At 32.3% G+C, this 60,948-nt stretch overlaps 6 protein-coding genes across 10 annotated transcripts in view; 4 read left to right on the top strand and 2 right to left on the bottom strand.

The window, feature by feature from the left end:
- Positions 1-1,437: 1,437 nt before the first annotated feature.
- Positions 1,438-11,549, bottom strand: LOC125841321 (general transcription and DNA repair factor IIH helicase subunit XPB1). Its single transcript, XM_049520431.1, has 20 exons — positions 11,396-11,549; positions 11,152-11,195; positions 10,974-11,046; positions 10,334-10,502; positions 10,019-10,241; positions 9,848-9,904; positions 9,508-9,651; positions 8,550-8,630; positions 7,468-7,555; positions 6,497-6,834; positions 5,488-5,563; positions 5,206-5,399; positions 3,941-4,104; positions 3,619-3,691; positions 3,118-3,231; positions 2,334-2,414; positions 2,176-2,235; positions 2,009-2,092; positions 1,753-1,895; positions 1,438-1,663 (listed from the first exon to the last, which is right to left on the bottom strand). The coding sequence occupies exons 1-20, from the start codon at positions 11,412-11,414 to the stop codon at positions 1,582-1,584; spliced, it is 2,307 nt and encodes a 768-aa protein (XP_049376388.1). The 5' UTR covers positions 11,415-11,549; the 3' UTR covers positions 1,438-1,581.
- Positions 11,550-12,381: 832 nt separating this feature from the next.
- On the bottom strand, positions 12,382-17,118 carry LOC125842081 (GPN-loop GTPase QQT2). Of its 4 annotated transcripts, none has more exons than XM_049521285.1 (7): positions 16,982-17,118; positions 15,955-16,023; positions 15,743-15,851; positions 15,381-15,607; positions 13,829-14,119; positions 13,015-13,220; positions 12,382-12,901 (listed from the first exon to the last, which is right to left on the bottom strand). In XM_049521285.1, exons 2-7 carry the CDS (start codon positions 16,012-16,014, stop codon positions 12,628-12,630), a joined length of 1,167 nt encoding a protein of 388 aa, XP_049377242.1. In that variant the 5' UTR covers positions 16,015-16,023; positions 16,982-17,118; the 3' UTR covers positions 12,382-12,627. The 4 variants fall into 4 exon arrangements, with proteins under 4 accessions (XP_049377242.1, XP_049377245.1, XP_049377244.1 ...); XM_049521288.1 differs by having other exon boundaries at positions 17,000-17,118; XM_049521287.1 differs by having other exon boundaries at positions 15,955-16,026; positions 16,982-17,117.
- A 1,569-nt stretch (positions 17,119-18,687) lies between these two features.
- Positions 18,688-27,177, top strand: LOC125878367 (beta-adaptin-like protein B). The gene is made up of 15 exons (XM_049559608.1): positions 18,688-18,910; positions 20,341-20,538; positions 22,154-22,267; positions 22,411-22,661; positions 22,930-23,065; positions 23,177-23,356; positions 23,488-23,580; positions 23,670-23,881; positions 23,963-24,026; positions 24,124-24,303; positions 24,715-24,807; positions 25,193-25,581; positions 25,821-26,010; positions 26,156-26,359; positions 26,641-27,177. The coding sequence occupies exons 1-15, from the start codon at positions 18,824-18,826 to the stop codon at positions 26,938-26,940; spliced, it is 2,691 nt and encodes an 896-aa protein (XP_049415565.1). The 5' UTR covers positions 18,688-18,823; the 3' UTR covers positions 26,941-27,177.
- A 5,191-nt stretch (positions 27,178-32,368) lies between these two features.
- On the top strand, positions 32,369-35,885 carry LOC125842258 (uncharacterized). Of its 2 annotated transcripts, none has more exons than XM_049521524.1 (7): positions 32,369-32,400; positions 33,988-34,551; positions 34,683-34,830; positions 34,921-35,051; positions 35,220-35,282; positions 35,368-35,436; positions 35,529-35,885. In XM_049521524.1, the coding sequence occupies exons 2-7, from the start codon at positions 34,360-34,362 to the stop codon at positions 35,601-35,603; spliced, it is 678 nt and encodes a 225-aa protein (XP_049377481.1). In that variant the 5' UTR covers positions 32,369-32,400; positions 33,988-34,359; the 3' UTR covers positions 35,604-35,885. The 2 variants fall into 2 exon arrangements, with proteins under 2 accessions (XP_049377481.1, XP_049377479.1); XM_049521522.1 differs by having other exon boundaries at positions 32,372-32,568.
- Positions 35,886-46,434: 10,549 nt separating this feature from the next.
- LOC125842480 (probable E3 ubiquitin-protein ligase RHB1A) lies at positions 46,435-51,214 on the top strand. Its single transcript, XM_049521779.1, has 5 exons — positions 46,435-46,607; positions 48,861-48,993; positions 49,943-50,378; positions 50,468-50,577; positions 50,673-51,214. Exons 2-5 carry the CDS (start codon positions 48,922-48,924, stop codon positions 50,703-50,705), a joined length of 651 nt encoding a protein of 216 aa, XP_049377736.1. The 5' UTR covers positions 46,435-46,607; positions 48,861-48,921; the 3' UTR covers positions 50,706-51,214.
- Positions 51,215-60,630: 9,416 nt separating this feature from the next.
- LOC125842635 (AT-rich interactive domain-containing protein 2-like) overlaps positions 60,631-60,948 on the top strand; it is a 5,306-nt gene continuing 4,988 nt past the window's right edge. The window contains exon 1 of the mRNA XM_049521957.1: positions 60,631-60,948. This exon is cut by the window's right edge and continues 7 nt beyond it. The gene's annotated coding sequence lies outside the window, so the exon portion shown is untranslated.

Below are 60,948 nucleotides of genomic sequence, written 5' to 3'. Positions count from 1 at the left end.
TTTTGAAATCTTTTCACGCACTTCAGGGAAGTGCAAAACACATTTTTTGCCATATCAGCGTTTTGTGTTTAATAGGTACATGTTTTGAACAATTTAGGTGTTCAATAGGTACAAGTCCTAGTTAAGGTGTCTAAGTGAATTATACGGACAACTTTAAGAAGTTGTTGATGACTTAAGCCTTCTATTTTTTCTGATCAGTTGATTTTTATATTTATAATATATCATTATAATTTTTAATCACCATACGTAGAATGGACAGTTTAACTAGTTTCCAACTAATAGAGAGATCTACATGAACAAGGGTGGCTCAACGGTGAGGCTAATAAAACTTTCGCTTTAGGCTCCCTAAATTTTGAGGTCTCAAAAGTTTTTAATAGTGAAATTTATAATTTTAATTTCTCTCCGACAGCATTGAAGATTGTAAAAAAATATATACAACTTACATAAAAGATAAAAAGAAATCTATCTATTTTTTTAACAAAAATATTTTAAAATATTGAACTACTATTTAAACCCTAATAATAAATAATGTATTTACAATAACATCTAATGTATTATATTGAAAACACATGTCTAACATCTTATTAATTTAAATTAATTTTTAATGTATAAATAATAATATTAATATGTGAAGTATGATACTACACTAAAAACAACTTGTATACCCTCCGTTAATTTAATTCAATAGTGTTAAATCTTTGAAACATATATATATATATATATATATATATAAAAAAATATGCAAGAACTATTAAGTTTAGAAAACAGGTAACTGATAATAATACCATCTCATATCAACAAAAGCAGAAAATAGGTTAGTGATAATAGTCTCATCTCAAATCAACAATAGCTTAAAATAGGTAAATAATAATAGTACCATCTCATATCAACAATAACAGAAAATAGGTAAGTGATAATAATACCATCTCAAATCAAATATCCATGTATCTACTATCCACTCTCATTTTAAATTGTCCCCAAGTTTGGGTTCGATAGATACGCCTCGTACCACCATTGTCGTGAGTAAGAGAGGATAGAGTTCAACTAGCATTATATCCTTATGAGTGTAACTAGCATTATATCCCTACGAGTGTATGTTGTAGTATATAATTCATAATTATAGTTTATTCACTATATATATATATATATATAAAATTACAAGAAAGAATATTTTAATCAAAGTTTCATATCTAAGCATTTAGTTTTGTACTAGTATTACCTAGATATTTCGATATTTTTATTTATACTATTTGTACCAATAAACTTATTCTTTTTGAGTTTTTCGTTTGGCGTAGTACCAATTTTGAAGTCTCAATTTAATTAATTTGAATTTATGTTGCAAACGTAAAACTCTCCTTACCATGATTCCTTCTGCATTTTTTGTTAGTTGCATCTTTTTGGGATAATTGCTTAATGAATGAGCCTGTTTTGATTTCTCTTACAATTTATAGATCATTGTATAACGTAACAAAAAAAATAAAGCAAACTGAAAATCTTATATGAGGAAATATTAGAAAATTTCATAGACGATACACTAGACAACAATCTAAAGAGATATATTTGTACAACTTTAGGCTTGAATCAACCAAATCGTTTCTTGAATAATTGATGTCTTTTGGTTGGATCTTTAGGCTTGTTTTTGATAAGCCCCTTCTTTCCAGTGCTGCATATTTTAGATTTGTTAGTGACAAGAAAAATTCACTTTCTATATCGAAATTTGCATTTAATTAGTGAAGAGAAAAGTAATCATACTTGTACTCCATATAAACCATCCCTTTAGCTCCTGACATGGCACTCATAGAACCCACATAGCGACGGGCTTTTTGAAGAGCTACGTCATCTGCATCTTCATCTAGTTGCTCCAAACCGACTGCATCATCGCCAGCACTCAGTACCTATAGGTGAAAAGTAAGGAGCAGGTGAATTGGGAGCGACATCTTTTTAAGTGAAGTGCGGAAAAAAAACTCATTGCTTGATGTATAGATCAAGAGAAAGGAAGTAGAAGGACCTTTCCAAGAAGTTGCAGCTGGTCATCAAGACGATGGTAAGATAACTCAGACCCAGAATCAGAAGGCGGCAAACTTGTAATCACCTAATACAAGAACAGGTCAGAAGAGAAATTATGAGCGATCGTTGTATCCAGAAGAAAAGAATGACTTTGTCAAGAGGCAGTACCTTAAAGCTATAACCTTGATCGATCAAGAACTGCTGTCTTTTGGTTGAGTAATACATTTCCTGCAATTTGAGAATTGCTTGTAAGGTCATATACTATTAAAATTTTGTTTCCAAATACTGTATAAGAAATCAGATATCAAAAGAAAAGGATTCTGCACCTGGGTATCTGTTGACACGAGCGAGTAAAAGAATGCATTATACTCCTCTTTACCTCCTGCCATCCTATCTTGATGCTTCCCCTGTCAACCCAACAATGAGATAATGATTTGGGGTAAAAAGGTTGCAAGCATTTAGCTATCAAATCATATATTACCACAGAGGTCAGATATTGATTACACACATGTATCTTCCTAGAATTACAATTCCCTTTCGATTCTCATTGCAAGTTTACGCCGAATTAAACTTCCGCAAAAGATAAGACCAACTAAAAGATGATTGATATGCTTAATACCAGTAGGTGAATGTTACAGTTAGCAATATTAAGGAGTTCTGACTTACCAACAAGTGCTTTCAATTCCAATTCTATTTGGACATGCACTAAATATTTAAAGTTACTTCAACTTTTATGTTTAAAACCATGGAAGAAGGTTTGGTTTTTTCTTTTTCTCTTGTTTAGAGATGTTTATAGAATAGTCTGTTAGCCAAGTACATATTTCATATTACTCAGCATACTCAATTTCCGCCAAATAATAGCAAAGTTTATCAAAAGGTTAACTCAACTGTCCACCATTATGGTAGCAGATAAAGGATGAAGAAGACTGCCATGAGCCATCTATTAGTCATATATATGCCCTTCGAGAACATAATGACAACATGTTACTTGTATAAAGGTTTTACCTGGAGCATCACTTACTAGAGAGATTTTATCAATTATCATGATTTTTAATTGACACTTGAAATACGAATCAAGGGAGGCAATTATGAACGAGAAAACAAACACACCTTGGCCCTGAGAATACGCCCTAGACGTTGAGCTTCTTGTCGTCTTGAACCAGCATGTGACGAAATTTGTATTATAACATTCGCCTCAGGAATATCAATGGAGTTATCACCCACCTGTAAATAAAAGCAGAAATCACATCATCCACACAAGAAAAACTTTGAACATAACATTTATGAATAGATAGCAAGAAAACTATGTTTTTCACTGGAAAGAGGCATAAAGCAAATGAATTAATGGCATGACAAATTAGAGAATTATGGTTCAGCACAACCACAGATGCAAACTTTGAAAGATCTTGAAGAAAACACACTCATACAGATAACATGTGTGTGTGGTGTGTGTAAAGAGAAAGACAGTGAGAAATACTTGGCAGTCCAAGGTCCATAATCAACACATTATCATCAATGCGAAGTACTAAAAAATACTTGGCGGCACACAACTTGCAATGTCCATCCAAATCACCTAGCTAGTGATATAAAAAATCTGCTTGAACACAATACCTTGGAAAGAAATATGGTGTTAACTTCCTTGCTAGTTTTAAATGCCTCTAGAATTTTTGTTCTTTCAACATGGCTGCACAACAAGAAAAAAATTCCCATTAAAACCTTTTAAATGGAGAAGCAAACAAAACAGCATTTAAAATCTATGTTGCTCGGACTCTACAAAACTGTTGCCAGGTGCGTGTCCGTCTGTCAGATAGTCCAAACATAGTCATTTTTGGAGGATTGTACACCGGTGTGGCAACAAAATTTGACTTCCCGAGCAACATGGTCTAAAATAGAAAAGCAACATAAAATTATTGAGATGGCATCTTGTGTAAACCTGGTAGCACCATAGATCATAGGTTTCCGAAGCTTCATTGCATACTCGACAAGTGCAAAAAGATTGTCGGCGAAGACAATGATCTTGTCCCCACGCTGCTGTTCATGAAAGCGGATAAGAAACTCACAAGCCCTGAACTTGTTTGGGTTCATCACATAAAGTGCCTGGAACATCACATGGATATGAGAGTTACAAGAGAATAATAACAATTGTCAAACGAAAGGGATGGACTCAAAATAATATTACAGAAAGTTGCCTTGCAAAGTCAAACAAACATGTAAAATCCACATATGTGTAACATATTGATCACTAGAAATTGCAAGTTCCATTCCACTGGCTAGGGGCAAGCTCAGTCCCTTTTGCTCGTCTGTGGAGGTTCTGATGATCAATGTTTTAAGGACTGAACATGGACCACTGCTGCCTCCATGGAAGGGTTTTTGATGGTAGGCTTTACCAAAGGGGAGAAGAAAAAAAGAAAGAAAGGACCGAAACACGCAAATGCTGGTGAGCAATTGAGGCACTTAGTTACTTTGTTTGATTCTCACACTTTTGACACTTGTCCCAGGGGGAACATTTTCTCATATAACTCCCACTTACCTGTGAATACAGGAGATTGTCTCTGTGAGTAGAACGCTGAAATCTCTCATAGGAATCCACAAACAAGGAAAAAGATAAATGACAGCCAAATTTGGATTTTAACAATATGGACAATATAGAAGTCCGGGAGAGATGAACAAGAAGAAAAATTTGGCACCCGGAAGCTCCATGTTTTATCTTTCTTAGACTTCTAGCGCAACAAGTAGAAATTTTATGATGTAGATAGCTTCTTAGATTTCCTCAGTTATCTCTCAGACTAGAGTAAGTAGGAACAGAGTTTTTGAAAGGTTCCTGGATTGGAGATTAAAATACTCGTAAGAATCCTGATGTAACCATTGCACAATCTTTGTGCTTCTTTTGTTTATATAAAATGCTCATTCACTCATCAAAAAAAGACTAATCCTTCATACTTCACACACTTGCACACAATCACATAAATAGTGAAACTATGAGTTCTTCTCAGCATCAAGATCTTCCATTATTTCCACAAAATGATATCCATTTTGATAGAATTGTCACAAAAATAAAATAAGAAATATTTTTATGTTCTACGATCCAAACTGCGCTCCTCAACGAGATGAACAACTAAAGGAAATTGAGTCAATGTGAAGTCATCAGACGTTGCATTCTAAGCATTAAGATGGGACAGTTACAAAAAAACTACGTACTTGTCGCTTCTTTGAATTCTCTTTTTTCAAATATTCAGCAAAGAATTCCTTCGTCATAGGACACCACACCTCAGCACATTGTACATTTGCAATAAACCCCCCTTTCACTAAATCCAACCAATTTGCTTCATACAACTTGGGACCAATAAGAAAGTTCAAATCTGTGATCCTCTCGTCTTCTCTGACAAGTGTAGCTGTCAAGTAGCCAAATAGTCCATTAAATTTTGTGAAATACCAAACAAAAATGCAATATGCAAAAACTCTCTTTTCTGAAATACATACCAGTAAGCCCAAGTTTGCAGTGTGATTTCGTGATACTAATGACCTTTCGAAACATATGTGCAGGAACCACGTGCACCTGCATAAATGCCACGAAGAGACCCTTATACTTATGCCAGTATACATACAAACTTTACCTTTAATTTCTATCTCCGAAGTTGAAATCAACCTTCAGTAGAAAATTCTGCAACATAGATTTCCCACAAGATACTTGTACTGAACCCAAACCTCTTTAAAAGATAATAATCATCCAATTGCATTTAGCACTAGAGGAAAAAAAAATGCATTATAGACATTCAAATAAATATAGATATATCATTTTAGGATAGATCAATTTTTCCATATCAGCAATTACTATTAGTTTCCAAATAAAAGGAAATTAGTGACATGAAATTGAGCATTACGTATAACAACTAAGTACAAGAGTTGCACAGAAATGAGAAACCAACCAAGAAACACCAAAATCACTAAAGCTTTCATACTTCTTTACATCAGATAATACATACTCCCCTCTGTTTCAATTTTTTGTCTCAGCTTGACTGAGCCTGAAGTTTAAGAATGTCGAGAAGACTTTTGAATCTTGTGGTCTTAACTAAGGTGTGCAGAACATACCAAAAATACCCCGTGAATCTTATGGTATTAACATGGCATGTCATTTCTATAAGAAAGTGTCACCAAAGGTAAACTTGGAATATCGGAATTAAAAACATACTATACATAGAAAGGTGCCTTTTTTAAAAAAGACTAAAAAGAAAAGCAAAACACAAATTGAAACGGCGAGTATGCATGGCTGTGTGTGCGCACACATCTAGCTCTGTGCATCTGTATGTATGTATGTACGAACGATTGTATGTTCTTCCATAAACAGAAACTTGAACGGATATGATACTCCTGCTGTCAAGGATAACATTTAAAATCAACTATTGTTTCGCATTTACCTCGAAAAGTAACTCATATACGAGATAGTTATTTGAAAGACACAATCTGAGACATTACAAGATCAAACATTTACCTCATCCATGAGGAGCAAACCCCATTCTCTATTTCTTATTTCTTCAATGATCTTCTCAGATTCTTCAGAACGTTTGCCACCAAAAGCAACCATGTTATATGTTGTCACCACCACACCAACATTTCCACGGAATCTTTCTTTGCTGTCAGATGTGAAACGACATATCTGCTCTTCTCGGATAGTAGACCACAACTTAAACTGGAAAGCCCATTGATCCACAGACACAGCATTTGTTGCTAAACAAAGGCAACTCTTTTTTATTCTGCTTGCTGCAGAAACACCTACTAAAGACTTCCCAGCACCACAAGGTAGCACAATAATTCCAGATCTTGCTCTTCCTGAAGCATTCAACATACCATTTAACCACAGCCAAGGGCATTAAATCTATCAATCAACTACGACTTGGTACCACAGCCACAAATTGGTACCACGAATCAATCAATCAACTGACTATTCCTGAAGCATTCAACATACAATTTAACCACAACATACAATCTAAGCACAACCAATCAGCTTATTAATCCCCACACACGAGTTCAGCATTAATTGGATTCATCATAATTTATATGCTGGCAGTCAATCTACTACAACCTTCCTCAGCTATGCAGAGTCGTAAGATCATCTATGTTTTGTGGAGCTCACATAGACGATGTCTAAGCCGAGATTATATTGAGCTGAAAAGGAAATTCTAAGTAGTCATGGTAGATGGGCTCATCGAAAGTATTCAAGATGCATGAAGAGTTGCCCCACTTCCATTACCAAAAATGTAACAAATGAAGAGAAGCTTAACCATTATATTAAGTTAATATACAGAAGACTAAGGAATAGAAGAACACATAAAATATGTTAGCAAATAAAATCCATTGACCAGGACACCGACATTCAAATAGAGAACGAAATTAAAAAAAAACACCAACCAGAAAAATTAAAGTCCTAGGCTTGGTAAAATATGGCTGGCTTTGTATCCTTACCATTTCCAAACATCTTACTAAGACTCTTCTCTTGATAAGGCCGTGGCTGTGCTTGAGGCTTCAACTCCATATCAAGATCAGGATTAACCTGCAATGTTCAGTGGGCATTAAGCAGAAATACTTAGCCATTTGTAGAACTCATTGATGACACACCCTCCAAATCTATAGGCACACAACAACTGACAATACAATGATGTGAGATAATTTATTGCCCAAATCTTCTCATACTCAAGACCAAATGTTTGATTGGCCTCTACGGATCCGACAATGGATTTCACATCATACGGTGCAATACTAGTCCCACGCCATTTTAGTTGCTAGCTCAAGCAACTTATTCATGTCATCCTTTCCCAGTGCCAACCCAACAACTCAAAAGCCTAATTGTCAAGTACTCCCTCTGTTTCATTTTATGTAACGGTGTCTGGATGAGCATGATATTTAAGATGTTAATTTGACTTATATTTACATATTAATGATGAGTGGAATAAAATATAAAACTAGCGGTTGAAAAGAGTGAAACATCACATCAAAAGTTTCAAGTGTGAATCGTTTAATGCATTTAAATTATTGAAGTTGTATCAAATTATCATTGTGTCAAACATTTTGGAGCATGCCAAAATGTAAAGAGCATAATATAAGTTGAAACTGAGGGAGTAATTAGTTTCTTGAAATATTACAAACCATTCCAACAATATATACATATGAATACCAAAGGTGGACCCCCTCCCTCCCCGGGGAACCCCTCCAGTTCAATTTAGCAAAAATACCAAGCGCTTTTTTTTTGAGAATTTTTTTGAGAGAAGGGCAACTTTATATTCACACCAAAAAATTCATCATCCAAAGAATGATGAATTGGAAATTTACATCCCACCCAATGAGAATTCAAAATACCAAGTGCTCTTTAGCATCTACGATCGTTGCTTCAATGCAAGCTCGTCTGTCCAGCATCTCAATTGAAAAACAGATGCCTCTTTGGTATTTTAATTATTGAAATCTTATTCTTCTAGGGAAACTAGTTCTCAACTAAGGGAATCTAATACCCATCTCACTGTCCACCCTGATGAAAAAAAAAAAAAACTCACTGTATCATTCCTGAAGTCATACTCCTCCATCATCGGATAATTCAAAGCATTTGGTAGACACCGCTGCTTCACATTTTCAACCTGTTCATATACAAATTGGAAAGCTGTCATCTTCTAAGTGAGGCCAAAGAAAGTTGTGTGTGCATGGACAAAGATGTTCCAACACCAGGAGAAAGTCTCCATCTAGAGCAAGCATACATATTTTCTTAGCATGACTTATCTCAAACCACAAGATACGGCAGATAAATAGGAAATTGTAGCTCCTAAGAAGATATTTGGAGGATACTGAAGCACAAATATCAAAGTGAAACATGGAGCCAGAATGGCACAGATTAGGCAAAGTTGAGTAGTTGACTATATCTATTAGGTTTTCAATTTAACTGTAATAAGTAGTGAAAATGAACTGTTGCATTAGAGTCTGGTCCTAGAAATACTCTTAACCAATTGATTAATCAAGCCACCACTTATTCATATTGCTAGAGAACCAATATCCAACAGCATTATCATCGGTGTTACTCAAGTCATAACCAACGGTATCCAAATCCCCGCACATCATATATTAGTGCAAATCCAAGCTCCAAAACGAGACAACCACATACTAGGGAAACAGCAAAAAGACGGAGACAAACAACTAAACATCCTTAGCAGGTGAAAACAACAATCATGCTTACATTTGTATTGGTTATCTGACATAACAAAGATGTTTTTATCAGCAATGAATAACTTACACTGACCACAAGAAAACTGGATACCAAAAGAGTTAAAAGCACAAGAATAATTTAGGAGCACTGGAATTTTTTTTTTTGATGACCTAACTGGAGTCGCAATACTACAAAAACAGAAGTTAGTTTATTTCATGAGAATGCTGCAAGATATTACAATGGCATCTGACACCAGTGACTCCCACCTCCGCCAGAAATGTAAAACGAGACCTTTTTGCAAAGCATTGAATTATTACCTGAGCAGGGTCTATTTCAAATGAATGAGTTTCTTTTTCTTCAGCCGCAGCAGCCACGTCTACTTCATTTATCAACTCATCATGTCCACCTTCAATTTCATTCACGGGTTTGCTTATAGTAAACCCATCCTTTCCATGCATCCCCTATATCAGAGATAACCAAAAAGGACAATAAAATTTCCTTGGTAGTATCTACTTGTATCAGAAATACGAAGCATCAAAACAAAGTTACGTGGTCTGGTGCTTTTCTGGTGTTTCTGCCTCATAAGTCTAACATAATGCAGGCAAATTTCTTGATAATGCAGACTGCAAAACAAGCAATAACACATTGGGCACAAACCTCAGAAGAAATCCTAGCCTTTCCTATGACATCATCGGCGAGCAATCTTTTCAAAACCTAGAGATGATCACATCAAATGAATCAATTTAGTTGGAGGAGTCCTCAGTGGATCCTATAGTCGAGAAGATAGGTTAAATTAAAGCATTGTTACTATATAGCTCATTATCTTGCCTCTGGAAATGGAGATTCTATAAAATACCGATTCTTCTTAAGTACAAGCTTCACTTTTCCGTAGTTAGCAGTAGAAGCATGAATAAAATCAATCATCTCTTTGGGAAGCTTGGTCTTTGACAATTTGCTCAAAACAGCTATTATAGTTTCAGTCTCAAGACCAACTGACACAGCTGCATACAACGAATGAGGCGTCAAGTTGTACTCATGCATCGACTCCGGCCTACAAAATAAAATTAATCCCATTAACCCTCCCAAAACATTCAGAAACAAACAAGAACATAGAAGGCAGTGTATCAACCACAAAAAAGGTACCTGCAAACAGGTTCAGCAATGGCAATGAGAAAATCATAGGCTTGCTTATATAATGGAGAGAACGTCTCAAGGAAAATTCTACCATCTGCGCAAGCCCACAATGGACGATTTGCATGATCGGGTTTGAGTTCCAGTTTAGTGAAATCCATCTTCTTCCCTTCCCTCTCACCTATTTTATAACAGATTCAAACTTTTATACATCAATCGAATTTAAACATAACACAAATTTATCATACAAAAGCATTACCTAGTATAATTGCAAAGGGCAACGGCGACAGTACATACTCCATCCATTTTAATTTACTTGTCTTACTTTTTCTTAGTCCCTTCCAAAAAAAAGAAGGCCTATTTCCCCTCTGGCAACTCTTTAATACTTTCCACGCAGCATATTTAAAACAACAAGATTAAAGGGCAGCACATTCTACTATCTTTAATTTAAGATCACAAAACTCAAAACCCTTCCTTACTTTCTTAAACTTTGTGCCAAGTAAAAACAGACTGAAACGCGAGCTTACTTCCTTAAACTTCGTGTCAAGTAAAAACGAGACGAACAAACTGAAATGAAAGGAGTTATAGTTTTTTTCTAGATGAGGCTTTATATAATTCTGGATCCAGCTCTATAAAAAGATAAGACTAATACCATCATGAAAATCATCACCGCCTTCTTCAGGGTAGTACTGATCATCATCAGCAGTTGAAGCCCGATACTCCTCCTACATCACCACAAAAACAAATTTCATAAAAATACAATCTTTACCAATTTATATATCAATAAAAACACCAAATAACATATTAAACTAGCTGGGAAATCAAAATACCTTAGAAGCAAACTTGATCTTCTTGCTGGGTCGACTTTTATCACCTGAATACAATAACAATTTTCAACAAACTACAGATACAAAAACTATACATATATAAATCAATCAAACAAGCAACTAGAAATCAAACCAAATTACTTGCTACTAGCTCATTTCATTCCAAATACTAACAAATTCATAATCCCATCAATTTTTTTACTATTTTTTGGGGATTTTTTATTCTTTTTTTGAATTATAAAAATACCGTGTCCGTGATGACCCATTTATGAGATGATGCAAAAATCTGTTTATTGAATCCCAAATTTGAGCTTTGAGAGTTACTCTGTTCTCTCTTTCGGTTTGTTTATCAGTCTCTTCGAATGGTGGTTTTGAGGCAAATCGGCAATTACTTATTAATTCTGGTTGCTCTAGAGAAATACTCTACTTATTTATGGGAAGGGGAATTTTTGGGTATTGGCATTGTAACCCCTGATCTGTCAAAGAGTTACAGTTACACCCTCAAAGTTTAGTATAGTTGATTGAGGTAACACAAAAAAAATTATTTTAATAAAAAAAAGGTGTATTTTGGAAATATATTTTCCTTAATACATTTTACTCTAAATTTTGGAGAATAAACTCTCTTGAATTGTGGGAGATGTTTGATTGACTATGAGTCGATTATGTTACATGTTATATTGAAGCGGAATGGATGAAATGAAAGTTTGTATTGATATCTTTGTGTGATAAAAAAAGAATGTTTCACCAAGGCTATACAGTAAATTTTACAAATTGGTTGCTCGACAAATTATGTTATATGGGATGAAATATTGATCAATCAAAAACTCACGCATCTAAAAGATGAAAGTAGCAAAAATGAGAATGATAAGATGAATGTATGAATATACCAAGAGAGATAGGATTGAAACAAAGACATTTGGGATAAAATTAGAGTGGGATTCCTAAATTAGATGGGCGGTCCGAAATACAAGAGTGGAATTCCTAAATTAGGTGGGCAGCCCCCAATAGAAGAAGGATATGGAGGTCAATGATTAAGGTAGAAAGATATGCAGAGTTTACTATTTTCTTGATATTGTAACAAATTACTTCCGCAAACGAATTATTAGACACAATGTTCCTGAAAATATACTTATTCTCCTAAGCAAACATAAAAAATTATGAGAAAATTATTTATTTCCATGAAATAATTTGATGGAAAACATTTTCCTTTGTGCCAAACACAGCCAATCTGGTAAATTGTCATCATAAATATAAAAGGTAAATCAGTTGACAATCAAAATTTGTCAAGGTTTTCCTTCAATAAAAAGCACAAAAAGCCACATCACCTAATTCTTGAACTACCAAAATGAGATGCAACCAGTGCCCAGATTGTCACATTTACAGCAAGTAAAACCAATTTTCTGTCCTCAATTTCGGGTTTAGCACGTTTTGATCAGTCCTATACATAGTAGATTTTCTTAAAGGACACCATGTACAGGCTCAGAATGGAAAGCCAGCATCTTCTTCATCTTCATCCTCTTCTATGGCATCTTCATCGTCACTAAAAACCTTGATGTCCTCTTCTGCTTCTTCTTCTTCCTCCTCATCGTCCATCATAGCCTTGTTCTTCCCTTTTACATCCTTCAAACCAGTGCTCAATACTACAGTTTCACCTCCGGTTTTCTCCATATCTTTCCTCAGCTTTTCCATATTCTCTCTTCTGCGTTTTTCCTCTAATAGCTGCTTCTCCTCCCGTCTCTTGTCCAAGTCAGCCCTACCAGGAAAAGTTTGCAATAATAAGAAAGTGGAGATAATAGTTTTTTAGCATGTCCAATTATCAGTAGTATTTCAAGAAGTATAAACACTAAGTTTCAGTTACTGCAATACTTGTAAGTTTCCATGTACTCTTCAGCGCTGGCTTCAATTGCCTTGAAAAAGGCATCCATCCCAGCACCTGAAACTGCAGAGACTCCAACTGATCTGAGATTCTTGTAGAACTCCTCAAGTGCAAGAGAGAGGCTCCGAGTCAGAGTTGATGTGTAAGTGTTGTCTGCATCTAGTGCCGCATGAAACACCTCAAAATCTTTCATCCACTGCATTTGCAGTAGCATCACAATTCCAGAAAAGCAGCCAATGGAAGTAAAAGCAAAAAAGGCAGAAGAATCCAACAGTAAGAATTTAACTCTACGCTCCACTACAAACACCCGTCCCTCCCCTCACACATGCGCGCACACACACATAAACACACTTTTTTTTAATTGTTATAAGGCATTATATTGTTGTGCAGCAAAAAGTGCTGCAAGTAGAATATGTGACAAGCTCAACAGACCAATCATGGCTTCTATGATTAACAAACACACAATTGCGCAACAACCATCATAATCAAAGCTTTACACGATGACTCATTGGTTTAAACTACTTAGCAAGCAGATACAACACATAACAGTTATAGTTTTAAACTGTCATTATAATAATCTTGTGGTTCCAATATTAATTATTATAGAAAGGGTAATAGCATCTGATTCACCTAGAGGTTATTTCTTTAACATCCTCATTGGTTTATATTAGGTGCACAAAGGGGATAATGTTTCATAGCAAACTTAATATGGGTAATAGTGGAGACAGACAGCCCTTTATCTTCCTCCCAACTCCCTGCCCTTTTCAAGAAAAAATAGAGGAATGTCAGAATTTATTCTGCTACCTCCAAAGCAAACTCATGATTAGCCACATCCGTCTTGTTGAAAGCCAATACCAGCGGCAACCTTGTTTTGTAGAGGATGCTACAAGCATACAGCATATTGCTCATAAAAGTAGCTGGACTTTCAGATCGTGGTGTATCAACTACGTATGTCACAACAGTGGGAAAAGTAGATGCAAAAGCTTCAGTGATAATTGCACCAGAAGCAGACCAAGTGAATATCTCAATCTGTCCAGGAGTGTCCACGAGAACATAGTCCAACTGGTCAGCTCGTTTTTCAATAACTGATATCACCTGCAAATAGGTAGAAGAGGTGGTTGTCTCAACAGAGCTTGCGAAATACAATGCATGTAAACCTTTGCTTCCCCAAAATTGGTGAAAAGAACAAATACTACAAAGCAAAAGCAAGCAAACATCAGATATAGATTTTATTGCTTTGACATCTTTCCACCTACATTTTAAAAACCGTGGAGTCTTGCACCAGAAAATATGAAACTTGTGCTCTTTAAGAGATTGAATTTGATAAATAATATGCCCAGGCATCATCCAAGAGCATCAAAGTAACAAACATACAAGAAGTTCAAGAGGGGTTAGATGCATGAATGGTGCTTGAGAGATCTTAAAGCAGCAAAGACTATGATGCAATGTTTCAGAAACTTTAGAGAAGCATCACTATTTCAGATATTAAGAGGCTACTAGCCTCTGGGCAGTCAAACTGTTGTTCAGAAGAAAAACAAAAGGGTCACAAAGCAACGTTTCTAGACCATGAGTAACACACTGTGTGTGATACCAATACCATGCTGCACGAAAACTCTTTGCACAAGCACATCATTCTAACCAGCCAGAACTTTGGACCTCAAAACATAGTGCACTCATCTACAAGCTTTCAATTGTTGACGGAAATGCAAAATCCACTATAATTTATGCACTAATATCCTTTAGACATTCATTCAGTCCATTTTTCTACCACAATAAGTGATCAATACAGAGAGAAGACTCGTATACCACAAGAGATGCAAGAGGAAGGAAACTAGAAAACAAGGTTTCTCTAGATCACGTAAGTTTAAGAAAAGACAGAAGACCAAATAGATATGCCCCTCAAACTAGGCACATTTTCTCGGTTAGACACCTCGACTTTTATAGTGATCATTTGAACACTTCTATTTGGCAGAGGTGTATCTCGTGCACATCAGTGCCGGTAAGACGACCATCTGCATGCACTCACTGTTTAAGTGTCAAATGAACAAATTAACTACTGACAAACATGTGTAACTTTTTTTTTTAAAATGCCGCATGTAATTAATTTTTTAAAACATACAATAAGAAAGGAAACAAAATTGAGGGCTACATAAGTTGTACGCCAAGTAAGACATCTATATTTACGCCACACATTCCTGCTTAGTTGAAGTGTCTATATGGTCACAGCACAACCTAAGTGTTTATCTAACAACTTGTGCAAAGTTTATGTGGCTAGTTATGTATTTCGCCAAGACAAAAAGGAAAAGTGACTTCACATCCCATTCAATAAAAGAAAACCAGATCACATCAAACTAACCTCATCAAATTTTGTGGCAAACAGGTTCAGTGAAGTAAGAATTCCTCCATTTGGCCCAAGATTGTACTGCTTCATGACTTCCTTGTATCGAACAGTGTCTCTAATATCGATATTTGCACCAAATGGAAGGGTCAAGACAGCAGGATCAAGGTTCAAAACATAACCCCGGAGATTGGACGCCATTGTGTGGCAAACAAGTCGATGGAGAAACGTAGTTTTTCCACTACCTAGACATCAATCAAAACAAGTGTTATATCAAGTCTTCAAGTAAAACTTAAATCACAACAAACAACTTGGGACAAAGCTAGTATCTTAAAAATGGTATACATATGAATACTTAACAAAAACAAATAGGACTTTACCAGCCATCCCAACCACTATGATAATGATAGGCTTTTTCTTGAAAGTGAAGGATGATCCCTCGATATTAAGATTTTGCATCGAGTTAGAGATATCATCCTTCTCCTGAACCTATAACCAGACAATCGAGACGGAAAAGAAGGAGAATATTAGTTAAGGCTTAGCTTCCATAATCTGAAGAATTATAAAAGTAATCCAAATTAAGAAGGTTTACCTTACTGTCAACTTGCATCGAACTCTCAGCCTCCTCTGGTACCCTTGAATCAATCTCCATTCAAGATAACTGCTAAATCAGTGAAGTAACTTCTATCAGGCTCAATGTTAAATAATTAAGACCATATCAAGGGTAAAAGGCATAAAGGAAACTAGGAAAAGTAAAAGACAACAAAAGGATGGTGATAATAAATAAATGTAGGAGCATCACAGAGGCCAACATCAAATTCCAAAGGATTCAGCCAACGGCTATGGATAATACTTTCGAGTTTGTTCTTTTCATAATCTCAAGCTAATGATAACTTTAGATAAAGCTCGGACTAGTGATGTTGTACTCAAACTAGTGCGGGAACTTCTCAAATTCCACTGGTAACGTTCCATCGTATTCGGATACAGGATTTTGAGGTTTGGGGAACCAACTGTTTTGAATATAAACATGTTGTTATATATACACTTTGGGGTATTATTAAGGGTACTCTAATCACCCTAAAGCAATGTATAAACTCTAATAACATTAAAACAATAAATATTATTCTTAGAATCATTTCTGTTGAATATGCACCCATTATAATAGAAGTTCAAGCTACAAAATTAACCAGAACAAGGTAAGATTAGAAGTTCAAGCTACAAAACTAATCAGAACAAGGTAAGATTAGAAGTTCAAGCTACAAAACTAACCCGAACAAGGTAAGATTGCAAACACTGAAAGCTGAAAATAGTTAAATACAAACCACGAATTGAAGCTCGGATAATAAATACATGACATAGAACACCGTAGAACAACTTTTAACACCTCATTATGAAGATACTCAAAAAAAACTGTATTGAAGCTCAGCGAAGAGCAAAATTTTCTCCCAAAACCGTTTAAGCCATTATCATTAATCCGTACACTAATTCAGCTTATAAGTCAGTGAAATCAGCTCTATGAACAGAGTCCACAAGATTTTTTAACAAAATTATTCATAATGGTCAGAGCCTGTAAGTTTTAAGACAAAGCTAGATACTTGCAAGTTTAATAAAACAATCACCGGTAGTTGTTAAGTCACCGGCGTAGAATCACAACCGCGGCGTACGGCGGCGAAGGCAAGTCCGGCGGAGTGGAAGCAAAATGGAGGGTTTGCTGCTTGACGGGGAGAATAGAATGACTTCGGAAAGAAAATACTGGAAATTAAAAAGAAAAAAAAAGTGAGAATAAGCTTAAGCCCAATAAACAATAAGGCCTGTTTGGAAACTACCTATTTATTTGTGCAAAAAAATAAAAACATATTTTTTTAGATGAATATGTCAAAAAAAAAAGTGCAATAATAGTGTATATAAGAAATATTTAAAATAATTGAAAAAGTTATTTGGTACTATTTCGTATATTTATCACTAATCTTTTTACTTTTAAAAATTAAGGTTCATAAATATTTATAAAGTGTACTTACTATAAAATTATTCAAGTTCACGAATTAAAGATTCCGAAAAAAACAATTATGACGGATAGACTATTAACTTTTGATATAAGTGATTAAGTCAAACTTAAATTTGCATTTTGTACGTAAAGTTAAACTTGGTAGTCCAACTTTGGACATGTTTGAAGTTATTTTTCTAATATGAATATTTTCATCTTATTTGATGAATTAAATTGCAACAATCTTTTATTTCTTTTCTATTAAAAGGAGTAGTATATTATTTTTAAAACAATGGATAATCAAAATAGATTTACAAAAGAGTTAAGTTCTGAAATACTAGACCTTTAAAAAAGAATTGAAACATCTATAATATAATATAAAATAAAGGTAGATAAAAAAAACATGATGTAATGTCTTTTTTACCAAAAATCTTATTATCTTTTTTTTTTGTTAGTTTTTATCTCATTTTTTTAATTAATAATTTAATATAATATTTATAAATTAATGAAGAACTAGTTTTATCAATGATTGTTACCATTATAATCTTTCATAATTCATATTTATGGACAAACAATACAATATTGCTTAATGATTCATATTTATGATAGGTAAGGAATTTATAAGGTCTTTACAAATAGATTTGTCAAAGTTCATATTTTATAGATACAAGCATATGCATAGATGAGGGATAGAGCGAATGTATGTATTTTGTGTCTTCTTTATTCTATATTTTTGTAATATCTTCCTTTTTTCCCCTCTCATTTTCAATACTGCATAAAAAATAATCTCAACATAACTAATACAAGCATTACTAATACACCATATTCAACGTTAATACGCTATTATCAGACTCACTTATTTCCCCTTAAAATGAAGTCATAGTTTTAATTATTCAAACTTCATTATTCATTAAGTATGTTAGTTTTCAATATGTTAGTTTCTCAAACTAATGAGTAATAGCCGATAGAATAGGTGTGTTTTTTACATTTTTAATAGCTTAGATATGAAATTTTAAAAAAAGAAATAATTCAAATGTATTTTTAACAAAAAAAAAAATTGTCAACATTTTTGCAAAGGTAAGTCTTCCTTAATAAAGGAGAATTACTCTATTACAAAATGGAGCAACAAAGTAAGCTAAATAACTCTTTAATAAACCAATAAGATTGCATTGCATTAAATATTTTTCTCTAATTCACTTCTTCTATGCAAAAAATAAAAATAAAAATAAAATATAATGTTAGATAAAAATTTTATTTATAAAAAAAAACAAGGAAGAGGAAAAAAAAGAAGTCTTGTAATTGATTCGGGCATAGAAAGTTCATCCGGTTTAGAACCGGTTTGATTCAGCCACCGGTTTAATATCACATTTTCCTGCTTTTAATTTTGACGACAACCATTCCGCTTCAGTTTTTTTCCTCTCTCTGCTGTGTTCTCTCCACCGGCAGCTTCACCGACTGTCCGATTCCGATCAAAGAAATGAGCGGTCACGATTCGAAGTACTTCTCTACTACGAAGAAGGGAGAAATCCCTGAGCTCAAAGAAGAGCTCAATTCTCAGTACAAGGTAACAAAAACTCTCCTATTGAAGTTAATTCCATTCATATCGAGCCTGCGAAGAAACTGGAGTTTTTTAGATTTATTAGCTTAGCATTGATCCGATTTAATGAAATCTATGAATTTACTTTGTCATTTTGAATGGTGATTTGAGATTGCCGTGGTCAGATCTGGCTAGTTTTCGCATTTGATTTGTGCTAGAAGTCTCACTAGTCCTCGCTTGTTTGGTTTGATCTATATTTGATTTTCTGAAAGTGAATTCATGTTTAGTTTTGAGGTCATATTGAAATATACAGCATTTCCGCGGTATGTTTATGAAATTGGGGAAGTTATTGGACCTTCATGAAATAGTATAGTTACTGAAACCGGGGAGTCATGCTTAATCAGGATTTGCATGTAGTTTCACGATTTGAATTGTTGAAGGAGTCTCACAAGTCTCCATTTGCTTGGTTGATCTCAACAATTTTTAGATGTGAATTTATGCATATTCACGGTCTCAATTTTTTATGTTTAGTTTTAAGGTCTATTGAAATTTGCTGCATTCTCTCGGTGATGCTTATGGAATAGGGGATGTTACTGAATTGATTATCGAAAAGAGTAGTTTGTGAAATTGGAGAATTATGCTTAGTCAATGATATTCAGATTGCATAATTTCTTGAAAGAGTCTCACAAGTCTTCATTTGTTGGAGTGATCTTATATGTGAATTATGCTTAATCAGGGTTTGTATTTAGTTTTGATGACCGTTTAAATTACTGCATTTTCAGTGTGATGTTTATGAAATTGGGGACCGAAAATCTTATTGGGTGGAAGAGGGATTGCTTATGGTTGAAATTTTCTTTGTTAAGGAGTTTGGTGAATATTCATTTGTGTGGTTGATATCAATAATTTAGGCGGTTTGATTCGGTTGAATAAGTTACCAGTGATTTTATATTTAGTTTCACTGTAGTTTTGATTGAATAGAATAGATTTTATATTTTGAATCCTATTGAAATTACTATATATTCTGTAGGATGCTTGTGAAACTGGGGATGTAACTGAAATTGTTACCGAATACTATTTTAGCTGTTCGTTTGTTAGAAAATTTGCAGACATCTGAATGCAGTTCCATTATTGGCACGATCCTTTTCATTGATGAAATGTTCGTAGAAACTAGATTGTCTATTTATTTGTTGAAATATTACTTCTCTCTCTTTACATATGTGTACTTGTCATTTTTAAAACTGGTTGCTTCTGGTCATTGTAGACATACGTAGTTGAAAAGTTGTTGCTATTACAATGAACTCAACGTTTTCGGTCTTAAATTTTACTCAGCTGAATTATGACATCATTCAATCGTGGCTAAGTTGTGTTTCAAGTCATGAGGCTTTTCATTGCAGCCTTGCCATTCCTTCTTCTTTTTGGAAATTTTGTAGCTGCTTATATATCTGTATGGAATGCAGGACAAGAGAAAAGATGCTGTCAAAAAGGTCATTGCTGCTATGACAGTTGGGAAAGATGTTTCTTCACTGTTCACAGATGTTGTTAATTGCATGCAAACAGAGAATTTGGAGTTGAAGAAACTTGTATACTTGTATCTTATCAATTATGCTAAAAGCCAACCTGATCTTGCTATTCTTGCCGTAAATACATTTGTGAAGGTATTCCCGTGATGAAACTCATCTTTAATCACTTGTTTTCTATAAATGTTGTGGTTTTATTCTTCTCATTACCTGCTGATTTGTTCTTTATATGTCAATCTTCACCCGTATTATGAGCATACGACAATAAAAGCTTCAGCCTTAATCATTTATCTAGACCTCTCACTTGTCTGTCTCATATACATATGATTACAAATAGAGAAGTATTCAGTAATATTTCTATCTATCTTTTGAGTGATGTAATACAATGAGTCTTGAACGTTCATGATACTCCTTTACCCGGTCTTCAATGAGAATTGAGATCGAAGGGGATTTCCAATCTGATTCAATCCCTCTGTATACCATCTTTGTTTTCCCATAGACCATAAGGTTCTTCGCTCTTCAATTAGTAGCTCCTCTTCTTTATCAGAAATTTTAATTAGTTCCTCTGCTTTTATTTGTTATATTGCTGTTAGTGATACCTAGTAATTGGACAGAAACCCAAAGACACGAAAAGTCGTAAAACAAAACAGTGGGAAATGGAACATTTAAGACTACAATTTTTTTATTTTTTTAAAAAAGGCAACTCATTGTATAATTATAATCTACTGAGAAGAGATCTTGGACCGTGTGATAAGCCTTGGCTGAGATGAAGGTTCTTCTACGATCTCCCAGATAATGAACCATCGTGAAACTTATGTTTTTGTTTTTTCATAAGTAATGAATTCATTTGTTTCAATTTAAGATGGGTTGAAATAAGCCAGTTAAATAAAGATATGATGAATGAATGAGGTATTATAGTATTTTTTCCCCTTCTTTTTTGTTCTTTGGACAACAGTATTGTTCATAACAGCTTAGTGGAAGATCACCTAATCTACTGACATCTAATACTTCCCACAACACAAATATTAGATAACTCTGTCAAGCAAAGTTTAGGCGGATTGAAGAATTCACCTAATGCCACATTTGCGAAGATCAGAACGTTGGTCCCAAAGTTGTCCCTCCAGCTCTTCACGCCGCATGATTCTTGGGACTAGAACAATTCCTCTTCCTTACTTGAAGGACCTTGTTTATCCCTACCTCTTTCACAACAAAAAACTTTTCCAATGGGAGTAGGACATAATGTCTTGCAGCAGTCTGAATATTAAGGAAGCAATAAAGAAGTAAGAACTTTTTGGGCTGTCCAACATGGTAACAGCTATTGTCCAACCTGTGCAGTTTGAATTTGACTTGAGTATGACTGCACTGCACAACCTAGTGCCTGCGGTTCCTAGCGTATTAGAGGTTTAAAAAAATGTGTTTAGTTTAGTTAACTTGTTCTTTTGAGTTGTAATTATCCATGTGGATTTATAAGGGATTCAAAAGGGTTTATAAAGGTCTTCAGCTACTTCTGGTTATAGAAAAATTCTTTAGTTTCTGTACTCTTGTCTTATGGTTTTTAGTTGAATGTTCAAATTATTTGCATTTACGTATCATATTTAGGGTACAATTTAGAGCAATTTGGTTTGCAGAAACATAATACCACCTAATCATATAGATGTTTCTTCTTAATAATTTTGAATTGGTTTTCTAGCTCCCCTAGCATGTTTCTTATGATATCTTATTAATGACATGCTGTATTTTGCACTTTTTGCAGGATTCGCAAGACCCAAATCCTTTAATTCGTGCTTTGGCTGTACGGACAATGGGATGCATTCGTGTTGACAAGATCACTGAGTATTTATGTGATCCCCTCCAACGTTGCCTTAAGGTGAATTCACAAGCTTTCTCTTCCCCTACCTGCTCCTAGTTTTGAAGTTGGATCTTCTTGATTGATTGAAGATGGTATGGAACATAACAGTGCATGATGTTTTCTAACTAAACAATGTACTTTGTCTGCGCTCTTTCCATCAGGATGATGATCCTTATGTTCGTAAGACAGCAGCTATCTGTGTTGCTAAGCTCTATGACATAAATGCCGAACTTGTGGAAGATAGGGGCTTTCTGGATGCTCTCAAGGACTTAATATCTGACAATAATCCTATGGTTGTTGCAAATGCTGTTGCGGCTCTTGCAGAAATTCAAGAAAGCAGTAGCAAACCCATCTTTGAGATCACCAGCCATACACTTTCAAAACTTTTAACTGCTCTGAATGAATGCACTGAGTAAGCCTGTCCGATACTAATGCTACTACCTTTGTCAATGTAAAATGTGCTAGGGCTTGACAAATCATCTAACTTGTAAACATATGTCGGCATGCCACAGGACAATACATTTTCTTCATGTTATTGTTTGATTTGCTTTGTTGTCTACGAGATGCTACTTCATGGATTGTTTTCTATTACCTCATCTTATTATTGCTTTTAAATCTTTTTGTTAGAAGTTTATGCTTGCTCCTTTGCTTATTAATGTGATAATTATCTCTGGATATAGGTGGGGTCAAGTATTTATACTGGATGCTCTGTCAAAGTACAAAGCAGCTGATGCTCGTGAAGCTGAAAACATAGTGGAGCGAGTCACTCCACGATTACAGCATGCAAATTGCGCTGTTGTTCTTTCAGCTGTAAAGGTGGGATTGTTTCCGTCTTTTTCACAAACTTTTTAAAATAAATTATGTTTCCGCATGATTAGCATTGCCAGAATTAGACATTTCACTAATAGTCATTTTCTGGTGTTGCAGATGATACTCCAACAGATGGAACTCATCACCAGCACTGATGTAGTTCGGAACCTTTGTAAAAAGATGGCTCCTCCTCTTGTAACGTTGCTTTCAGCAGAGCCTGAAATTCAGTATGTTGCGTTAAGGAACATAAACCTCATTGTACAAAAGCGTCCGACAATTCTTGCACATGAAATCAAGGTATTTTTTGTGGTGTTGCCTAGGCACTTGCAAGATTGGCGTCAAAACCTCTATTTCCTTAGCACTGTTGGACCTATCTGTAACTAAAACTGGACAACTAAGCTTTGCTTCTAATATTGTTCTGTTGCTAGGTATTCTTTTGCAAGTATAATGATCCTATATATGTGAAAATGGAGAAGTTAGAAATCATGATAAAACTTGCTTCAGACAGAAACATAGACCAGGTATATCCTCTCTGCTTTTGACTCAGTTTAGTTCCTCTGATATAGGTTCTTGTGTGTTGCATCATTAAGTGTGGTTTATATGTTTGTAGGTGCTATTGGAATTCAAAGAATATGCTACTGAAGTAGATGTTGACTTTGTCAGAAAAGCTGTCCGTGCTATTGGCCGCTGTGCCATCAAATTAGAGAGGGCTGCGGAACGCTGTATCAGTGTCCTGCTTGAATTGATTAAGATAAAAGTAAACTATGTTGTTCAAGAAGCTATTATAGTAATCAAGGACATTTTCAGAAGATATCCTAACACGTAAGTTCCATCGAAGTCTGATATGCTAAAGTTGAGTTCTGGTATTTTATTTAATTTTTTCGTTCTGGCTTTCTTTTTCAGCTATGAGTCCATAATTGCTACTCTTTGCGAGAGTTTGGACACACTAGATGAGCCAGAGGCAAAGGTAACAGAAGATCTTTCCAGGAGCTGGCTCTGGGAAGTTGTTGGGTCTACAATCTGTTCACAGATTTTGTTAACTGCTTCTGTCTCTTCGTTGACAGGCATCAATGATCTGGATTATCGGTGAGTATGCTGAAAGAATTGATAATGCAGATGAGCTCCTTGAAAGCTTTTTAGAGAGTTTCCCTGAGGAACCTCCCCAAGTGCAATTGCAGTTGCTGACAGCAACAGTCAAACTCTTCCTCAAGAAGCCAACTGAAGGACCACAACAAATGATCCAGGTACTTCTTGTTGCCATATCATCAAGTGATCCCGTGTTATATTATGCAATATGTCAAGTTGCATTCTGCTTATCAATAATAGGAAAGAATCCAATCTAGCTTTCTAGTCAGTAAGTTCTTCAAATTTTTTACTTCCATTTCACTCAGCCTTGTTATCAAGACCAAAAAACTTAATAAATTATCCTCTCTATGTAGGAACTTTAATATGCTCCATCAATATAGACCATAACTAAAAATAGGATGGCATGTTGAGTTTCTAAATTTAGAGTAATGAGTGAAAAAAGTAATGTATCTTGACGCCATGTTTTTAAAAGTGAAAAGCACAAAAAAGTGACAAGTATCTTTTTGTTTATTAATTTTTTTTTGTAATAAAGCTGATACTCTACTTATGACCTTGCTCAATGCTCATAGGTGGTCTTAAATAATGCCACTGTGGAGACTGACAATCCAGACTTGCGAGATCGTGCATACATTTATTGGCGTCTTCTCTCAACTGATCCCGAGGTACGTGCAAGCAAATGCTTCACTTTTCCTTGGGCTGTCTCATGGACCATTTTAATGACTTCAGTATGGAAGGTCTATCTTCAATTTAGAGAAAGACTTGCTGTCTTTCGGGTGATAGTTGATATAATTCATCACTATTTCCCCTTGGCTGCTTTATTCTTTGCTGCTAGTTATGTTTATGAGCTAAGTTGCTCTCGGACTCTCCAAATATGTTGCCACACCCATGTCGGATCCTCCAAAAATGCACTACTTTTGAAGGATCCGACACACACCCGACAACATTTTTGAAGAGTCCGAGCAACTTAGTTTATGAGTATGTACATAGTTCTGGGATTAAGTTGATCTCTGGATGTCTAGTTATTGCAATCTCCTTTGTATATTGCAGGCAGCTAAAGATGTTGTGCTAGCTGAAAAGCCCGTGATTAGTGATGATTCAAACCAACTTGATCCTTCTCTCCTCGACGAACTTCTTTCCAATATTGCTACTTTATCCTCTGTCTATCATAAGCCTCCAGAAGCATTTGTCACTCGTGTGAAGACCACTCAGAAAACTGAGGAGGAAGAGTATCCTGATGCAGGTGAACAGAGCTATTCCGATTCTCCTGCTCGTGTTGCAGAAAGTGGTGCGTCACCACCAGCTAGTACAGCTAATCCTCAGCATCCTGCAGCAAGGCAACCAGCTGCACCTGCAGCGCTGCCTGATTTACTTGACCTTGGCATGGATAACAGCGGTAGTGCTATTGTGCCAGTTGATCAACCTGCAACCCCAGCCGGGTATGTACAGTTTGTCTGCATTAGTACTATAAAAAATGTTCTCTCAATCTGTTTTAAGGTCACAAACATAATGATTAAAGGCTGAATTCTCGCAATACTGAATCTAAAGTTATATATGCTAAAAGGAATTCTGCTTTTTTTTTTGTCAAAAAGATCTGTGCTCCTTTTTGTTTGACTGTTTCAAACTCTTTTGAGATATCATTGTGAAAACACTTACAGAGCACCGACTTTTATTGCAGCCCTCCATTACCTATCGTATTGCCAGCCTCTAGTGGTCAAGGTTTACAAATCAGTGCCCAACTGATACGGAGAGACGGGCAGGTATTTTACAGCATGATGTTCGAGAACAATTCACAGGTTCCTCTTGATGGCTTCATGATTCAATTTAATAAAAACACATTTGGTCTTGCTGCCGGTGGACAACTGCAAGTGAGTATTATATGCCACTTCTGTCTACAGTCCTTTCACAAAGTATTTATGTTATTATCTAGAACAAGAGGAAGATCTGATTATAGACCCTTCTGTGAATTCGACTTCTCTTTGATTGTTTACTTTGACGTCTTGTGCTCAATAGGTTCCTCAATTGCTACCTGGGACATCTGCAAGCACTCTCTTACCAATGGTTTTGTTCCAGAACATTTCCCCTGGCCCCGCAAATACCCTTTTACAGGTTGCGATTAAAAATAATCAACAGCCAGTATGGTATTTCAATGATAAAATCTATTTCCATGTACTTTTCACAGAGGATGGAACGATGGAGCGCTCCACTTTTCTTGAGGTAACATACATTGTTGAATTTCTATCTAGATCTATGTATTGACTGTTGTTTGGGGTTGAAGTATTGATTGATTGGGGATCGATGTATGTATGTGTGAGTGTCTTGGCTTTGATTTTTTCACCTCAGAGAGATGAATTTTTATCATCTCTCGCAGCTCGTGTCAGTTAAAAACTATCAGCCTCTTTTATTCTATCTGCATTAGTTCATTGCATTGCCGATTGTTTTGACAACCACGTAAGCAAGTTGGGTGCTTAACTGTATCTTCTTTGCTTCTTTACCAGACTTGGAAGTCACTACCTGATTCAAATGAGGTATCAAGGGACTTCCCAGCATCTGTTATCAATAACGTTCAAACAACCCTTGATCGTCTAGCTGCATCGAACATGTTCTTTATAGCTAAGCGCAAACATGCTAACCAAGAGGTATTGTATCTTTCTGCCAAGAGCCCCCGAGGAATTCCTTTCTTGATCGAACTTACAGCAGTTATCGGAACCCCTGGTGTCAAATGTGCCATCAAGACTCCAAGCCCTGAAATGGCTCCTCTCTTCTTTGAAGCCGTCGAGACTCTGCTCAAGAGTTGATAAGCTTGCTGCTTATCCCATCTCCCCTTTATTTATTTCCCCTGTAATTTTGTTTTGGTTCTCTTTTATCGGTACACGTCTTATTTTTGTTCTTATTAATTAGCTTGAATTTCCAGGTTGAACTGTTAATTCATGCTTCATCCTATGTTCAGTGCCTGTTATTATAGTTTTTTTTTTTTATTGCACGAAACTTCAATATTTTTCAGCTGTATGGAATGTATCTTAGAAAATTTCTTTGTTTTTTTGTAGCCTCTTTATACTTTGTTGACACTGAGGATTGTCGATTTCATTTGTATCTGAGCAGACACAACATTGCGTTTCTCTGTTATATACATCTAATAGATTGAAAATAAAATCTCCAACTCAATTATTGAAACCTCAATTTCAAACATTTTCGCCTTTAATATCATATTTTATAAGAAAATTTTCATATTTTGTATCTTATTTCAAAATTATTATGTGACTTTTATTCCGCCAACCAAAAGACCCCTACCATTATTATACGCGACGACACCAAATCTTTGAGATGGTTGAAAATGACTTGCTACTTAATCCTATTGGATATTTATTTATGATATTTAATAAAAGGTCATAATATTTTAAATGTTACTCTTTTATTTTATTTTTTTTTGGGGGGGGGGGAGGGGGTGGGGGTTAATTTGAAATTTGGTTGAGCAATCAACTGACACCATGTTATATATTTATAGTATGTTGGTTTGGTTAGTTTTTTTTTTTTAATTAAATATTCATGCCCCTACAAAAATCCAAGTGTCTCTTCTCCAACTCCTTTTGGGACCATTTTGTAGGTAGTATTTCCACCAAATATAGGTGAGCTCGTTCACATTGTCGATCTCAAATTTGAATTAAAAAAAAGTGTTATCAAAGATCAATCAAAAATAGTTTTTCTATTCTATAAAAATAAAAAAAAAGCTATTTACATCTTGCTTTTTTCAGACTTCACTTATATAATTACACTGAGTTTGTTGTATAGTATTTCTACCAATATATCTACTTATTTTACAGTAAAAAAAGTAAAAACATTTGATGAATTTTTTAAAGGTTTGCCAATCATTCAAAGTTCTTTTCCCTCTCTAAGTTGAACTTTTGAAATATGGAGTACATAAAAAGCCAGCTAAAATTTCCCTCTTCACATGAATTGAAATTGTATTTGAATAAGTAGAATCTAGAAGCTTGAAAAATAGGTATTGAGATTCCTTGATATATTTAGGGGAGATAAAATGAGCAATTCGAGCTAAATTTAAACGAATTGATAAAAAAGAGTTATTGTCTAGTTCTATCTAAAAAGTTATGGATTAATAATGTTTTGAAGACAATGAGCCAAACAATGATATACATGAAAAAATTGTGTAAGTATATGAAAATGTCATATTTAAAAAAAAAATCTAAATCGTAAGTGATTATAGAAGATCATTTTTTCATTTGTGCGTGTGTTATTTGTGTATATAAAAATTAGAGTATGATTATTGGTCGAGTTTATTACCTAATCTTGAATTGTTTTTATTGTGTGTATGTTCTTGTATACTTTTTTACCCCTTTTTTTTTTCTTATTTGTAATCCAAAATCTGATTTGGATTCCAAAATTTCTTTTTCAGATTCCCAAAAACTGAAAAAAAATTATTGAAAAATCTTTCTCTACATTTTTTGGAAACAAACAACAAATTTTATTTTTTTTAAATTGTACTCTATTGTTTTAATTGGTTTTGGTTATATATATTCTAGTCTATTCAAAAGCAAATATAGTCAATTGATACACATGTAAATGAATATATTATAATATATATATGCATATAGCTCCAATGCTCCATCACCTGTCTTATGGATTTTTTTTTTAATTCATTTTTGTTTTATCTTTAGCTAAGTCTATATATATACTAAATTTAATATTTATACGTCTTTCAAAACCGCATCCTTCGTTTTTTTTTATTTTAGTTCTGTCACTTCTTCATTATAACGTCTTTACTCACCATAATTTCACATATGTAAAATAGCTATATTTGTAAATTGACGAAAGACTTATCAATCCATCTCAAGCCATCTTCTTTCATTTTATCCTCGAGAGATTAAACTAAATACACTCATAAATTGTGAAACCAAAAAATTATTTTTAAAAGAAAAAAACTATATAGTTAGACATACTTTAATATATATATATATATATATATATATATATATAAAATATTACATATTTTATCATTAATTATGAGTTTTCTATCATATATCGAGGAAAATACACTTAGATACATGCATTATTACCAGATAAGAGAGAGAGGTGATCGAGATTTGTTATGTATCTCAGATAAATGTAAATCACACTAGATACACACTAAATAGATGTATGTATATGTATCTAGTGTTATTTGCATGTATTTGGGATACCAATGAACAAGATTTGTTACGAATCGTATATAAATGCAAATCCACTTGAATACAATGTGTCTAGACAAAATTACACCTACTTTTATCCTCATGTATCCTAAGATACATGTATCTGAACATATCTGAACACACCAAAATTTAATAAGATACATAATATTACAAACTAGAATATATCTAAATAATTAACTTCTAAGCTAACGAAATTTATGGAAAAAAAAAAATACACCACAAATTGTTTAAAAATTATTGTACAAGTATTAAAAGTCAAACACTATACAATATTCAAATAGAAGAAGAACACAAGTTAAACTAGTGTCCAAAAAGCATAACCAAATAAATAAATAAATAGTATACAAAAAATAAATAAAATCACAAAAAAATAATACGAATCACTACCCATATTACGACTAAACGACACAAAAAAAGTAATTGCAGAGCATGTGAGTTGTGGACCCCACTTTTATTTACTCCAAACTGGGTCCCACAATACTGACGTGGTGTCCTCTATGGGTCCCACCTTAAATGCGTTTTATTTTTTTTTCTAAAAATAATTTTGTGCGCTCCAGCTGCCTCGAAAAACGAGCGGATTTCAAATCTATATTTAAATTTAATTAATAAAAATTTTGAAAAAAAAAAATAAAGTTGGACAAAGGTACAAACAGTTGTGTATTAAGGTACAAACGATTTATACTTTTGGTTAATGTTGGAATAAGATCCGACAGCTGTATTTTACTGACACGTGTCCGTTCTAATTATTTTTCCCTCTCTTTTTTTTCGGGTTTTTGTTTTTTTTTTAAAATTTTTTATTTTGAACCGGCTAAGCTTGGCTCGGCTTATGAGCTTGGAATGTGAAATTACTTTTATGCACTTGGTAAAATAAAACGATGTTCCTAGGTGAATCTTAGATAGTTGATGCAGTTGCTGGAGATGTACCAGACAAGGTAGTAGTACTAGAAAATCAATATTCGTTTTGAGATTCGATTAATAAGAATTGTGATAAAACGGTAAGTACTTTTTTTGGGTTTTTGAGTACGAAATCATTTTTGTTAGAGAGTGCTCTCAATATGGGATTGTCCCACGTGAATTCAAATTTAGTCGGGTTTGAATGTGAATTTACGGAGTCGGGTTTGAATGTGGATTTATGGAGTCGGGTTTGAATGTGAATTTACGGAATCGCGTTTGTTGAAGAGCAATTTTCCCCCAATATAGGATTGTCCGGTGTGAATCCAAAATTTAGTCAAATTTTAATGCGAGATCGTTAAAAGTTGTAGTAGAGTTGTAAGTTATCTTTCATCCTTAATCAGAGATCTCGTGTTCGAGTCTTATTGGGTACGGAGAGTGTTTTACTTCCAATGCGAGACTGTCCGACGCGAATACAAATTTAGTCGAACTTCAATGTGTGTTCAATATAGGTATACTCATTGTGGGTATACATAATCGTATTTGTTACTCCAATGTGAGGTTTACATAGTTGTCTTTGCTAGAGAGCGTTTTATCTATCCCAATATGGGATTGTCCGACGCGAATTCAAATTTAGTCGAACTTTAACGTGAGTATACAAAGTTATCTTTATTAAAGAGCGTCTTTATTAAAAAGCATTTAACCTACCCTAATATGGAACTATCCGACGCGAATTCAAATTCAGTCGGAGTAGGTATACTCAATGTGGGTATACATAGTCGTATTTGTTACTCCAATGTGTGGTACATATAATCGTCTTTGCTAAAGAGCGTTTTACCTACCCAATATGGACTGTCTAAAGCGAATTCAAATTTAATCAAACTTTAATGTGAGTATACAAAGTTATCTTTATTAAAGAACGTCTTTGTTAGAAAGCATTTTACTTACCCTAATATGGGACCGTCTGACGCAAATCCAAATTTAGTCAAACTTTAATGCAAGTATACAAAGTTATCTTTATTAAAGAGTGTTTTATCCCTAACATAAAACTATTCAACGCAATCTAAATTTAATTGAATTGTCTTACGAATACTAAACATCGAATATGAATTCAAAATAAAGAAATAAATTTGATTAGGGATAAAGTAAAATTTATCACGGCATCAAAATCTTAAATAATTTTGAATTATAGGGGTAGTTATTCTCGATTATGTGTCCTTTCACATAATGAATGCAACACTATTATTTTGATATTATCAACTCTTTAATTTCCACATTATTAATGTTTGGTATAAGTTCTGGACTTGGTAGAGATGTACAATATTATTTAGTGATAATAGATGATTAATTGATTACTTTCATCAATTTAATTTACTCATAAGATAATAGTAATAAAATAGTGTGATAACGAAAATATAATAAATTATAAATAATAATAGATATCAAAAGCAAGAAGTTGCATGAACATATAAGACTAATATTACGACAACAGAACCTCACTATCTACCAATCTTCTACATTAATCTTCGACTTGTAGATCCTCCTACCTAAAGTTATCCCTTATGTAAGTTGAAACTCCATCATAATTTGTTTAATCACTTTTCTCTAATACTTCGACTACCTCTACCTTTCTTCGTACTTATTATATCTAACATTTAACATGAGGGCATCAATTCATTCCATCTTCACATGTCCAAATCAACTCGATTTTACTTTCTTCATTTTGTTAATCTCACTCTCACTTTATCCAAAATATCCTCATATGCCCGCATATCCATCCCAATATCTTGTAGAGTCTAAATCTAAAAAAAATTCTTAACTAGCCAACAATCGATCTCCTAAGATAAAATCGATTTAACCACCCTGTACCTTTATATGACAAAATTCAAAAGAAAACAGCTCCAAACCAGGAAACATAACTTATTGAATTGTCCCTTTCAAAAAGCCTCGGATTCCTTTGTACACATAAATCTTTCGGCTCAACACTCAACCGACTCAGAGCCGAGCCGCTAAATATCCAAACCGGCTTCATGAGATAAGGAAGAAAACGCCAAGTGACCGTACGAGTGGGTCTCTCTCTTTCTCTCTCCTCTCTCTTCTTTTTTAGCAGCAGAAGAAGAAGCAGGTCGTTTCCATTCCAATGGAAGTTGTGAAGCATTTACTGTATGTGTTTTTCTCTCTCTAAAAACTACTGCAAAAACTAAACACTTTCTCTCTCTAGATTACTCAGAAATTTGTGTTCAAACCAGATTGCATTTCAATTGAATCTGATTACAAAATCAATCTGCTCCCTCGGTACTCTGAATCAACTGTATTTGCATTCGAACTGAGGTAACGTAAGCTGTTGATGGATTTGACGTGTTTGGATTTTTTTTTTCTATTGTTTGTTTTGGTTTGTGTGTTCTACGCAATGTGGAAATTTTTTTTTTTTTTTATCTTTTTTTCAAATTGGAATAATTAATAATTCGGAGTTCTTCTCTGATTTACTGCTTTTTTGTTTGAATTTGTTTAATGGATTCGGCATGATTGATAGGTTTTGAGTGTCAATTTTTTTAAAGTTTTACATTGAAAAATTGATTCTTCTTCTCTTTTTTCACTTTGAGATTAATGATTGTGAGCTCTGCAGTTTTTTTTTGTTTGAATCTAATGAATTTGTTGAACGGATTTCAGCATGATTGATTGGTTTGAGTGTCAGTTTTTTGAAGTTTTACCTTCGGATATTTGCTTCTTCTTTTTTTCACTTTGAAATTAATGATTTGTGAGCTTTTTGTTTGAGTCTACTGAATTTGTTGAACGGATTTCAGCATGATTGCTTGGTTTGAGTATCACTTTGTTGAAGTTTTACATTGAGAAATTATTAATTTTTCTCTAATCGATTGAATTTGTGTTCGAATCGATTGAATTTGTTGAATGAATTCAACATGATTGCTTGATTGAATGTCAGTTTTTTGAAGTTTAATATTGAGATTTTTGCTCTTTTTTTTTTCTTTTCACTTCGAAATTAATATTGAATGTCACTTTTTTGAAGTTTTACATTGGGAAACTGATTTTTTTTGTAGTCACATCAACTATTCTGATTTACAGTTTTTTTTTTTATATTTAAATTTTTTTGTTAAACATGATTGATTGCTTGAGTTTTAGTTTGTTTGATCTTCAATTCAATGAGAAAATACTTTTTTTTGTTGTTAATTTCTCTATTTACCTCTCTCTCTTTTTTTCTTCAATTTTTTTGTCACTATTTTGATACTTTATGCATTGAGAAAAGTCCAATTTTCCCAGTCAAATAAACAGTTCTTAGCTCTTCTAAGCTTTGCAGTTTTATTAATTTTAGTTGTCTTTGTCAAGTGGAAAATATTCTTCTAATCAAATTTAAATTAGCAGAATTGCGATTAGCGAACATTTAGTGTATATACATATATATTCTACATCTTAGCTAAGAAGGATTTTTGTTTCTAATTTTGATTGAATTGGATATGCTTTAGAAATAATGTGTGTACTTTTTTATAGGCAGTAGATTATAGTGGATCATGCATTCTTGCATTTATTACTCATGCTGAATCCGTGACTTGCAGAAATTTAATTGCTTGTTAGCTCATAGCATTCAACATTCCATAAGAAATTTCGTGTCTGTCTATCAGATCTTAAACATCACTCTCTTTTTGTGTCTCTCCTTTGAGTATATATATGGCTGTATGAAAATGCCTTATTTGGTGGCTACCTTTTTGACATTCTTGATAATCGCTTTTTCAGGATTTTCGTTAGCTTGATTGATTCTGGTTCTTGAAACTTAAAAAGATTTCAGTCTCTGTCAGCAAAGCCTTTCGATTGTGAGGTGAAGCGTGTTCTTAGGACTAGAGATTCTATAGAAAGGTATCTGAATTGAGATTCTTGGGGTTTAGTTCTGTACTGGAAGTTGAAGTTTTATCTGCTACCAAGTTTGCTGTTATTGGGGATTTGTTATTTCATTGTCTGATCGTGATGAGGAGAAGCAAGGGAGAAAGTATTAGTCACTATATAGAATTCCGTAGTTTGGTTCCAGAGTATCAGTAGCTGTTTCAATTCTGATTTCCGTTGCTATCCTTCATTGGGGTCACTGATTAGTTAGTTGTTGAAACGAGTAGAATGCTGGAGACTCAGCTATGTCCTACTCGGGTGTTATCACCTTTCCGCGAAGAGAGTGGAGATGAGGAGTTGTCTGTACTTCCGAGGCATACCAAAGTTATTGTGACGGGAAACAACAGAACCAAGAGTGTTTTGCTGGGGCTTCAGGGAGTTGTCAAGAAGGCTGTTGGGCTTGGTGGTTGGCATTGGCTGGTGAGTCCTTCATTCTTTTTCGATCGTGTATATTATTCCAAAATGACTCTTCCTAATTAACTGTTGAACTGCTATATCCATTTGATTGTGGAATTAGTAGTATTAAGCTTATTTGTCTCAAAACTATGAAGGTCTTGAAAAATGGGGTGGAAGTCAAGCTACAAAGAAATGCATTGAGTGTGCTAGAACCTCCCACGGGGGATGAAGAAGAGGACGATTATGACTTTGATGACTCGAGCAGTGGTTCAGAACTTGGTGAAAAAGAAAACCATCACTTTGGTTAGTCTCCATTATCTGAACTTTGTTTTATCAGTTATTCTAATTCCTGAAAAAGGTTTCTTATTTGATTATAATCCTTGTATTTGGAAGCTACTGGTGTCGTATACAGAAAAGTGAGCAAGCCTAGAGTTCGATATACAAGGCCATGGGCCTTATCTGGACCACCAAAGACAATGAACCGTGGCAATTGCAGAGACGTTGAAACTAACTATTTGCAACCGGTAAGCACATAAAGTAGAGTTCATCTTGTCCAGTGTTTGAGCTGATGTTGTGGTATTACTGAAACTCAAATGAAATATTTACACAACCATTCTGCCTAGAGTTAGTAGTTTGTGAATTGTGATGGTCTTGCTTGTTTTCATTAAACTGTTTCATTTTCGGACTGTCAGAGGTTGAACTTGGCAAAACTCGGAACTGGTTCATTATGGAGGTACTGGAGAAACTTCAACCTTGTAAGTTCCTTCCAACACCAATCATTTTTCAGAGCTCGATCAAACATGTTACTTCATGTTAGTAACAGTTTTCACATATATGCAGGCACATATTAGCCCTAAACCGACCAAAGAACAACTGCTTAGTGCTGTTCAGCAACACTTTTCGTCACAGGTCTGGTTCATTTTCGTGCTATGCTTAACTACATAAATCTTACTCATCCCCATCTTACCCTAACATCATCCTTCCGATCTTAATCTTTTCAGCGAGTTGACGAGGTACAAGTGGTGATGGAATTTATCCGCGCAGCCAAGAAACTAAGATCAACTGACACACATTGAGATTTATCGATGACGATGATAGGGAGGGAAATTTGTGAAGGAAGGTTGGATTATTATCTGTAATATAATGCAATGCATATATAGAGTAAATATTTATGAACCTCTAACTTAGTTCAGCTAATTATAGAACTCTACTAATAGAGACTGGTGGGAGCTTCTTTGTTAGCTTACTCCCCCAAAATTGTCTCCCGGATCCCTAACCTTGTATGATCCGGCCCGGCCCCGACCCCGATCCCATTAAATATGAACTTCATTTCTAGTGTGAATTCTGTGTTGAAATTAGTCGAGGTGCGTAAATTAAATTGATCTGATGCTTGACATTCTAGTTGAAGAAAATATCTCAAAACATCATTATTGTTTTTATTATCATATGATTAAATATGTGGATATGGAAGCCAGGCTGTAAATAGGTGTCACGAGTCAACTATAAGAAGTTGGCTGATGTAGACTCATTAGTGTGGGGTTATATTTATTTTTATTAAATACATATCTACCAACCAAAGAAATACTAGTAATGTATATATTTGTGCAACAAAACCTAACATTGGCTTTAAGATTAATACTATTTGAAGACAGTAAAAATGAATTATTATATGAGAGATTGAGAATAGTCCCTTTCTCTTCACGTTATAATATTAAAAGTTGGTACCAAAACAATTCTATTATTGGTCCCTACAAAAGATTTTGTGCAAAAGGGTAGGGAGACTTATGTGGATTTGCTCTATTATTTCTGTTTTAGTGGACCCACTTTGTTCCCTTCACTCTCCACTCGTTTATAATTGAGGTCCACACAAATTGAGTTACAAAAAATATTTGAAATTAATCAAAGTTTAGCAACTTCTTTATTTGAAAATAAAATTTGGACAAATATCTCCAATGGTCATGGTTGGATCGAAATAATAAAATGTCATGCGAAAAAATAATAATTGTAAATTTTAAACAGTGATAAACAAAGAAAGTACACTCAAAACACATACCTTCGTATAAGAAAATTAATACAAAAGAATATAAAAAATGATCCCCGTGGTGGAGCCAGAAATTTTATCAAGGGGGTTCAAGAATAATAGTGTATGGCTCTCTAAATAAAATAAAAAAAAATTGGAATATTTGAGATTCGAACCCGAATTTCCTTCATTCAAATAGACACGACATAACTTTTGTCAAGAGTGTCCAATTTTAAATATATATCTTTTAAATATAGAATTTAACATATATATATATATATATATATAATGTAATTTTTTGACGAAGAGTGTCCAATGAACGCCCTCCCCGCACACACTCAAATCAAACAACTCTTTAAATGACTATAATGTAGATGCGGAAAATAAAGCGACCCAAATATAATTCTTTGCTGAAAGTAAAATTAATTATGATTAAATAGAAATTTTAGAACAAATCATAACAATCATTTTTTATACTCGAAGATAATATCTTGAAGTTGAAATTTTAGATATAAAACTTCAACACAATTGTATATCATAACAATATTTTAATGACTTAATAAACGGTGACTCTTTTTGAATTAACAGGTCCCAAAAGTAGACAAACCGCACTATTTTTGCATTAAAAATTGTGAGGTGGGAAATATCTTTGCGTTAAATTATTTCTTTTTGTGATGACACTATTTTCTATGTGAAAGTCAAACAGCAAATGGAGTGTAAATTCATACTCACTCTGTAACTAATTATTTGTCTATTTTGACCAATCAAGAAATGACAAATTTTTTTACCCTTAATTAATTACTTTGAAAAGGAATTTTGAAAATTTTTAATTTTTAATTTATCCACTTCATAATTAATAGGGATAAAATGGTAAACTCACTATATCAATAATTGTTTTCTTAATAGGTGTATCAATTCCAAAGTGGACAAATAACTAGGGACAGAGGGAATATTTATTCCTCACTTTTCTCCTATTTTATGGAACTCCGAGTTGTTTTGAATACTCATTTCGTTTTAATTTATTTATACTTTATGTGAGTTTATTCATTATCGATAGACCGAGTGAAAACATTGCTATTGAGTTCCCAACAAGTATTTCATATACTTCATTTCATTTTACTTGATCGTTGTAAAAAAATAGACGTTACTTTTTACTTATCAAGAAGATTATGTAAAGAAAGGTAATTAAATAAATACTCAAAGGGAATAAATAGTCATAGTAAAAAATAGTTTATCCTTTAAGGGATTTAATTATGTTAATCTAAAATTAAAGTTAGAATTAATCTAGCATAAAAATTAGAGCAACTTCACATATAGCAAATATAAAAATCAAATTTGTATGTTATAACTATAGTTTGTATAATTGCGCTCCATAGCAAACTTTATGTTTGCTATGGAGCATCAGATTGTATAACTCATTGTCTCCTCTTCAGATTTGTATAATTTCACTGGCATGTCATTTGTATAAATCAATGTCAGCCGCTTAATTCAATTTTATGTGTTTGTATATCTGCATAAAATTTGAATTTGTATACAATTGAATCGAAATAAAACGTTTGTATATCAAATCTCTCTCTCTCGATTTATACAAACATAAATTATACATTGTATTTGTATAATTTGTGTTTGTATAAAGCGAGAAAGAGAGAAAGACAAAAGAGAATAGGACGAGGATATATGTATTTGCATGTGTATATACAATTTTCTCTCGCTTTATACAAACAGAAACACAATTTATACATTTCTGTTTGAATAAGCGAGAGAGGCGAGGGAGAGACTGGCGAGCGAGATCTGGGAGAGGGGAACGAAAATATATGTATATATACAATTTTTTCTCGCTTTATACAAACACAAACGCATTTTATACATTTGTGTTTGTATAAAAGTGAGAGCGGCAAGGGAGAGACTGCCGAGAGTGGCGAGCGAGATTCACCAGGGAGAGAGGCGAAATAGCAACAGTTTGCTACAGGGTACAATTAAATCAAACTGTGGTTATGACATTTAATTTGAATTAATAGTTTGCTATTATATACTAAAAAATTACAATCAAAAGCATTAAGGTCTTGGCCCAAAGATAATAATATGAATTTAGGCCCAATCCTTAGTTGCTGTTCTTCTGGACTAAAGTATTGGGCCTAACAACTGCTGCATCTCACTTGGGCTTGAGGCCCGTTTTGCTGTATATTCAGCTGTATACCATGTATACATTTTCCTTATATCATGTATATCTACGCGTATGCTGTATATCAGCCTTTATTTTAGCTTCCCTTCCTTCTTTGGATAGATAGTGCAGACTCAAACAGCAAATGGAGTGTAGATTCGTATTTATTCCTCAGTTTTCTCCTATTATGGAACTCTAACGTGTTTCAAAATGCTCTCTACGTTTTAATTTATTCATATTTTAAAATATGTGTTCGAGTCGAATCGGATTTCTATATTAAAGGTCAACTAAGCTTAAGTGAGTTTATCCACTATCGATGGACCAAGTGAAAACGTTCTTATTGGGTTTCCAACATATATTTATATTCACTTTCATTTTTTCATTTTACTTGATTCTTATATCAAAAATAGACGTTTCATTTTTATTTTTTTATTTTAGTAAATTAAGAGAATTTATTATTTTTCCCTTGTACTAACCTTAGTATTAAATTATTACATAAAATAATTGTATTCAAATTTAGAGTTCTAAAACATCATTAATAAGATTAGTTTGATAAAACAAACCTTTAATTAATTTTTTTAAGAGGTGTGTCAAGCCAAAAATAAAAAAAAATGGCAATTTACAAACCTCAAAGAGAAAATGGTGAATTCTTGTGAAAAAACGGTCATTCGTTCATGAATTTTGCAACATACATTTTTACAAAAGAAATAATAAATCAATGGCCTTTCTTGATACACACATTAATACATAAGGTATTCAAGATATAACTTATGTATATTATGTATATGTTGAATAATAGCCAAAAAAAATAAAATAATCATTTACAAACCTTAAAGGGGAAATGGTGAATTCTTATGAAAAAATGGTCATTTGTTCATGAATTTAAGGAATTTCATACTTCCACTCATTAGTATTTAGTTGTTGCCACATACTTTATCCAAAAGAAATAATAAATCAATGGTCTTTCTTGATACACACGTTAAATAAGGTATTCGATATATAACTTATGTATATTATGTATATATTGAACAAAGCCAAAAATAAAAAGAAAGTCATTTACAAATCTCCAAGGGAAAATGATGAATTCTCGTGAAAAAATGGTCATTTGTTCATGAATTTAAGGAATTTCATACTTCCACTCATTAGTATAACTTATTATATATATATATATATATATATTGAATACGTTATTTGCTTTACATTTCCCATCATTTGATTTTCATTTCTCATCTTAAAAAATCATCACCTTATTTACATTTTGATTCAAAATCAACGCAGCAATCATGTATTGCATGGACCTTAAGTCAGTTTTACTTGTAAGTAATTAATGTATTCTTATATATGTTTAGAATTGTATAGAATCAAATATATACTAATTTTCTTCATCCCTTTTTTTTCTTTGTGATAGTGTTTTGCATTTTTCTCATTGGTTGATCCTATAGCCACATCGGGATTGTTTGACCATCTTGGTCCCGTACCGGTCATGATATTCTTGTTGGTTGCGCTTGTAATCAACTTTGTAATATTCATGCTTCCTGATCTGGTACAACATTGCATCAGATGATTTAATGTTATGAGGGCCCGAAGCATTGTCCCTAGGATGGTCGAGACAATCGATTTACTACGATACACGACGTCTAGAGAAAGAAATTTTTGGTCACGTGGAATGTCATATTTGCTTGGAAGATTTTGAGGAAAATGAAGAAGTTAGGGTATTACCTCGTAGTCATATCTACCACCACAAATGTATAATAGAGTGGATAGTTAGAGATATGACTTGTCCCGATTATAGTATGTAGTAGTAATTTGTAATAAGTTTCAAACGATGACCAAGTAATAAATAGTACACTACTACTTCTTTGCTAGAATTCTTAAACGTTAATAATTATTCTTGTTTTACACATACATATTATGTTTTTTTGATTAATTTTATCTTAGTTGCTAACTTCAAAATTTGAAATATAATGGATTAGTTCAAATGACTCGGATAATTATCTTACTTTGTTGAGAATAAGAAGCTCGATTAACTTGTTTTATCTTATCTCATACTGTACTCATCGAATTTGATTTATTGGTGAAAAATCACTTAATGAACCTGATCCCTTTACGTTTTGTCTTTGGGTCAATTACAAAACCAATTTGGATTCAATTTCAGACCAAGATTCAGACCGAATTACCCCTAATACGACCCACACCCTTTAATTTATCTATTTCCCCTCAATTCATCCCGCAATCCCTCACGCATCCCCATTCTTTTTATATTTCCCCCAACCCATACACACCCCTCTTTCCATTCATCTTCTTCGAATAACCAAACCCAAAAGCCCTAACAACTTCTCTAGCCAAACATGCCAAATCGATACAATATTCAACGGATTCTAGAAAAAGAATTTGAACAGAGAAGCTGGATATTGTATGAATCAGAGAACTTAATCCAAAAATTTAAATATCGATGCTTGATTCAGTTCTCTATTTGTATGTGACTATATAAATATACTAATTTTGATATACGTTTGTTGCACAAGATGCCACATTTTTAATGCACGTACTTTGCACTTGTATTCGTAATTTTGATACATGTGTATTGCACGTGAATGTCAAATCATTTAATACACTATTGTACAAATCAAAGAACTTAATCCAAAAAATTAAAAACCGATACTTGATTCAGTTCTCTATTTGTATGTGACTATATAAATATACTAGTTTTGATGTACGGGTGTTGCACAAGAATGCCACAATTTTGATGCATGTGTATGCCATAATTTTGATGCACGTGTATTGCACGTGAATGACAAATTATTTAATACACTATTTTTTAAAATAATGTCAATATTATTAAATAAAAAATTTCCTCAAAATTTGTCACATAAATATGACATTCTGCATCACCGAAATTCCTTTTGTTGGATGTCGTGTATCATAGTAGATCAAATGTACCAATCATCCTAGGAACAATACACCAGACTTTCATATCAATATATCGTCCGATGCATGCGTGTTGTACCAGATCAGAAAGTACGAATATGACAAAGTTGATCGTGAGCGCAACCAACAGAATATAATGACCGATATGGAATCAAAATGATCAAATAATCCTAACGTTGCTATGGGCTCAATCAGTGGAAAACGTGCAAAACATTATCACGAAGAAAAAAATTTGGGAAAAATAGTATATATTTGGTTATAAACAAATTATAAACATATATAGACGATAAAAGTACGTTAATAGAAATATATACTTACAAGTATAGTCGACTTAAGGTCCATACAATACATGATTGTTACGTTGAAGCTGAAATGTAAAGCAAATAATAATTTTCGTTTTGATGGCAAATGAAAAAATACATGATTGTTACGTTGATGCTGAAATGTAAAGCAAATAATGATTTTCGTTTTGATGGCAAATGAAAAAATCAAAATGCTTTGACAAATGTAAAGCAAATAACTTATTCAATATATACATAATATACATGAGTTATATATTGAATAACTTGTGTATTAATGTGGCCTATGAGCATCAAGAAAGGTCATTGATATGTATATATATATATATATATATATATATATATATATTAAGTACCCAACTTCGATCGTAATATCTTTTATTTTCTCACGTTTATATTAAGTATAAGAGTTCAGTTCGATTCCAAGCTTCGATCTATCTTAATATCTTTTATTTTTGCTTAAACTATCTTATTGAATCGAAGTGTTTAATACAATACCATACCAAACAATATAAATTGTATAACTTAATAGTAGCTCTATTTCTTTTTTTGATGTTTAATTTGTTTGCATGGGAAATCTTGAAATTGACCGAATCACTATAGAGACTAGGAGACAAGACTTATTTTGGAAGGGAAAACTTCTGGAATAAGATGTAATTAGCCCCCAAATGTATGGAGTTTTGTAAAACGCCCTAACTAATTTTGGACGAAGGCGGTCTTAGGTTTTGGATCATAACAAAATATTTGGGCTTATACAGAATGCTTTAATGGGCTTAAGATTGGGCTTTCAACTCTTAGACACTCCACAACTTTGTTACCAGTCTTGAATAATCAAGCCCAATTTAAACTAAGCATTTTTAGGCCTTATTTAGATTTTGTTCATGTTTTTGAAAGTTGTGCAAATATAGCCTTTATTAAATTAAACCTTTCATAAATCGTTAGATTCAGGTCTCAAGTTTGCTCATATATTCTCAACCTTATAGACAAAGTATTGGAGTGTTGTTTAACATTTGCAAAATGCAATATTTTAAATTTTGATTTAACGTTTTCTCATAAGATTTTCATTTCGTGCAAAACAGATCTTTAGACCGTAGCCTAAAAAGTTCATACGTCCTAAGATTTTTTTTTTAAAAAAATGGTAATTTACTAACCCCAAAGGAAAAGATGGTGAATTCTTGTGAAAGAAAATAGAAAAAAAAAAAAAGGTAGTACAATAAATTGCAATGGCAAAGTTAGGAGTTTGATGAATAATGTGTAAATTTTCTTCTAAATTATATTAAAGATGTACAAAATTAAATATATACTCATAATTTTCCGATAAATAATATCCATTAGATCACCATTCGCGTAAAATAGTTCATCCGCCCATATTACTTCATTAGATGCATTATTAGTTTGAATGATAAACTAATAGTTATTGAGAAAATAGTTTATTCTAATCATGAAAAGGTACCCCATGAGTTTAAAATAATTTTTCTCCATTCTAAGATACCACAATTATATTGGCTACATTTTTAAAAAAAATTTGTTGACAAGTAAGTTGGTCCTATTATTATAGATTATCCTACATATTTGGAACTAATATATGTTTGATTACTTTATTAAGAGTCTGTTGGACAATGCTGCTAGAAATGACTTATTTTTAGAAGCCTTTAAAATGACTTTTTAAAAAAGTGCTTTTAAAAAATAATAATTTATGTTTAGCTAATTTATTTGAAAAATGTTTTTCATAAGCAAATTGTGTTTGACTGGTCTTTCTTAACAACATAAACCTACTAATATTATATCAATAAATATTAGATATGAATCATAATTTTCAAAATTAAATTCATAAAATTAAAATATTAAATTTGTCTTTTTCAGTTAACCACGCCACATGAATTAGAATTGAAAAAAAAAAATTGTTATACCAAAACGAATAATGTATCAATTTCTTTGAAAATTCTTCTCTTATTTTTTTCCCCTTGATAAGTCAATTTTTGCAATATACTAGTATGTAAAGAAGAAATAATACAATACGACTAAAATTTAGAAACTTCCGCAAAATGTACACTGATAGTGACTCATCTCGTCAAACGCCGCCCACAGCACCAACACTACGATTCATCATTAAGATTTGGTTAATTTACTCGTACTCGATATTTATATTAAATTAATAAATATATTTTTATATTCTTTTGATGAAATTTTTGACTTCGGTATTTTGGAACCAATAAACTATAGCTATGTATAGAGGTGGAGCTAGATAATGAGCTGCGAGTTCGGACTTATTCAGTAATTTTTATTTAGATTTTATTTTTGTATTGAAAAATTGACCAAGTATGTATAAATATTTAGTTGTAAATCGGTAACTAAGATAAAGGAAAGTGCTAAATGGCCAGAAATTTTGGTCAGAATTTGGCAAGAAATTTTTAAAAAACTATAATTTTTTTAAATTTTAAATAAACTGATCTTTTTTCTATTTTTTTAGTTAAAATGTATTAAAGTTAAAAGGATAAAAATATTTTAAAAAGTAAAATATCATTATAGCCAAATTTTGATCAAATTTTCTGGCCAATATTTTTTTTCCTAAGATAAATTATAAATTAAACAAATTCAGAACTCACAAACTTAAAATCTTAATTAAATGTACGTGTTAACTACATTTTTTCAGCTACCCTAACAATTTGGTCACCAATATAAGAGTAGTATTGTGACTTTTAGGTAGGTGATGCATAAAATTGAGTGACTTTAATTTTGATGGAGAAAAACAAACTATAGTTTTCTTGTCATTTATGAAAGATAAATCTTTTTAATAATAATGAAAGTTTAATAAAGCGAAATAGACTATTACTATGCATCGACACCAATAAATTGAGGTAAATTATATGATTTTTTTTTTGGATTTTTTTTACTTGGTATTTGGAATCGTATTGAAGTCCCAACTAAATTTTAATTGCGCACTATAAAATCCGATCGGGGTGAAAGTCTCACTTGTGAGATTGCATTAAAAGTGTTGTTATTATACCACGTTAAACTTCTATCATTACTTCATATTTAAAGACAATATACTCTTTAAAATAAACGAAATATAATATATTTCTCATATAAAGAGATAAAAAATATACTCTGTCTTTCTTCCAAAATAAATGTCACTTTAAAAAATTCAAAAGAATAAATAATAATTATTTTTAACTATACTCATAATATTAAAAAACTTCTTAATAATACTAGTAATTCTTAAAAAAATACCGAATAAATAAAAATAACTTAATAAATTATATACTAGATTTATTATTTTCATTTATGAACATAAAAAAAAAACCACACGTATTTTTGGACGAAAAATATAAAATTTATGAATAATTGATTACAAAGCAAACATATTGAAAATAACATGGAATTTCACATTTATTATTTGTTCATGATTCATGAATTCAAGGAGTTTCATATTTTTTCACGCATTAGTCGTTGCCACGTACAAATTTCCAAAAGAAAGAATAACTCAATGGTCCTCTCCAATTCCCACATTAATTATTAATAATCAATGAATTTGTACGACTCTTATAATACTTTCGCTACGTCATCTTTACTCGTTCCGTATTAATTTATTATATTTTCAAAAAATTAATAAATAAAATAATAATTTTATTAGTTGTTATTTAAATATTAATTACTAAAAGTTCACTTGATTAGAAAGACAAAAGATAATTTTAAAAAATTAATTAATTTTAACATAATTTTATCACATATTCGATTAGGATTCACACAATAACTTTTTCGAAATTAGTTATTTCGAAATAATATTGATCAGCAAATGTTGGAATAACTTATTCCTCAACCAAACGACCCTTAAGTGATAAATTATTTTTCGATCTTTCAAATTGAACATTTATTTTTAGTATAACGAACAATAAACAAGGAGGTATAATTTATACTCCCTCCATTCACTTTTACTTGTCCACCATCTCAAAAATATATTTTTATTGTCATTTTTAACATATCAAGAAAAATAAAATATTTTCTTCAAATGTTACGTTTAACATTAATTACTTATTTTTCAAAATCTTATACTCTCTCCCTCTGTTCAATAATAGTTGTCAGCTATTGACTTGACATAGAGAATAATAAGTAGTTTATGATATAAGTAATTTTACCAAATCATTTTATTAAATATAAGTCATATAAATATTGAAAAATGAATAGTAATTAACAACAAGAGTAAAATAGATACAAAATGATATATTTATTCATCGATTTTATAAACTTGATAAGTATTGTTGGACATTTTAAAATAGTACAATGAATAAGTGACGATAAACGGAAGGAATGCTAAATATACTAGGACTATCAATTAATATGAATAATTCGATAAAACAATTATGTTTTTTTAATGAGTGTGTCAAATTTGAACGTGACACATAAAAGTGAACGGAAAGATTAATATAATTCCAAAATTCGAAGTAGTGGTTTTTCATCTGACACACTCTCGCACAAAAGAAGCGCAAGTGCCCAAACGCCTCTTCTTCCCTCCTACCCACCCCCACCCCCCAATAACCACCCACCCCCAAAGGACCTTTTTCACCGTTTTTCTTCACTTTCTGACTCATCACCCAATTCAATCTATACGTACACGAATCCTATCTCTATAGCTTCTGTTTTCAATCGTCTTCTTCTTCATCTCTGATTTTCAGTAAGCTTCTCTACTGTTTATTTTGTTGTTTTCAGCTTCAATTCGACTTCGTAGTATTTTTTTTGGAATTTCTCAGCTTGTTATATGGAATTCTGGAGATTATGTTGTTGTTTTCATGAATTTTGGATTTGATTTTTTTTTTTTTGGATCATTTTGATGTGTTGGACTGGAAATAGGGCTTGTTGTGTTAGCTTAATGGCGATTGAGTAGCTTTACTTTGGTCAGCTGCTGTTTACTGTGTTTTGTCGATTTCTAAGTTAAAATTATCTATGAGTATGTATGTTTATATGTATAGACTGGATTTTGGTGGTGTGATCGATCCGCGAGAGAGTAGATTCAAAAATTTGAGTCCTCTTTGGTGCTTTACTGATGAGTTTTGGACATCGAAAGGTCATGAAATGCACCTTTGTTTAGTTGTTGTTCTATTAAGTTTATTATGAGTTTCTCTCAATTCTCTTGTAGAATTTTATAAGCCCGCAGAAACGTAGTGTTGTGTAGGGTCAAAGGTACCTCAATAGATTAGTATGAGCTTGATGAATGTTATAGTTAAAAGTTACTGTTCCGGATTGTGGTTTCATTTGATTAATTTGATTTCAACTATATATAAACGAAGTCCAAATTTCCTTGGTTTTGAATGGCTTAGAGACTTAGACATATCAGTAAGTTTAATGGCGATGAATAGCTTTACTTTGGTATTGGGGAGAGGTCAGCTGCTGTTCACCATATACAAACAAAGTCCAAATTTCTCGGTTTCAGATGGCTTAGAGACCTAGTCATATTGGTAAGATTTTAACTTATCTTGGAACCTTTCTTTGACCTTGAATCCTAAGGAATTGCTTACCAGTATCAGTGAACTCTTGTGGAACCCGTTCACAGTAATAAATGCACATAGAACTTGGATTATAACAAAAGATGGCTAGTAATAATTGTTTGAAGATCCTAGAAAGAGATGAGGATAGACCTAAAATAACATGAAGGGTAGCTTACCCAAAAATGCTACAACCTCCCACAATATGTAAATAACTTGGACTTGAAGAGAGCGGAACGGATATAGCGGATTCTTAATCCCAACTAGTTTGGGATCGAGACATAGTGGTTGTTGTTTGTTCATAAAAGAGATGTCATGACTACCTTGGTGCAATCTGTGTAACTTTTGCTTCTGAATTGAAAGTCAATCTCTGCCTTTTCCTTTCATTAGAATTCTCTTTCTTTTTTAATAAATGGCACAATTATGTTTATAACAAACTAAGATGGTGCTGGAAATTCTGTACCGCGGAGCAAAAGTATACCCCTTTCTAAACCTGTAGGGACTCTAACAGCTCTAGAAGTAATTCTGCTTCATTTACAAGTTCCATTCTAAATTAAAAAATATAACAAAGAAGATGATGTTGGCCTTTATTCTGGACGTAATCGTATTTATCTTCAAATCACCTCATGTTCCTCTATTTCCAAACTGTGCACCAGATACAAGCTGGTATAGTGTTCCCCCTCTTTGACCTTTGTTGTCTCAGCTCCTACTCTATTCAGCTTCAAAACGAAGTATTGTGGGCCATGGTCCATTTGATGCCCAAAAAATTCAAAAAAAGCTGCCATAGAGGTATTGAGGTCCATGATTTTTTTATTGTTAGCTAATTAGGATTACAACTCCAATTTTATGCTGGATCTCCATTGTATTCCATATATAGTGAATTAGAGTTACAACCCCTATTCAACACTTGCATCGCCATTCTGATTCAATCTATTGCCTGGAAGTGTGGAACACGTGAAAGGTATCACATTTACTTTGCTAGGCCAATACAAATGTAATTCAACCGTGTGACTTTGATTGTATATCACCATCACATAAGCTGAAATTTTGAGATATAATTTTGTGACATAATTTTGGTGGTTGTGCTTATTGATACATATTTGTTTGTCATGATTTGCTGTATGTTTCATATATTTCCAAGCTGGTCTCACCTATAAATAGATTGCATGGACTCTGCTAACGAGTAATTTGCGACAAACAATCATAATGCTCCTGCTTCTAGCTTTCATAACAGTGCTTTCCCCTAGTCATTCTGTTAACGTGCACCCTAGTGTATGATGTAATATTGTTCTGCCTGCTATTTTTCTTCTGCATGCTATATATTGGAAGTATTCCTTTGATTGGTACTTATATGGTCAATATAGAGGTCAGGCCTACTTTCTATGGTTCTTGAATCTGCTGCATCACATGATTGATAATGATAGTATTATGATGTACTGCTGCAGAGAAAAAAATGAACCAGGAGTGTACCACTTCAGTGGGGTTGACCTAGATAAATTATCAAAAATGGGTAATTGTTGCTGCTGCTGTTGTGCCTCAAAAGGAGTGGAATTGAACGGTTCGCCCTCATTTTATCGTGTAAGTGATATATCCCCATACCCGATGCCATTTACTTTATTTTAATTTCTGAATATTCTGATTAGTGATTACAGCATTCTGGTTCAGAGTCCCTTTGAAGTTTGAAATTTATTTCTCTAGTTGTTTTTGCCTAAAACCATGCCGACCATACTTATCAGAATTTTAGTATGCTCCAAAAATTTCGAACAGGGAAGAACTAGAAAATCTGGTGTGCTAATTTAGGGACTTAGTATCTACAAGTTAAAAGAATTAGAGCACTAACAGATACTGTCAGATTTCTGTCCAGGGAGTGTACACGTAAGGGGAAGCATTACTGGATGTGTTGTTCATGCTTCATTGGTTGATAAACCTTGGTTCTGAATCTCCATGTTGCATGCCGTGACATAATGTAGTAACCTGGGATAGTTGACTGTTTGTTATATAATATAGGGTTCCAATCCTTTTGTCTTCTTCTTATTTCCCATCCGTTCTATGCTGGCTATGAGCACTTTCCAGAAAGCGCCTTTGGTTTTCTACTGCAGTTTTTTTCTTAGCATGTTTGGTTATTCGTTCATCCATTGGCAAAACCTTTATTTTTTTCTCTTTTTGCAAGAGGTGTTAATATGATTTTTCTTGAACAAAATCCACTATATGGTCCCAAATCTATGCAAATGCCTCATTGTCTTGGATATTGGGCAGTATACTGGTCCTTGACAGAGAAGCTGGTCTATTATCATAGTGCTGTCAGCAGTCTTTTTAGTCAGGAAAGAGGATTAGGTAAAGAGAAAAGGGGTTGGATATTAGAGGATGAGTTACAAACATTTGTAAGTTGTAACCGCTATTACATGCTGAATGCTCTCTATAGTTGAAGATTGTAGTCCTTCCATTTTGATGGGATTAACTGCTTTACAATCCTTGTGGATTTGTGCTGTGCCCGAATGGATTTATATAAATTTAAAATTTTCTGCAGTATCCTACAGTGCCAGAAGAGCGCGAACCTTTGTCATCTCATCATGTCACAGCTGCAGCATTCTCCACTGCGCTTTTGGTTGATACAAATCTGGACACCTCAAGTCCTGACACCTACAGGCCACCTCCAATGCCAATGCCTTATGAAACGTATGTGGGAAGGCCCAGGAGTCCACCAGGTAATCCAGATGGCATCAAGAATGAGGCGGCAGTTCAAGAAACAAACAGTGAAGCTGGTGGCGCACTGAACTCTGCAGACGCTGCCGAAGCTGTTGACAAGGATAAAAAGGAGTCTGAAGGCAACGTGCAAACAGCAGATATCCAGCTCGATGCAATAAAGGAAGTGGAAGATGAACTTGAGAAGTCTGATGAACTCAAAAAATCCAACGTACTTGTACTTTTACCTCCACAAGAAGAGTGTCCCATCTGTCTTGAAGGTGAGTCATAGCTTTAAGCACTGTTGCTCCCAACTCTCCGCTTCTAGCTTCAACTAGAAACTGTACAATGACACAACTCCTTGTTGCAGAATATGATGCTGAGAATCCAAAAATGAGTACAAAATGCGAGCATCAGTTTCATCTTTCATGCATTCTTGAATGGATGGAGAGAAGTGACACCTGCCCCGTCTGTGATCAGGTTTGTTTCAAGTTGTAATAACCTCAACTAGATTGGTAATACGAGCTACCTCTAAGATAGCATGATAATCATTGTCCTCTTCTCTTTGGTTGTAGGAAACGGTTTTTAATCCTGCAATTGATGAATAGCAACAAGAATTCCGCCTGTAGGCGGTTGGTTGCAGAAGTGACATTTGTTGTATGCCAAGAAGTGTTGTTCAATACTTTGTGTCGATGGTAGTTTTACAGCTTTAGCCGTAGTTTCTTCACATGTTTCCTTCTTGTGTTTGCTTCAAATCGTTAAGCTTGGATGTGGAAATAATTAGGATATGATTGAAAAGGTCAAGAAAAAAGAGGAAAAAGAAAAAGATTGATTTCAATTCATCGCATAGGTTCGTTTCCATTGTGAATATCCTTTTTTCTTTAATCCATGATATATAGGCATTTCTCAATTTGCAGTTTTTTTGTGCATTTCTGTATCTCTTGACTTCGAGACGGAGTCTTTTTTCTTTTTTTTCTTTTGTTTTGAATTTTGGGGTCAGTTGATAATGAATTGGTAGCTCCATTTTCTCTGTTTGTAAATATTAAGATAGTATAGGAATTCCTCCATTTTTGTGTACAAGGTCACACTTAAGCATTGAAATTTTGTGCAATTTTGCATTTGTTCTACATACAAAGTCTCTCATACATAACCTTTATAGTGTATATAAAGCATTCCCAGGGGGTTGGTTTTGTCCTGTTTGATTCTTCGTCTTTGTTGATACTCCAGTATTCAGCTTTGAAACTCGATGAATAATATAGTTTACTGCTTCAATGCTTACCTTTCTATTCGTTTCCACAAAACTTAAATACTTGATGTGGTTCACGGAGCTGCACATGTTTTTGAGTTTGAAATGGCCAGACCCATAACCGGGCTGGAACCCGGATGGGCCATGCCTGAATTGAGACGGGTCAGGATCGACGACCCGTCCCGTTTGATAGCCTTACTGTAGGCTGGTTGAATATTTCCAGTTATGGGAGAATCGAAGCTTTACAAAGTATTATGTTTGCATTGAAATTTTTATAAAGAAACTAAAATGCAAAAAATATTTTATTTTTTTAAAGGAATATTAGTGCTACAAGTACTTTAATCATGGTAACATTACTAGTCATTCATAACTATAATGAAAATGGATTAGACAAAAATCTAATGATCTCAACATGTGACTTGTCGGGTGATTTGTCATTTAAGAATAGTAAGATAATATCAAAATTGGAAAAATATCGGAAATCAAATTACCAAATCAAATTGGGATTTATTGTATTGAAGTTTAATTATAGAAGTACGATAGGGGTGTATAAATCTAACCAAATCACAAATCGAGTCAATTCGGAAAAAAAATTAGACTAATGATTTGGTTTGACTTGGTTTGGTATTGAAAAAAAAAATCCGACTATATTTGGGTTGATTTGGTTTTAACTAAAAAAACTAACCTGACATTATATATGTAATTTTAAAATTTTATTTTATACATAAAAATATTTATTTTGATATATTTTTAAAATATTTCTTATACTATTTCATAGTTTTTATCTTTTAATATATTATTTTTTCAAGTTTAAAACTTAGAATTCGGAATGGTCCAATAAAGATTATAGTTCATAGCTGTTGATGATTATAATAAAACTTAAATCAAAATCAAATTAATAGTAATGCAAAAAGAAAATCAATTCAACACTAAGAATGACAATAATATTGAATATTTGTTCTTTAGTTTTACATTGGTTTAGACAATTAAAATACCTAATCTAATTTTAATTTTCCTTAACTATTCAGTAATGTAACTAATACTTAATAAACTTATTTTAGCATGATTTAGTACTTTTAAATTATGATCATTTTTATTATGACTTTGCAATATTTATTTTATATGATGATTTCATTATTATTTTTTATTGAATATTTTAGTGTCATCAGTACTTATCTCATATTTTGTATTATTTTCTTAAGAAACACCTTAGATAATTGTATTTTGGTTGCAAACTTTACCGAAAAAATCCAAAAATCTGGAAAAAAAAATCCGAGGTTTATTAGTTTGGTTTGATTTATAAATTTAAAAATTCGACACAATGATTTGGTTTGGTATTTGAAAAATCCGAACCAACCCGAGGTTGAAAAACCCAAAAAAATCCGAATTTTATTAGTTTGATTTGGTTTATAAATTTAAAATTTTTACACAAATGGTTTGGTTTGATATTTGAATATTCAATATTTGGTATGTATGATTAATTATTGATTGTCGAATTAACAAAATTGAACTCTCAAAATATTATATTAGATATCGAACTTTCAATCCTAAGGAATTGTTTGTCATATATACATGTAATATTAACAAGTGATTTGAATGTCTTGATTGATCTATACCGATAAATTCAATGTAAAAAGCTTGAGAGTGAAGATTTTACATAATTTCTCTAAAATCTAATATGTCAAATGTTGGATAAATTAAGATATGCTTTTATCAAAATATATTTTCTTTCGACATATAACTACGGTATTATTATATCCAAGTTTGATTTATCGGATGAACTTTAAAAGTCTCGTATTTAATGTCTACTTGTATTATGATGATCGAAATACAACGTCAAAAATACTGAAAGCCCACTCTCCCTATTTAGAGTACTAAATACGGGATATAAATAAAATTTTTGATATAGTTCCCTATAGAATTAAATCTGAGAGATTAAATTTTCTCCCTTATCTGATTGATTATAGGGCAAACTACATATAGTTTTTCCTTGATTATATCCCAGCAAAATTAAGTTTCTAATATACACACTAATTATACACATGGTTTTATCTAATCATTATATACATTATTTATGCAATATATCATGATAAACATGATCTAAAGAAAAATATTTTCCAAAAGTAACTATAATTTGTCTTTAATTTATATCTAAAGTGTATTTCAAGTTATATAGTTCAAAGGTCATTTAAATTGTCGACAGTCACATTATATTTTTTTCCCTTTTATTAACGACTTTTGATGTAATATCTTGAACAGTTCAAATTGAACCCCTTTCATATGTTTTTACTTGTTCATTATAGTAAAACTAAATGTCTATTTTTACTTGTCATACATTAAAAAAAACAAGAGATATTTTATTATTTTATATCTATTTTACTCCTATTATCAAGTACTATTCATTTTTCATTATCTAAAGTACTATTTTATTTATTACTTCTTAAAGATTATGTTGAGTCAAATATAAATAAGTAAACATGAACGAAGAGAATATATTAAATCAATATCAAATTCGAGTTCTCTATATATTTTTAATCTATTTATTATAGTCTTTTAAATTTGTCACAAACTAAACAATTTAATTCACATCAAATTTTAGTAAACTCTAACTATTAAATTTTGAGCCATATGTCACATGCCCTCCTTTAATTAGTTATTTTGCCATGTTAACGCGAGTATCTTTCAGACATTTCATATTTTTGGTTGATTATAATTTTAAAAATTATTTAATAAGTAATGTTATGAGTAGATTAAGTGTATAATGGGTATAAGGTTGGATAGAAGTATCAAAACAAATTATGCGAACAATTTTAAGATATCATCATCGATGACTTAAATCTAAAAAGATTGAAGAAAGTAATTTATTACTTTTAATATTTTATCTACTTAGATAATTATGAAAATATTATTTTTAAAATAATTAAGAAATTCATACTGAATTATAAGACGAGAATCATTAGGTTTAACTCTCCTCATTTTATGATTACAAAATTATTCTGTGATTATAATAACCCTAAGATTATGATTTCGTATTCAATATAAGATAGTAAACAATGATAAGATTTTGAATAAAATATTGTCAGTATAATTAGTTAAAATTCATAACCAAACACGATATAAATATAATTTCAAATTTATGTCAACAGTAGAATTCTAATCTCAGTAACTAAACGATCCCACAAAGTTAACTGATTCATATATCCCTTAAAACTAATGTGATAAATAAATTTCTTTAACGAGTGGGTTAAAACTTTAAATGATCACAACAAAAAGATAGAAGAAAGTTATTTATGATAATATTTTATTTATTTGGTAATTATGAAAAAATTAGTTTTAAATACTTAGGAAACTAATTTCTAAATTATAAGACGAGAATCACAAGGTTTAATCTCTTCGTTTAATGAATACAAAATTATCTAGATATTAAAATAATTTTAAGATTATGATCCCGCATCCATATGAGGTATACCAACAATAACATAATCAGTAAAGTTTGGGAAGGGTAGAATATATGAAGGCCTTATCACTATCTTACGGAGGTAGAGAGGTTGTTCTCAATAGACCATCAACTCAAGAGCAACACCTTCATGTATAAAATTAAAAAATAATGACGAGAACATAACAACTAATAGAAGTAGTGCAAAGCCTACATGAAAAGAATATGAACACCAACATTGTAATGCAGTAGCCAAGCAGATGAAGATAGATATAAAAAAAATAGAACCAACAAGACTAAACCCTCGAAAGCAAGATAACACTACATTACCTACTAATTTCCTACCATAATATGTGACTTTCACAGTACCCTTTTGTCTAAAATCATGCTCTCAATAATTTGAAGTTTGCACCGTGTTTTTCTAATCAGCTCTTCCTGATAGCTTTTCGGCCTATCTTTACCTCTCATCCTGCCTACTACACTAGCTAGCCTCTCACCCCTCTTCACCGAGGCGTCTGCGCATCTCCGCTTCAGATAGGCAAACCATTACAATCTCGCCGCTCTCATCTTGTCCACCATGGAGGCCACTCTACCTTGTCCCGGATAATCTCATTCTCAATTGTATCACTCCTAATATGCTTACACATTCATCTCTTCATCCTTATTTGCGCAACATGCATATTTTAAACATGAGAGTTCTTAATTGTGCAACACTCTGCTCCATACAACAATAACGGCGTGACCACCACTCTATGAAACTTACCTTTAAATTTTGTTGATACATAATTTTCACACAAAACTTCAGAAGCAAGCCTTCACTTCACCACATCGTATCAATATGATGTACGATATTATTGTTGATGTTCCCACTTTTCTGGATTAAAAACCTGATGTTTAACAAGAGTTACAAGATTTAATGAGAATTATGAGATTTGACGAGGTTTAACTCTCTTCTTTTAGTTTTATCAAAATAAATTACAAAACTATTTAATTTAGAGATTATACCTAGTATTATTATCCCGCATTCAACATCATATAGTGATTAATATAAGTTTTTGATCTAAAATTTTATCGATATTACGTAATATTACGATCAAATGCCGGAATAAATATAATCTCAAACTTTATATTAGCATAAAAATACTAATCCCAATAACCAAACGACCCCAATAGGGTATTATTTTCAAAACTGATTAATCTAACGGTAACTAAATTTTTTTTTACATCATTCTCATTATATATCTTATATTCTTCTACTACTATTTTCTAAAAAATTAAATGTTCGTGTTCATTAATATTTATAGATAATTTGACTATTATTTAATTAATTTGTCCTATTTTTTCTTTAGTCCGTTTCAAAAAGATATAAATTTTTTTAATAACTTTTTAATTTTAATTTTTCACTTGATGTGTCTAAGGGCACACGATATGCATGTCTTTAATTAAAGGTCATGAGATTTAACAGTATTATTTTTTAAAAATTTCGTGTCAAGTCATAACAATACAAATAAATCAAAACGAGAAAAATATTTACTACAGGATCTTTTTTATTTTACTTTAACTTTTTTACTATATCTGTATTTTGTCTAAATTCATTAAATCTAAGACAACAAAAAACCCTATATAAACCAAAAGACCTATTTTTACCTCATTTTACAACCAAAAAAAAAAAGAAAAAAAAAGGTGGCTGTCGGCTTGAGACTTTTATCAAACAACACTTGAAAAAGGTACTAATCAATTTCAATAAAAAATCCTTGTATAAATTGAAATGTTTTTTTTTTATTTGCTTTATGTTTTTGTTTATCTCTTGGTTCTTTTTATGTATGCACATTGGAATTGATCATTTTGTTTAATTTAATTTGTGATTGATAAAATGATTCTATGTGTTTGAGGGGTAGATCAAAATGATCTGATGTGTTTGAGGGGGTGGATTCAAAATAATCGGATGTTTTCGAGGGGTAGATCAAAATGATCCTATGTGTTCAGTTGAGGGTTTCAAAATGATTCTATGTGTTTGAGGAGTAGATTAAAAAATTATGATTTATGTGTTCCTATGTGTTTGAGGAATAGATTAAAAATCACGATCTATGTGTTTGAGGATAGATTCAGAATGATCCTATGTGTTTAAGGGATAGATTAAAAATCACGATCTATGTGTTTGAGGATAGATTTAGAATGATCCTAAAACAGTAGATTCTGAATGATCCATTAAATTTCCTTTAAGTGATTTTGATTGTCTTCAAAAAGAATTGTTTTCCCCTCTTTGTCAATTATTTAATAAACTCTAACTATTAGATCTTACCAAAACGGTGGATTTTATTAAAACTGTCCTAATTTTATGTCAAATTACAAGATAACTTCCCTTTATACCCTTGAAGTCACTAACATGATTTATGAATATATGGGGAAGATGTTTTTCTTCTTCTGATTTTACATTTACTAATCTCAAGAAGAAAAAAAACTAGAAAAAACTACCCTAGGATAAAGGAGACGAAAAAGGGGGAATTTAGAAAAAAAGATATGGTATAATTATTTATTTATTTATCTTTTAAAATTAATTTTATTAAATAAAATAAATTTATAGTACTACTAGCTAGTTCATCTACTTAGTAAATAAATATACTATGTCAATTTTATTTCAACGCAATTAAGAAAATAGAATTTATAAATTTAGGCTAGAGTCCTGAGATTTAACTCTTCTCTTTAAATCTTTTTCAAAAATTAGATCATAAAATCATTGCGAAATTGTAATAATTCTAGAATTCATAGTTTTAGGGTTAGTATTCAAGAGTATGATGATTGCTCAATTGGATCCCATTCCCCTTCTCCAAACCCTAAAAGAAAATAAGTAAAAAAGAATAATAAAAGTATTAACAAGTCAAATTTTATCGTAATAGTTAATACAATATATTTGTCTTTCTCTTGGTTCTTTTTATGTACATTGGAATTAGTCCTTTTTTAAAAATTTAGTTTATGTTTGATAAAACAATTCTACGTGTTTGAGAAGTAGATTCAAAATAATTTTATATGTTCAAGGTTAGATTCAGAATGTCTTGTAAAATTCTTTTGGGTGATTTTGAAAATAATCTTTTTCCCTTTTCATTAATTATTTAATGAACTTTGACTATTAAATCTAAATTTTTGTTTAGACCGTCTTAAATTTAGATCAAATAACAACACAATTTCCTTTTAAGTCATACATATTAATGAATATGGATAAGATGTTATTTAATTTTTTTCTCTTTTTTTCTTTAGTTTATTTCAAAAAGATATTATATTATTTTTATTGATAATGATTAATTCTATTTTTTCACATGGCATATTTAAGATTACGAGATATGCATATATTTAATTTAATATCATAAAATTTAACCGTCTTTTATTTTATTAAACTTCATGTCAAGTCAGAACAACACAAATAAATTAAAACGAGAAAAATATTTACTATAGTATCATTTTCCCACAAAATTAATCCCTTTTATTTTACTTTAATTTTTCCTTCATCTGCATTTGGTCTAAATTCACAAAATCTCAGACGTCAAAAAACCCTTTATAAGCAAAAAAAAAAAACCTATTTTCCCCTATTTTTGCAACCAAAGGAAAAAAAAATAAAAGGTGGCTGTCGGCTTGAAGGACTTTTATCATACAACACCTGAAAAAGGTACTAATTAATTTCAATAAACCATTTTTGTATAGATTGAAATGTTTTTTTTTTTTGCTTTATGTTTTTGTGTTTCTCTTGATTCTTTTTATATACATTGGAATTAGTCATTTTGTTTAATTTAGTTTGTGATTAATAAAACGATTCTATTTGAAGGGTAGATCAAAATGATTTTATGTGTTTGAGGGGTAGAGTCAAAATGATCCTATGTTTTTGAGGATATATAGATTCAAAATGATTCTATGTGTTCGAGGGTTGATTAAGAATGATTTTGTGAGTTCGATGATAGATTTTGAATTATCCTTTTAAGTTCTTTTAAGTGATTGAATTCTCTTTAAAAATGATTCTATATAATCGAGGGGTAGATGAAAATGATCCTATGTGTTCGAAGATTCAGAATGATCCTATGTGTTTAATGATAGCTATTGAATGATCCTTTAAAGTTTTTTTGAGTGATTGAATTCTCTTTAAAAACGGTTTAATATGTTCAAGGGGTATAGATGAAAATGATCCTATGTGTTCGAGGGTAGATTCGAATGATCTTATGTGTTCGAGGGTAGATTCTGAATGATCCTTTAAAATTCTATTGAGTGATTTTGATTTTCTTGAAAAATGATTGTTTCCCCTTCTCCCTCAATTATTTAATAAACTCTAATTATTAGATCTTAGGAAAGCGTTGAATTTTTGTTGAGACTGTTCTAGTTTTATATCAAATCACAACATAACTTCCTTTTATACCCTTAAATTTTAATTCATTAATATGATTTATGAGTATGGAGAAATGTTTTTCTGGATTTTATCTTTTTTTTTTTTTTTTAAAGTGAATTGTGGTCTTTTTTTTTCTGGATTTTATCTTTACTAATCCCAACAACAAGAAGAAGAAAACTAGAAAAAACTACCCTAGGATATAGGAGACGAAAAAGGGGGGAAAACAGAAAAAAAGATATGGAATAATTTATGCATTTATCTTTTAAAATTTAATGTTAGTATTAAATAAAGTAATTTACAGTACTAGTACTTCATCAACTTAGTAATTACTGTGTCAATTTTATTTCAACACAATTAAAAAAAAAATTAAAAATATTTTAGGGTTAATATCTCGTATCTATCCAATATGAGATAGTGAATAATAATAAGATTTTGACCTAATTTTTTTGGTATTAGTCAATACTTATAATTAATTACGGTATAAATATAGTCACTAATTTTATATCAATAAACATAAATACTAATCTCAGTAATCAAATAATTTCATAAAGTTAATTTGCTATTAAAGAAATTTTGTAATAAGTAGGTTAAAGTTTAACTGACAATACAAAAGTCGAAGAAGTAATTGTAGTATACTAGTATTAAGTATTATATCTAATTAGTAATTTGTTGATTTTATTTTAAAAGTAATTAAGAGAATAGAACTTCAAATTATTAGATGAGAATTACAAGGTTAAACACTCCTCTTTTAGTCTTTTTTTAGATTACAAAATTTTAGAATTATTCTTTTGCATTCAATATGAGATAGCAAATAATAGAGTATAATGATTGCTCAATTGGTTGAGCGCCCTCCATCCTTCACTTGTCGTGAGAGATCAAATTCAATTCCCCAATCTCTCCTAAACCCTAAAAAATTAGAAAAAAAGAGTTATAAAATAGTAATTGTGTCGATTATAGTTTAAAATAATCAAAAAACAAATACTCAAAATAATAAGACGAGAACTATAAGGTTTAACGCTCCTCTTCCTATCTTTCTCAAGATAGGTTACAAAATTATTCAACAATTATATTATTCCTAGAATTATTATCCCGTATTGAATATAAAACAACAAATAAGAGTAATAGTATATAATAGTCGCTTAATTGGTGGACCGCCCTCCGTCCCTCACTTATCGTGAGAGATCAGATCTCATTCCCCTTTGGCCTCCCCCAAACCCTAAAACTTTAGGCGAAAAAGGTGAGTAGATAATAACAGGTCTAAAACTTTATCGATATTACCGAATACTCACAATATTATATCGAGATTATTATCCTAATCCCGATAAAATACTATTTTCCAAATTGATTAATCCAACGGTGATAATCATATCTCATGATGTGGTTAAGACACAAGAGGATGGACCAAACAATATTTTTTTTCATTATATATATTCTTCTACCATTTTCTACAATATTTATTAATTATTTATTTTTAGGGTTCTTTGCTATTTAGATTATCAAGTACTATTTCCTTATTATATACTTTTTGTTTCTTAGTTTAATTTGTTTTCTCCATGAATGTTTTGTGCAAATTCACAAAAACCTCAAACATCAAAAACCCCTTAAAAAACACCTGTCAACTCCATTTTATTGAGCTGTCAAAAAACCAGGTGATTGATTGTTGTTCATAATAATCTGAGAGTATGGGGTTCTTGAATTTTCCTCATTTTTCACCATTGATGAATGTTCAAGAAAGGAAAAAAGGACATTAGAAAATGAAAAGGTAGTGGTGGGCTTGATGGAATTTTATAGAACATCAAT

The sequence above is a fragment of the Solanum stenotomum genome, chromosome 10, assembly GCF_019186545.1.
Source record: "Solanum stenotomum isolate F172 chromosome 10, ASM1918654v1, whole genome shotgun sequence".
NCBI classification, from domain to species: Eukaryota; Viridiplantae; Streptophyta; class Magnoliopsida; order Solanales; family Solanaceae; genus Solanum; species Solanum stenotomum.
This window is presented reverse-complemented; position numbering and strand designations above follow the sequence as displayed.

Bases quoted from the DNA above. Each gene is read 5' to 3' on its own strand.
- LOC125842081 (XM_049521285.1), bottom strand. From the start codon at position 16,014: ATGGAGATTGATTCAAGGGTACCAGAGGAGGCTGAGAGTTCGATGCAA. The intron at 14,120-15,380 runs GTTAGTTTGATG...ACCTATTTGCAG, and splicing joins TTGCCACAAAATTTGATGAG to GTGATATCAGTTATTGAAAA. The intron at 13,221-13,828 runs GTAGCAGAATAA...CTGCAAATGCAG, and splicing joins ATCATGAGTTTGCTTTGGAG to TGGATGAAAGATTTTGAGGT.
- LOC125842258 (XM_049521524.1), top strand. From the start codon at position 34,360: ATGCTGGAGACTCAGCTATGTCCTACTCGGGTGTTATCACCTTTCCGC. The intron at 34,552-34,682 runs GTGAGTCCTTCA...AAAACTATGAAG, and splicing joins TTGGTGGTTGGCATTGGCTG to GTCTTGAAAAATGGGGTGGA. The intron at 35,052-35,219 runs GTAAGCACATAA...TCGGACTGTCAG, and splicing joins AAACTAACTATTTGCAACCG to AGGTTGAACTTGGCAAAACT.
- LOC125878367 (XM_049559608.1), top strand. From the start codon at position 18,824: ATGAGCGGTCACGATTCGAAGTACTTCTCTACTACGAAGAAGGGAGAA. The intron at 18,911-20,340 runs GTAACAAAAACT...TATGGAATGCAG, and splicing joins AGCTCAATTCTCAGTACAAG to GACAAGAGAAAAGATGCTGT. The intron at 23,357-23,487 runs GTATTTTTTGTG...TTCTGTTGCTAG, and splicing joins TTCTTGCACATGAAATCAAG to GTATTCTTTTGCAAGTATAA.
- LOC125842480 (XM_049521779.1), top strand. From the start codon at position 48,922: ATGGGTAATTGTTGCTGCTGCTGTTGTGCCTCAAAAGGAGTGGAATTG. The intron at 48,994-49,942 runs GTAAGTGATATA...AATTTTCTGCAG, and splicing joins GTTCGCCCTCATTTTATCGT to TATCCTACAGTGCCAGAAGA. The intron at 50,379-50,467 runs GTGAGTCATAGC...TCCTTGTTGCAG, and splicing joins GTGTCCCATCTGTCTTGAAG to AATATGATGCTGAGAATCCA.
- LOC125841321 (XM_049520431.1), bottom strand. The intron at 5,400-5,487 runs GTATGTATTTCA...GCTACTTGACAG, and splicing joins CTGCAAACTTGGGCTTACTG to CTACACTTGTCAGAGAAGAC. The intron at 2,236-2,333 runs GTGCAGAATCCT...CTCAAATTGCAG, and splicing joins TCGTGTCAACAGATACCCAG to GAAATGTATTACTCAACCAA.